Source organism: Vulpes vulpes, chromosome 12 (genome assembly GCF_048418805.1).
Source record: "Vulpes vulpes isolate BD-2025 chromosome 12, VulVul3, whole genome shotgun sequence".
In the NCBI taxonomy this organism is placed as follows: domain Eukaryota; kingdom Metazoa; phylum Chordata; class Mammalia; order Carnivora; family Canidae; genus Vulpes; species Vulpes vulpes.
The window spans coordinates 76,496,801-76,568,672 of NC_132791.1; the positions used below are offsets into that span (position 1 = coordinate 76,496,801).

General features: G+C 43.2%; 1 protein-coding gene, 6 non-coding genes and 1 pseudogene across 7 annotated transcripts; 5 read left to right on the top strand and 3 right to left on the bottom strand.

Moving 5' to 3' along the window:
* Positions 1-17,156: 17,156 nt before the first annotated feature.
* LOC140594840 (putative vomeronasal receptor-like protein 4) lies at positions 17,157-28,111 on the bottom strand. Its single transcript, XM_072731929.1, is given in 3 exon segments — positions 17,157-17,545; positions 17,548-18,055; positions 27,836-28,111. Coding segments are annotated over 3 exon segments (1,173 nt in total).
* A 149-nt stretch (positions 28,112-28,260) lies between these two features.
* TRNAS-GCU (transfer RNA serine (anticodon GCU)) lies at positions 28,261-28,342 on the top strand. The gene has a single exon. It is a non-coding gene; the product is annotated as a tRNA-Ser (tRNA).
* Positions 28,343-41,667: 13,325 nt separating this feature from the next.
* Positions 41,668-41,761, bottom strand: TRNAI-UAU (transfer RNA isoleucine (anticodon UAU)). Its single transcript has 2 exons — positions 41,724-41,761; positions 41,668-41,703 (listed from the first exon to the last, which is right to left on the bottom strand). It is a non-coding gene; the product is annotated as a tRNA-Ile (tRNA).
* A 7,540-nt stretch (positions 41,762-49,301) lies between these two features.
* Positions 49,302-49,374, top strand: TRNAR-ACG (transfer RNA arginine (anticodon ACG)). The gene has a single exon. It is a non-coding gene; the product is annotated as a tRNA-Arg (tRNA).
* A 1,120-nt stretch (positions 49,375-50,494) lies between these two features.
* LOC112910359 (proteasome subunit alpha type-6 pseudogene) lies at positions 50,495-51,123 on the top strand (annotated as a pseudogene).
* Positions 51,124-56,774: 5,651 nt separating this feature from the next.
* TRNAA-AGC (transfer RNA alanine (anticodon AGC)) lies at positions 56,775-56,847 on the top strand. Its single transcript has one exon. It is a non-coding gene; the product is annotated as a tRNA-Ala (tRNA).
* A 5,993-nt stretch (positions 56,848-62,840) lies between these two features.
* Positions 62,841-62,913, top strand: TRNAV-AAC (transfer RNA valine (anticodon AAC)). Its single transcript has one exon. It is a non-coding gene; the product is annotated as a tRNA-Val (tRNA).
* Positions 62,914-67,316: 4,403 nt separating this feature from the next.
* TRNAI-AAU (transfer RNA isoleucine (anticodon AAU)) lies at positions 67,317-67,390 on the bottom strand. Its single transcript has one exon. It is a non-coding gene; the product is annotated as a tRNA-Ile (tRNA).
* Positions 67,391-71,872: the final 4,482 nt, after the last annotated feature.

Genomic DNA, 71,872 nt, shown 5'->3' on the forward strand with positions numbered 1-71,872 from the left:
TCTGATTTGATCATCTCACACTTTACTTCTATTTGTCTCGTCTAGTTCTTTCAAAGATCACTAACAGAACAGCAGGGGCTGTTCCCCCCTGGCCTGATGCCGACATGGACTCCTCAGAACCAGAACAGTGCACTGAGTTTCCAAAAGTGACTGATAAAGGTGAAAGGGAACAGTGGAAAAATTCAAGCCTCCCGAATGCACATCTGGAGGAGTATCTTTAGGATTTAAATATTTTGCAATATGGGATGCCTGGGTGGCTCAGCAATTGGGTGTCTGCTTTTGGCTCAGGACATGATCTATCCCATAATGGGCTCCCCATGGGGAACCTGCTTCTCCCTCTGTCTAGGTCTCTACCTCTCTCTCTGTGTGTCTCTCATGAATAAATAAATAAAATCTTTAAAAAATAAATAAATACTTTGCATTAATGAATTAAGTATTCCCATTAACGAGGCTGGTGTCACAAAACTGTGTCCTTTCTCTTAATTACAAATCCCAGCCTCTTTATTCACACTGATTTCAGCTGTTTGAAGTTTCGTGTGCATTTTGCTCTCTGTCACAGTTTCACCTTCATTGTCCCGGGATAGCAAGGAATCAAGGGACAGGGCCAGTGTGTCCCTTAGTGAACCAGTGCTTGGTTTACTAAAGCAGTCAGGTATGCAGAACTCATCGTGCATGTTTCAAGGAAAACAGTAGTTTGTCTGGAAACAAACAAGAGTTCGGTGTTATTTTGCAACCTCCAGAGCTTCCTGGGTGTAATCTGAAACTGGCCCCTCTGAGGAGAGCAGGGAGAGACTGAATAAAGAGACAGAGGCAGCCCTCTCCAGGTTGGTAGATGGTAATTTTAATTAGCAATATAATTTACATATTAGGCTTGTCTTTGGTGGCCCAAGACAAATAGATTCCTGTACCTGCCTGCCAAATCTTAGAGGTTTATATAAAGGTCCTAACTGGGTTCAGTCCCATATAACGTCTAGATGGTGTCAACACCATCTCACTATCTCAAGGTTGTGTCCTTGGGGCAGCTTCTGGAAACAGGGGAGGTTAACAGCCATATCCCAAAGACAGGGGAGAGAGGGAGGACCTCTTGTTGCCAGGGTCCTGCTCACAAGTCAGCCAGTGACCACCTCCTCTCAATCACCTGCCCGACATTTGAGAAGAATCCATCTAATTAGAGACATAAAGGTTCGCCCTTGATCTCGTCAGATTCAAGGTCTAGAGTTCTAATTAGTAAATCATGGAATGGTCTTTATTCATTTCTGTAAAATTAGTAAGTGATTCCAGGGCACTGGGCAGTGAACCATGTGTTCTGGTATATTCCTCTTGTTATCCTTTATAAAGGTCATGAGGTCGCTATTCCCATCCCCACTCTTCAAATTTCTGAGATCTAGTGTTTTTACTGGCAGCTTGGCTATGTTGTACCACTCAGGTCTTTGTAACAGCCTGTTACAAGTTATAATGCACTGAGGAAAAAGTAACATTAAAAAGAAGGCAGAATTTTGTTATTTTGACAAAAACACATTTACATGATCCATAGCGTCTTCCATCAGCAGCAATAGTCTTCAGGCATTTAAACACTCAGAAAGAATTTCCACGGCCTAGGTATTTGATGCCTTATTTTCACGGAGGTAAACCATACATAAAGAAACCCACATATACCTGACACATACAGCTCAGGGAATCTCTGCAAACTATACATATAAAATCACGCTCCTGATGAAGGACTGAAACATTACCTGTGGTAAGCCAAGAGTATCTCCCATTTCTCCATCCTACTTACCGCGCCAGAGTACTGACTGTCCTGACTGAACAGCACAGATTAGCTTCTCCATCCACTGCCTAATCACTCTTGCTCTTCGTCTCTTCCAGCCAACCTCCCATCTAACTTCTTTCAGTGGGAAAATATACAAGCAGCACTGCTTTCAGATCTCTCATTCTTCCAACACTGCCACCAAAATACATTTTGAGAGTTAGATGACTAGATTTGAAAACAACTAGAGAAAGGGGTACTATCATAAGGGATATAGGCAAAATTCTATGATGACCCCCAAGATTCCGTCTTCTCCGGTGTGTAGACCTGTATAATCTTCCCTCCTTGAATATGAGGAGGACCTCTGAATATGGTGGAATTGCACTACAATGGGGAAGGAAAAATCCTTCCTCTACCTTTCAAGTTCTTCCAGCTGCTTTAAGAGTTAAATTGATGTGAGACAGATGAGTAAGAGGAAAAAACAACAACAACAGCAACAACCAAAGTTTTTTAAAAAATTTATTTAAATTCAATTTGCCAACATAAAGTATAACACCCAGTGCTCATCTCATCATGTGCCCTCCAAAGTTTATTATACGTGCCTGGAGGACCAAATCAAGAACTAAAGAAATGACCAAGGCAGGCAGTTTTTATACTTTTTAGATGAAGAAACAATAACTTTTTGAGGAATTGACAAAATAAAGAAAACAGATGTTAGGGAGCTTTACTTAAAGGAATTCTATGTGGAATTTGGATTGAGATTAGTAAAAACATAACAGGGTTGTTTATATAGCCTTCTCGCTCTTAAATTTTCCATCTCTTGTGATAAGAATTTCCTTTTACTTCTTAGTAGAGGGTATCTTTCATATGATTCATTCCTTGCTTTCAGGGAGACAGTAGAGGGTCTGTGGTCCGTGCACTAGCTGTTCCCCTAATAGCTTCAATTCAAAATAATCAGCATGTGACTGTGGTACATTTTGGGACAACCTGCCCTTGGCCCCTACACTGCCCTGATTAGATTACATTATATAACAAAGTAGAGGGGATTTTTCAGATATAATTAAGGTTCCTAATCAATGGGCCTTGAGTTATTAATAAAAAAGAGAAAGATTAGGTCTTACAGATACTGCTGCCTCGGAGCCACCTGTGTGGCCCAGCCATGGTCAACCCCACTGTGTTCTTCAACATTACCCTGGCCAGAAAGCCCTTGGGCCAAGTATCCTTCAAGCTGTTTGCAGACAAAATTCCAAAGACAGCAGAGAACTTTTGCACTCTGAGCACTGGGGAGAAAGGATTTGGTTATAAAGATTCCTGCTTTCAAAGGATTATTTTGCCACAGTGGTGACTTCATACACCATAATGGCACTGGCAGCAACTCCATCTGTGGGGAGAAGTTTAATGATGAGAATTTCATCCGGAAACCTATGGTCCTGGCATCTCATCCATCAGAGATGCTGGACCCAACATGAAAGGTTGCCAGTTTTTCATCTGCATTGTCAAGACTGAATGTGATGGCAAGTGTGTGGTTTTTGGCAAAGTGAGAGAGGGAAGGAACATTGTGAAAGCCGTGGAACACTTTGGGTCCAGGAATAGCAAGACCAACAAGAAGATCACTGTTGCTGACTGTGGACAAACCTAATAAATTTGACTTGTGTTTTATCTTAACCACCAGACTATTCCTTCTGTACTCAAGAGAGCACCCCTTCATCTCCATCTGCTTGAAATATACTATAACCATTGCACTCTCATTGCAGTTTTATGGGCTCCGTATTTTCCTTTCCCCTCCAAGTCTAGCTGGGTTGCATGCAGAGTTAGGTTTATGATTATGAAATAAAACCTAAACAATAACAGTGACAAAGAGGGTGACAGATAATCCTGGATGCGTCTGATGTAATCAAATGAGCACTTTGGACAAGGGACATATTCAGAGTAAGTGGGGCTCTCCTGCTGACTTTGGAGAAAATAAACAGCTATGATGTGAATGGCTTATGAAGAAGGTCCTGTGGCAGAGGTGTCCTCTAGGAACCTGGGGTCTGGGTTCCAAAACAACAAGGCTGAGGTTTGCCAACAATCAAGTGGGCGAGGAAGAGCCTCAGATGAAATTGCAGCCTTAGCTGATGTTGTGAATTTAGTCTACTGAGACATGCAGCAGAAAATACAGTTAAGCCGCATTCCCGACCCATTGAAACTATGAGATAATAAATTTGTTATCTTAAGTCATTAAATGTGTGGTAGTTTCTTATGTAGCAATAGAACACTAATATACCAGACTACGTGGATGTGGTATTTTCTTGACTGAAAGTTATTCAAGTAGATATTTTTTTCCCTTTAGGAGAAAGAATCATCATTATGCACTGTGATGCTCTTAATATCTCCAGTATCAACAAAAAGTGGTGAAATGAAGAGTGGTTTATTATGGTGGTTCAATCAGTTTAACCAGTTGTCAAATATTAGTTTTTAAGTGTCGTGGACACTTAAATGTTTGTTCTTGGCAATCTGACCAAAGTGGCCCATAGCTCTCAATTAAAAATTTCTATCACTTGGTTAAGCATACAACTCTTGATCTCACCTCAGGTCTTGGTCTCAGGTTGTGAGTTCAAGCCCTGGGTTGGGCATTATGCTGGGAATGGAGGAGGAGGAGGAGGTGGAGGAGGAGGAGGAGGAGGAGGAGGAGGAGGAGGAGGGGGAGGAGGGGGAGGAGGGGAGGGGGAAGAAGAAGGAAGAGAGGAAGGGGAAGGTGAAAGAGGAGGAGGGGAAAGAGGGAGAGGAGGGGGAGGAGGAAAGAATTTCTTACTTTCTAAAATCCTTCTTGCAATTTCACATCCAGTGCTACTTTCCTCTCTTCTCTTCATGCAGGTATATTACTTGCATTTCCTTACAGTTGATACAATGAGCATTATGGGCAAGAATCATTTTCCCCACTTACTTGCTACACCTTGTTTCATAATTTGACATTCATTTATTTACACATTTGTTTAATAATTAGGAAATTTAGTTGCTTAAGAAAATAAGGTGGGATAAAAGTAAGTAAAGAAGATCCCAGTAAGATCTTACCTGTGTCCTTTTCAAATATCTAAGAGTCTCATTAGTTATCACTGGAAAACAAGGTTTTCTTTTTTTTTTCATTTATTATCTCAGGAAAGCCGGACATTTAGAACTTTTCACATCTGAAGTTTACCCATTTCTATGCTGTCATTAACCATGCCATTATCACCCCCTATTCTTGACAATTCGTTAACTACATTTATAAGCCTTCATTAAACTTAGTATGACATGTTACTATTAGGTGCAAACATGAAGGGCAGCCTTTCCATTAGGGACTGATGCTATAGATGATCTAAGTAAGGAGATATTGACTATGGCACTTTGAAACCTGTTTGAAGAGATGAAAATCCTGGAATAGATTTTAGACCAAGACAGGTTTTAGAGCAAAGTCACATGTATTTCAGAAAATACTTCATCTGTATTTCAGAAGCTGTCCCAGGATATTTTGTGGTCCAAGCAAGAGATGTGTATATGGAAATGGATCTTAATGCTGTAGGATCAAGCGAAAAAGAGTGTAAGGAGAGATAAGGCCAGATGTATTGTGATGGACCCACTCAGCTGAGATTATGAATTCAATTTCTCCGTTAAGTACAGGAATGGCTCAAACAGTTTCAGAGGTTGGATGACCCAAACATGGGTTCCTACACTACATTTAGTTCCTATACTAAATGAGGTTGAAATGTCAAGAAATCCTCAGTATCCTATAGAGGCAGTTATGAAAGCTTGGAGATTGTGGGAATTCTAAAGTATTTACTATGTAGGATCTGCCCATGCCAACCAGAAGTATTCTACAACACAAGCCTTTCACTATAGCTTTGACAAATAAATTCATGAGTATAGCCCAGCATCCTAACACAGCTTTGTTGGAGTTCTTGCCTACAAATAAAAAATTGCATCAGGAGTTACTACTGTTGAACTGGAAGGCCTCAGTACAGTGGGAATAACTTGAATGACAGGTGCCAAGTGATGACACTTAATCACCAACTAAGCGGGGCATGATTGCCTTAATGAACATTTATCAAACAGTCTGACTCACAGAGATCTTCAGCATCGGCTAGTTGGTTATGGTTTTGTTTAACTGCTGTATATAAGAATCTACTGGGATTCCTGGGTGGCGCAGTGGTTTGGCGCTTGCCTTTGGCCCAGGGCGCGATCCTGGAGACCCGGGATCGAATCCCACATCAGGCTCCCGGTGCATGGAGCCTGCTTCTCCCTCTGCCTATGTCTCTGCCTCTCTCTCTCTCTCTCTCTCTCTCTGTGACTATCATAAATAAATAAAAATTAAAAAAAAAAGAATCTACTAAAGTCTCACTTGGTCTGGAAAAGGAGAAACATTCCAGGCCGTGTGAATATACACCCGACTTGAATCACTCAAGCGCCATGGATAATTGTGGATCCTTAAACATCCCCAGACATGACCTGGTTCTGTGGCCCAGAGAACCTTGAATGATGGGAAAGATAGATCCCCATGGAGAAACTCTACTACATTGCCAAGAACATAACAGTGATAATCTTCCCGCAGCCATCCCCGGAGGGACCCGCAGTCACTTATTATGGAGACTGTGTAGTGGACAAAGGGACATAATCAGTCTTCTCAGAGACTCACGGTCATTGGCTCTGAGCTGACAATAATTCCTGGAGACCCAAAGTCGCACTATGCATCACCAGGCAGACTAGGAACTTATTAGGCTAAGTTAGATGATCAATAAAGTTTTATCTCAGGTCCATGGTTTCTTCCAAGAAATCCACTATCATTTAAGAATTGTAGATAACTTGTTTAACTCTGGCTGCTTTTAAGATATTTTGCTTTCATTTTTACAAACTTGATTATAACTGGTCTGGATATAAACATTTTTGAGTCTATGCTGCTTAGAATTCTCTGAGCTTTTGAAGCTACTAGTTTGAATTTCACCAAATCTGAGACATTTCCAGTTATCATTACTTCAAAACTTCTGTAAGATTTCACAGGCAAAATTGATACAGAGTTCACCTTCCTACTCTATTTTACTCATAACAAAACTATAAATGAGAGGCAAGAGGTAGTTGGTGGGGGTTACCAGCCATGTCAGGGTGTTCTAAAATTCAATATTCTCAGTTTCTCCTTCCTCCCTCCCTCCCGCTCTCCTATATGGGTAACAATTTAGTCATGTGTTTCTCATTTTAAGTTACTTTCTGCTTAAGATTCTAGATTCAATTTAAATTTCTCAACTCCATTCTAACTTTTCCGAGGGAAGCACAGAAGAACACTTACGTTGAGAATCCAAATTCCAGGCTCTCTGTAATCACTAGTTTTGTGTGTCAACTTAACTGATCTAAGGGATGCCCACATAGCTGGAAAAACTGAATTTGTCTCTGAGGGTGTTTCTGGAAGAGAATAGCCTTTGCTCAATAGACTGAGTAGGGATGCCCTGTCACCAATCTGCTAGGGGCGCTCCTGGAACAAAAAGGCAAAGGAAGGCTGAATTCCTTCTCTCTTCTTGAGCTGGCAAGTGAATCCGCTCCAGCTCTCCATCCTGGCAGCTCCTGGTTCTCAGGCCCTCAGACTTGGGTACGTAAACAAGGAACCCCTCGGTTGTCAGGCCTTTGGACTCCTACCGGACACTACCACTGGCTTTCCTGGTTCTCTAGCTTGCAGACAGCAGACTGTGGGACTTCCCTGCCTCCAGAATGGAGTGAGCTAAGTCCAATCATTTCTCTCTCTCTCTCTCCAGAGAGACAGATACAGATACATAGATATAGATATTTCCTGTTGATTCTCTTTCTCTGGAGGATCCTGACTAACACACTATCCTAACCATTTTTGTTACCAACCACACATCTCCGTATCTATCTGGATACTTTCTATTTTAATGCTCATTAAGTCTCTTCTTTATAATTAATTTTAAAATGCTATTCTTAACTTCATTTCCAAGCTCTTACATCCTTTCCTTTTGGGTCCATTACCCATGACCAGTTCAGGGAGTGCTTATTTTGTCTTGTTCTCCATGATAGAAAAAGATGTCATAGGGAAGTTACAAAACTAAGATAAATAGCATAATCTTGGCCTTCCAACACCCACAGTTATATAAAGGAGTTAAGCTCCTAAACATATTACAATATAGCATAATAACACAGATCAGTTATTTAAAACTGTGTTGACATGATCCAACAAAACCAAAGGGAAGTTTAGTAGGGAAGTAAGAGACTTCCTAGTTGTAGCAAGAACCGTGTATCTACTCCCTTATCTATTTGGGGGCTTCATACCTGTCACCTCCCAGGTGATACTCAAGCACCCTGGCCTGTCTGCAGCAAGAATCCTGAGAGGTCGATAAAGCCACAAGCCCTTACCCCTGATGTGTTCTCTTAGTAATTTTTAATCCTCTACTGAGCCCCCTCGTGCCTCTTGGCTCTGAGTTCTCCTTGCCTGTGCTGTATTCTGAATTGAGCTCAGTGTCTCCTTGTGTAAAATCCCAGGGCAGGGTTTCCCTGTACCATCCACAGTGGTCCTGAATAAAGTCTGCCTCACCACCTTGAACAAGCATCAGTGAATATTTTCTTCTCTAACATTAGCTACAGGTATACTGGGAACTTGCTAAAAATACTTAAGGAACACTTCAGAAGAATCTCTTTGAGTTAAGTACTGGTTTCAATCCCCAATTTTGAATGAGGACATACAGGCACAGACAGATTGCCTGAGGTGCCAATGAGACATCTAAAGGCAAAAGGAAAAAACAATTATCTTCCCTGGTGCAAAAGACATACTTTCCACCCTCCCTTTCCTTAGAGTGTTTTCTATAAAAAGTACAACAACAAAATAACTTGTAAATTTTTCCTTGGCCCCTTTGAGATACGTGTAAGTTTTTTTAAAAACCTAAATAAAGCTCTTGCCAGTTGTCACCTTTTGCAACATCACCCTGAAAAGAGTGCTCTTTTCTCCCAGTTTCTATGGGAGATTAAAAGCCCAACTCCAGGAGGACCTGATTCCAAAAGGCAAAACTCTATTCTGTCATGAAGATGAAGAAATTTATCTTTTAAATACAACCAATTCATTTACACAGTGACCCCCAGATCAGATGAATTTTGGTGGTTCTATGTGTGACAAATACATAGTACTGTGAAGACTTCTTATTGAGGGCAAACTATCATTTATCATGAGAACATGTATGTAATGGATTCCATCTGCTTGGCTGTATAAAAAATGAGCTTTTTTTCTGTTCTTGCAATCTCTTTAGTGGATTGGCTGTGATGCTCATCACATTATGGTTTAATGCCTTTTCAATAATAAAATTGTTTTCCTTCTCTTTTGCTTTTATAGAGAGTCTTATGGCTTGGCAGGACATTTTGTTTCTAATTATCATTTTCCAACACACATAGAGGAGGAACACTTGAATCAAGGATTGAACCCAGAGAATCTGACACAATCTCACTGCCAACCATCACTCCCTTCCCATTCGACATATGTCCTTCTGGTCATTATCTCTTTCAGTGTGTTCTTCCTCAGCACCACTGCCAAGTCCCCTAGCCTCTGCCCACATCTTTCCCTCTGCATCTAGATGTAGAGGCATTTCTACCATTAGTGGCAGCTCTGGAGTTTCATGTGGATTCCACTGATTCCCACGGTAGGGAAAGGGAAATATTTCCTTCAACCCTTCAAATTCTTCCAGATGGTTTATGAATTAAATCGACAGGAGACAGATTAACGGGAGAAGAAAATGAATGTTTTATTATATGTGCCCTGAGGTGTAATAATGAAACTGAGACCCAAAGAAATGACCAAGACAGGTGGTTTCTATACTTTTGAGACAATGAGACAATAAATCTGCAAGGATTTGACATTACAAAGAAAACTTAACTTTGGGATCTTCAATTAATAAGGAATTCTAAACAATTTAGGCTTGGGTAGTAATGAATAGAGAGTGATAAGGGGTGTTTATATAACTTCTTATCTCAAAATTTCCTATTTCTGGTGGATATGGATGTGTCTTTACCTCCTGGTACAGCGAGGATGCCTTTCTGGCAGATTTATTTCCTGCTTTCAGGGGAATGGAGAAAGGTCTGAGTGTCCTGGTTACACAAGCTGTCTCTTAAGTAACTTTTATTTAAAACAATCAGTATACCAAAATTGCATACCTTGGGGCAACCTGTCCTTGGCCCTCACGCTGACTAAGTCACAAGTGATGGTAGACAGTTAATGAGTTACTGGGCTTCTATTGCTATCCTTTCTCTTATGTAAAATGACAATGAAAAGACCTACCTCAGAGAGTATTTGTGGGCTTCCAGGAGAGGTTCTAGAAAGACAGTCAAGAAATATTGCCTATGTATGTTCTCTGTGAATAAAAGAAAAATCTTTCCCAGTCTTAAGGAAATAACAGGACAGAGTGGCTTATACCAATGGACCACATGTGCATTTCTTGGCATGGAGCTGTGTGACTCAGAATCTCTAGCTCATTCCTAGGGCAGGTCTGGGTCAACACGACCTGGATGGCATACCTGATAAAAGCATGAAAGCTTTGTACTTCTCTGACATTCACCAGTTCTACAAGTAATTAACAAGTCCAATGTCTCCAAGGAATACCTCCTTTTCTTTTATTGCTCTTTGTAATGTTAAGACAAAATACTGTTTAAAAACAGGCATTTGCTAACAAACTCTGTTAAGCTTTGTTTAAAAGTGAAAATGAGTTCCTTCTCTGCTTCCGCCTTGTCCCCTGCTCTGTGTACACAGTCTGACTCCTATAATGCCAGGGATAGCTTTAGGTCAGCACAGAACTCAGAGTTGTATTCTCTGTCTACAGGTTTATCTATGATACATCCTGATTAGGCATCACTGGTTGGTGATGTATAAACCTTGTCTTTATTCTTCTTATCATCTTTCCCTTGACTGGCACAAATTATTTCTATCCAGGTCCAGTGCTCTCTCTCTCTCTCTCTCTCTCAAATAAATAAGTCAAAATTGATTGATTAATTAATTAATTAAGAAAGAAAGAAAGAAGGGAAGAAAGAAAGAAACTAAGCACTTGGAGCCACAACTCTAGCCAGCCAGCAAAAGTCAGCAAGCATACATGGTCTGCACTGGAGTCACCATACACAAGACCCCTGCTTCAACTTTAGGAGAAGTAGCCATTTCACCTAATTCATAGAATCTAATACTGAAAGTCAAGCAAAATAGGGAGACACAGGAATGTGCTCCAACAGAAAGAAAAATGAGAGAAGTAACAACCCATACCACAGAAATGAAAAAGATTATAAGAGAATACTGTAATGAGTAAGGACATTGAATATGGTACATCTGTACTCATTTCTTTACTTGGAATAGATGTATTCTGATTTTCTATCTCTCCCAGGTTCAGGTTTGGAATATTGGGTGTTTTCAGGAGTTTATCCGTTTCTTCTAGGTTGTCGGGTTTGTTGGTGTATAATTTTTCATTTGCAACTATGTGAATGGATCTAGAGGTTATTATGCTAAGTGAAATAGTTTACCAAGAAATACAAATGTTATATGATTTCATTTATAGATAGGATCTTTAAAAATGAATAAAGAAGAAACTGGTGGTAGCTAGAGGGGAGGGGTAGGGGTTGGGCAAAATGGGAGAAGTGGGAGGGAGATACAGGCCTCCAGTTATGGAGCAAGTCAGCGGAATAAAGAGCAGAGCATAAAGAATACAGTGAGTGATATTGCAATAACCATTGCATATGGACATATGGCAGCTACATTAGGTGCACATAGCATAATGCTATGTTCGACTTGTCAAATCACTCAAGTGTACACCTGAAACTAATGTAACATTTGTGCCAACCATACTAAAAGAGAAAAAGAAAAAGAAAGGAAAGAAAGAAAGAAAGAAAGAAAGAAAGAAAGAAAGAAAAGAAAAGAAAAGAAAACCAACCCAAAGAAAAAAAAAGTAACCATTGCAAGATCATGACCATGGAACTGAAGGATGCTTCTCCACTCCCAGCTCCTCACTCTTTGGGAAAATACACTATCCCTTCAGGGAGTGACATTTCTCTTTCTTGTCAGCTCCCTGGTACACAAGCTATCTCTAATGAACTCCACCTGTTTTCTTTGTCTCGAGGTTAACGTTCATTTCTATGACATCGAGACTCAAGAACCTGGCCTTGGAGGCCCAGTAACAAGAGTACAAGACAAACAGTGAACTCCTCCCTCAACAAAAGTAAACCTAGTAATAGAAAACTTGAAGAGAAGATCTTCAGGTCCTAGGACTTGGTAAGGAGCTCTTAGACATGATACCAAAACCACTATCTATGAAAGAGGATTGATGAATTGAATTGACCATCAAAAAAATAAAGACTTTTGCTCTGTGAAAGAGTGCTGAGAAGATTAAAAGGCAAACCTTTGACTTGAGGAATCTTGACAAACATATTCAACAAAGGACCATTCTAGATATAGAAATAATATTCAAAACTCAAGAGTGGAAAGATGAATAATCCAACTAGAAAATGTGCGATAGATGTGAAATACTTCAGTGAAGAGGACATACAGACGGAAAGCTAACATGTGACAAGATGTGCAATATCACTAGTTTCCAGATACATACAAATTAAGATGAGGTATTACTGCATATCTATGAGAACAGCAAAAATGAAAAATAGTGACAATACAAATGTTGGCAAGGATGCTGACAACCTGGATATTTATCTATTGCTGGTGGGAAGATTATTTGATAGGAGAGAGAGAGAGAGAGAGAGAGAGAGCACGAGTGGGGGGAGGGCAGAGGGGGGGGGCAAAGCAGGCTTCCCACTAAGCAGAGAGCCTGATGCAGGGACTTGAAGATCTAGGATCATGACCTGAGCCCAAAGCAGATGCTCAACAGACTGAGTCACCCCTAATGAACTAACTATTGATGTATGCAACAGTTTAGTTAGATCTCAAGGGCATTATGCTGACGGAAAAAAATCTCTGAGGTCATATAGTGTATGGCACTCTCTATATATGTATATTTACACACATACATTCATATGTAATATTGTTTTGTAGTCTTGAATAGGCATGGCATTGCTAGGGTTAAATAACTGCATCTATAAAGAAATGAATCCTATTCTCACCCCAGTCCCAAGCTGCCCCAGTCCCCCATCACCATCAAGATTTCACTTTTATCCCGTGTACCCACCTGGAATTTCTTTATACAAACACAAATAAACACATACAAATATAGAACTCAAATGGTCAGTGATCATACCTTCCATGGAATGTTTGTCACCATGGTGGCGCCCTTCCCATTGGTAAGTCCCTGGCAGGTGGTTGGCTCACTGCTGGTCTGAGAAATCCCAGGCCATATGTACTCCTGTACCAGGAGCCCCTCAGACTGTATCTTCCCAAAGGTGAAGGTGTTTTGTTATCTAGTGTGCTCACGTGGCCTCCTTTCTCAATACTCCATCTTTTCCAGGGCAGTGACCACAACGCCAACACTTGGCCTGCAGACACCTACAGTATTTGTTGAATTGAGCTTGATGGAGTGAGAACAGCTGAGTTAACTTGAATATCAGAGCTTAGAACAGCTTTTTTATAGCCATGGAGATTAGAAAGACTAGGGGAAAGACACAAAAAAAGATGAATTAGAAGGGGGACACTTTGTCCCCTTTGCTGGCAATTTCCACAAAGGGTGGTCTCCTCTGCCTAGGCCTTGTATCAAGCGGTTCTCCCTGGTTTGGGCCGGTAAGAGATGCTTCCTTTCTCAAGGCCATGTAATTTCTCACAAAAATGTATATAGTTAGTGCTAGTCAATGTTTTCTATACTACATATTTCAAATAATATTAAAGGCAGTGTAGTTTTGTTGTTCAGCTTGTTTATCTGTTAAGTGAGAGGTTTTGGTTCAAGACCTTATGAGATTCTAAAAAAAAAAAAAAAAAAGACCTTGTGAGATTCTAGTTCTACTTCTTAATGGAATTTCCTTCCATCTCTCATTCCCCCCACTGTGTCTTCAGGTCCCCCTTGCTTGCTTGCTTGCTTTCCTTTTTTCTTGTCAAGTCTTCATTGCCTTCATCAGGTAGTTCCAGAACTGACTTACCAGCATTCAGATAATCAGCAGTAACAGTAGTGTCTCTAGGGGTCTTTTATAAGATGAATAAGAAGAGTGATAGGTTCCTGGCCAGTGGTTTTCAAATTCTGTTTAAGTTTCCACTATTGGATTCAATGTTATGAAATGTTTTAAAAATTAACAAATCTAATGAACAAAATACATATGCCAACACTTTGTCTTGTTGATGTATTAGTTTTATGCCCCCTGCTGTATGGGTAGTGAGAATTATTTACCATCTTGATTTATTGTTCCTTGATGACTAATGATGCTGTGCACCTTTTCCTACGCTTACTGGACACTATCATTTCATGGAAGTGGCTTCAAGTCTTTGCCCATTTTTACTGGGTTGTTAATTTCCTTTATTTATGTGTAATAAGAGTCTGCATGTATTTTAGATTTGAGTCTTTTGTCAGTTATGTGTATTTTGCACATCTTCTCCCAATCCGTGGTTTCTCGACTCAGTTTCTTAGTATGACTGTTGATGAACAGAAATTCTTAATTTTAATATTTTCCAAATTATAATTTTTTATGGTTAGCTGGTTTGACATCCTGAATTGTTAAAAAAAATCTTTGTCTACTATGTAGTCATAAAGACATTCTCTTATGTTTTCTTTTAAGAGCTTTATTGCTTTCTTTCTTAAACTCTCCAATCCCTCTCTAACTGATTGTATTTTGTAGGTTAGGAGGTCAGGTACATTTCTCCAGGTGGCTATTTTACAGACCCAACCCAATTCATTTATTTTTTTTTAATTTTTATTTATTTATGATAGTCACAGAGAGAGAGAGAGAGGCAGAGACACAGGCAGAGGGAGAAGCAGGCTTCATGCACTGGGAGCCCGACGTGGGACTCGATCCCGGGTCTCCAGGATCACGCCCTGGGCCAAAGGCAGGCGCCAAACCGCGGCACCACCCAGGGATCCCTAATTCATTTAAAGACCATTTTTTACCCACTGTAGTGAGGCTGCCCTTGTTATGAATCAGATTATTACAAATATGTAGCCTGAATTCAATATCTTGTTCCATTGATCAGTTTACCTACTCTTGGAACAAAAGTACACTGCTTTATTACTATAGATTTATAATCGGGATTGATATCTGGTAGTGCATCTGTTATCTGCCTAGAGTAGGTCCTTTATATTTTCACATAAACTTAGCATAAGCTTACTAGTTTATACACACACACAAACACACACACACACACTTTGGGATATTAATCCAAATTGCACTGCAACTTAAGAATGATTTGGGGGGGAAAAAAGAATGATTTGGGGAAGCTATGTGCACCCCTATTTTTATTACAGCAATATTTACAATAGCCAAGGTATGGGGGCTACCTAAGTGTCCATCCATAGATGAATGGATAAAGAAGACATGATATATCTATCTATATATATATACACAATGGAATATTACTTAGCCACTAAAAAATAATGAAATCTTGACATTTGTGACAACATAGATGGTCCTCTTGAGGATATTATGCTAGGTGAATTATATCAGATAAAGAAAGACAAATAGCATATGATTTCCTTTAGAAGTGGAACCTAAAAGACAAAACAAATGAATAAACAAACAAACAAAAGACAGAAACAGATCCAGAAACACAGAGAACAAACTGATGGTTGCCAGAGAAGAGCGGGATGGGAGGTTGGGCAAAATGAGTGAAGGAGAGTGGGAGATACACGCTTCCAGTTAAGAAATGAATGAGTCCCAGGAATAAAAGCTACAACATAGGAAATATAGTCAATGGTATTGTAATAGTGTTGTATGGTGACAGATGGCAGCTCCATTCGTGGTGAGTGCAGCATATCATATGCAGTTGTCCAATCACTGTGTTGTACACCTGAAACTAATGTAATAGTGTGTGTCAGTTATATTTCCATTTTTTCATTCAATTTTATTTTATATACATTCAATTAAATTACATCTAGCATATTATTAATTTCAGAGGTAGAGTTCAGTGATTCATAAGTTGAAATATATTTCAATTTCAAAAAAGAGTACTTTGGAGACAATGGACACCTTAAACATAGTGAGTTTTTCTTTCCCTGAACATGGGATTCTTATACATTTATTTAGCTTTAATGTATAACCCAATGTTTTCTAGTTTTCACTGGAGAAAGTGTAAGCGTTTTGTTTTTTCTTATATATTTGATTTTTATATTTTAAGCAAATTATTCAATTATTTATTGTTAATATGTAGTAGGCCATTGTTTTTATATTGACCTTCCATCTGTGGGATTTGCTAATTTTATTTCTTTTTTACTCTTTCAAGTTTTCTACACACATAATTTTATTAATGGTGGGTGACTAAGGACTATTTCACTTATTTCAATCCATTTTCCTTCTTTTTTTCTTTTTTTACCCTCCCATAATATCTAGAATCTTCAGAAAAATGCTGAGTAGAAATGATGATGATTAACATTTGTCTCATTTCTAACCTCAGAATTAAACATTTAAAATTTCTGCATTGGATATGATGTTAACTGTGGTTTTCTTGTAGTTAATCTCTATCAAATGAAGATATAATTTTCTCTAATATAATTTTCTTGAGAAGTTTTATTTATATTTTTAAAGACTGGGTGTCGATTTTTACCAAGTGTATTCAGGACTCTATTAAAATGAATGTACGCATTTTTTCCCTTTGTGGTCTTTATGAGACTCATGATATTCCCTTATTTATTGAATATTAAGCCCTTCTGGCATTTCTGGAATAAATATTATCCTTTTTATATAGTGTTTGGTTCCATCTGCTAATATTTTGTTTCTAATTTTGCATCTACATTCATGAGCAATATTAGCCTGTGAGTTATTTTATCTTGCAACGTCCTCATTCAGATTTTGGTATCGAAGTTATGCTAGTCTCTTAAATGAGTTTGGAGATGTTCCAAGAGTTCTACTCATGGCCAATTTTACTCTAGAATTCCCTTGCACAACTCTATTTAGGCTGGAAGTTGGCCTAGGATGCTTCCACCCAACCTTCTATTGACAAATTATTCAATTATTTATTGTTAATATGTAGTAGGCCATTGTTTTTATATTGACCTTCCATCATCCCTTTCCTCAGCATTACACTTACATCTCCATCAGCTGGCTCTTCAGCCTTCCTGGCTCCCTCCTCATTTTCTTTCAGGCATATGCCCTGACAGCTTCTCTGAATATTTAACCTTGTCCTGGTGTTTGCTTCTCAGAAGACCCAGACTAGTGGACTCTTTTTATAATATACTTCTAATTTATGCTGGATGGAATTTTTGCTGGGCCCAAATCAACACTGAATGATGTACCTTTAGCTACTAATGGAATCACTAGGGAAAGCAGTTTTCCCAATTTCTCAGTGAGCACCCCAGCATTATGCCAGTTGGGCATCCCTGCTGATCAGCACATAGGGGCTGACACTGGCATAATCAAATGTTATAAGTGTTTTAATATTTAATATTGTGTAATTATTTGTCAGGAAGGAGACTGTGGTGAAGGAGACAATGAAATCTGCCCAATAAAAGAGAAGAAAACAGGTCATGAGAATGAGAGCACTATGAGTAACTCTGATCTCTGGGCTGGATTTTCTCTGAAGCCTGGAACTCTGGAGAGAGAGTACACTCTGGTGAGGCCTATAAAGATGGAGAGCCATGTACCCACTGCTCCAGCCCATAAGACTCTGAAAGACAACATCCTGCAGAGCCATGAGAGTAGGGAAAAGCCACCTAATAAGTTGTCCAGGTGGTAGCATATAACTGTAGTCCCAAACGCTGTAATCCCAGATCTGTTCATGCTGTTGACTGCTGTAATGCAGTAGAGCAAGTTGGAGGTTATCAGGAAATTGAGGATCCAGAAGAGGAGGAGATATGGAAGAACTTTCCATGTAGTCTGTGGTTTCAGCTTCCTCCATGAGGTGGTCCTGGGACTGATGCTGATGGCCTGGACCACGCTGAGGTGGCAGGTGGTGCAGATTGAAAGACCACCGGCCACTCTCCCCAGGTAAAGCACAGTCTTACAACCAGCATTGCCTAGGAAATTTCTGAGATGAAAAAATATGGTTATATCTTTGCTCTCATTAGTACAAATAATTGTATTTGCAAAAGCCAAATGGATGAGGATAAGGCCTATGGGGTTTGTTTGTTTGTTTTTTTTTTCAGGCCCCATGAGCAAAGTATATACATGTCTCACAAATATGAAGAAGTTCCCCACAATTTCAAGTCCAATAACAGAAAGCAAGATTATTCCTTGGATGAGCTTACTCCAAATTATCTTCTGACATCATGCACAAAAGGAGGAAAAACTTTGGACAGACACAAATAAGTAAAGATGACATATTTTAGGTCCATGTCTGTTCCAGTGAAAAGAACTGGTGGAGACAGAGAAAGAGGCAGAGACACAGGCAGAGGGAGAAGCAGGCTCCACGCAGTAAGCTTGATGTGGGACTCGATCCCGGGACTCCAGGGTCACACCCTGGGCCAAAGGCAGGCACCAAACTGCTGAGCCACCCAGGAACCGGCTACAGTCAACTTCTAAGCTCTACTGCTGAACATCATTGTTGACACCTCCTCCTTCACTGCTTATACCCAGTACATGATCTCACTGTAGAGAACTGTGCTAGGCTCTTCCTGGTCCACTTTAGCAGCCTAGACTTACCTAACCCTCAGATACTGTGAATACTGGGCTAACACAGTTGTAGTTGCCCCAGAGAACTGTATTTGGCTCAATGAGAGTGGTTTCTCAGGGCAGACTATTTGGCTTACTTGTCTCTCTCCAAGTGCAGAAGGAGAGTCCCAGCCCCCTTGCCTTAAGGGGGACTAACTCTGGTCACATGTGTGTTCCTAATTTTCCACCTGAGTGTTGTCAGACTGGAGCAGATTTTTTTTTCTCTTGTCTGTGCTCTCTGCATGCTCCACCTCTCCTGAGGATGTTCCCCCAGCAGCGGAAGAGCTCTGGCTCCATAGAGATCTCATGGAAAAGCAATCAAAGACACACATCTTACTGACACACTCTCTTCCCCTTTTCAAATTTAGTGACACTCTTACAGTCAGAAATGTCTCACCCTGAAGGCCAAGTGTCCTCAGTATCCCATGTTGTGATTTATATAACCACCTTATAAATGGCATCCCTCTTTCTTTTTATTCTCTTTCTATATTATGTCAGACTAAAAAGAGCTTTTGAAACATGAATCTGTTCCTTTTGCTTCACTGGCCTACAAACCATAGATGGCTTCACATGTCAACCTTATGCCTAAACAAGTTTGTCCTTCACAATTGGGCCTCCTCTCCTTCTTGCCAGATTTATTTCTGAATTACTGTCAGCTCCCCTGCCAACAAATGTACATGAACTCCAGATGCTGAGATGCTCCTGCCCTCAGCTGCCCCTTCACGCAGCTAACTGCTGCTCATCTATCACACATCAGCTTAGGATTTTATTGTCTGGTGTCTTTCCCTGGATTCTCTGGGCTCTGCTGCCCTGGTTTGTTTACATGTCTCCTTCCTTCATTCAGTCGTGGAGCACCTGAGAGGTGTTCTCTGTCCATCCTGTACCTACATTTCACGGTACAGCGCTTGCTATTAACTGCTCAGGAAGTTGTTTATGAAAATGTTATTAAATGAGACATATGGTTATGGTTGTAAAACTGCCTGTTAATCAGAGATAAGTCTGTGAGCTAGTTTGGAGAGAGATTTGAGTTGATTTGTGTTTCTTTACAAATGTCACAACTGAATGAGTTGGAGAAGACAATTCACAGTGAATGTCGCATTCACAAGGGACTTGAGTGTTTCCTCAGATGTGTAAAAGCTACACATGTCTATATGATCTGGAGGATGTTGGAAAGAGAGTTTATATAGATTTTAAGAAGCTTTCAACGCTTCTTACTTCCATAATTTAAGGATGAACAAATGCAGTCTGTGTGAATCAATGCATTCCAGATGCTTCTGCAGTATCATTAGATCTGAGAAGTATAACAATGTTCACAAGCACATTCTAGAGTTTAAATACTGCCTTCCCAATTTCTGTCTTGGTGACTCTGGGTGTATTATTTGGCCTCTCCCAGGCCCAGTGTTCTCATCTGTAAAATAGGAGTGACAGCTTTGCACTCTGGAGGTCTGTCTTGAGGATTAAATGAACTGATGTATGTAGTGCTATGTCAGTGCCTGGAAAGCACTAAAGAATAATTTTCTAAAAATAACTATTCATGTTACTGTGTGTCCCCACACCTTAAAAAAATTCTCTATAATAGTGTACTGTGTCATTTTGGGTAGCTAGAGAAGGAAAACATGAGAATAAATAAAATCTTAGTAAAACAGGCAAGCATGCCCCATACTGAAGAGACAGAAGGACACCAAAGATAACATACAAGCTTAAGTACAAAGCCCCAAGGCTGGGAGTTAAGAGGCCCAGGCACTGAGGAGACCACAGAGGATGTGCACTCCCATAGACCTGGGGGAGATGTCCTGGCATGTGATGTCTCGTACACCTCCCTCCCTGCTACACAGGGGCATCCTCAGGCACAGCACATCAAGCCTGCTGCTGCACAACAGCCTCCTCACAGACCAGAAAGGAACAGATGTCTTTGCAGGACCTGGGAAGTGATCAGCTGTCTTCTCACAGCTTTGGGTCCTGGCACTCCCTCCTGCACAAGGCACAGGGGAGCTCCGACTGCTGTCTTCCGCCTGCCCCTCCCCATTCTGCCCCAGAGAGCCTCCTTGCAGAGCCAAAGGCAGCCCCTATCCATGGCTGTCAGGTGTACTCACCTTGGCAGCTCTGTTCAGCTCTGCTCTGGGACGGGAGAGGTGCTGTGGCAAAGCAGCACCAGCCAGGCCCTGTTTATACTTTTCTGAGCCCTTGTGGTCATGGCTAACTTACTGATGTAACCATATCAATGTCACAAGTTCTGGCTCTCAGCTAGGGGTATAGGGCAACTTCTGCACCATATAGATCCCTGGGGCACACGTCTCCCCTGACGCTCTGTCTTTGCTGAGCCCAGAAACACTCTGATCCCAATTATAGTAAATGTGCAATAATGAATAGGAAGCACTGCAAGGATGAGCCCTCAGCACAGCACATGTCCCAGAGAAGCTCTGGTCTCCTTGATTGTATTAGGACCTCCTGCCATCTCCCACACACCCACAGCCACCACCAAAGCTCAAGAAGAAACACTTGAGAATCACAAGTGGTCACTTCCTGAATATTTTTAAACTATACACTGATAATAAAAGATCATTGAGCAGTAGAGTTAGAATACTGACTCCCCATGAGAGACAGAGTCTAGAAAAGTACGAAAGGGGGACTTCTGGGTGCTGGCTATATGCATATGAACCAGTTCACACAACTCACTTAGGTGGTCACTTATGATTTCTACTGTTCTTAGTAGTTCACTTCTTTCATAAGTGTACTGCCAAACAGTGTCAGTGGCCCTGGAAACTCATGTCCTGCATTGTAGCCCAAACCCAGCTTTGATTGTAAATGCTTACTATTTTCTCTTTTCATTTTTTCCCTAATAATAGACATCCTACTGAGTGTGAGATGATATGTTATGGTGGTTTTGATTTATTCTTCCCTGATGATGAGTGATGTTGAGTATCTTTTCATGTGCTTATTGGCCTTTCCTGTTTCTTCTCTAGAGAAATGTCCATTCAACTCCTTTGCCCATTGGTAACTGAGTTGTCTTTTGTTCTTGTACATTCTATATGTATCACTTACCAGAAACATAATTTACTAATAATTTCTCCCATTTTAACGACTGCCCTTTCACTGTGTTGATAGTATCCTTTGATGCACCAAAGTTTTACATTTGATTGAAATCCATCTTTTCTACTTATGTTTTGAGGCATTTCCAATAAGTCAATGCAAAGTCTAATGTCATTAATATTTTTGTCTCATTTTTTTGGTAAGAGTTTTATAGTTAAAACTATAAAGTCAGGTCTCGGTCCACTTTGAGTTAATTTTTGTTTATAGTGTGAGATAAGAGTCTCACTTTATTCTTTTGCACATCCAGTGTTCCCAACGTTACTTGCTAAAAAAAAAAAAAAATGCCTTTTCCCATTGAATGATGTTGGTACTCCAATTGAAAATCATTTGACTAAAGATGTGAAAGTGCATTTCTGGGATCCCTATTCTATTCCATTGGTCTATATGTCTGTCTTTGTGCCAGTACCATATTGTTTGATCACCATAGCTTTGTAGTGGGTTTTGAAATCAGGAAGTGTGGGATCTCTAACTCTGTTCTTCTCTTTTTTTTCAAAGTGGTTTTTGACCAATTGGAGTCCTTTGTATTCCATATGAAATTTAGATCATACTTTTCTGTTTTTGTGAAAAATATCATTGAAGTTTTGATACAGTTTGCATTAAATCTGTAGATGGTTTGGGGTAGTATTGACCTCTTAACAATATTAAGGCTTCCAATCCATACACATGGGATCTCTTTCCATTTATTTATGTCTTCTTTAATTTCTTTCAGCATTATTTGCAGTGTTCAGTGTATGAGCTTTTTGTCTCTTGGGCTAAGGTTATTTTTTAAGTATTTTTATCTTTTTGATGCTGTTTTAAGTGCAATTATTTTTAAATTCCTTTTTTTGTATTGTTTATTGTAAGTATATAGAAACATCTGATTTTTGTGTGTTGATTTTGTATCCTTGCTGTACTAATTGAGAATTAAAATGAGCTTAATATGTCTTTCACAGCTAAACTCTCTTAGAATTTCAAGATCCTCACTAGTCAAAACAAATACCATATATTTATGATGAAAAGGAGAGGTAACTAAAAACAACTACATATGCTTGACATTCAATATTATGGAGCTGTCCTACTTGCAGGCACACCTTGTTTTTTGAGTTTCACTTTGTTGCACTACACAGATACAGCATTTCTTACAAATTGCAGACTTGTGGCCATCCTTTTTTTATTTCTTTTTCTTAAGATTTTATTTATTTATGAGAGACACAGGCAGAGGGAGAAGCAGGCTCCATGCCTGGAAGGAAGAAGCAGGTTCCATGCAAGGAGCCCAATGTGGGACTCTATCCTGGGTCTCCAGGATCACGCCATAGGCTGAAGGCAGCGCTAAACTGCTGAGCCACCAGGGCTGCCCATGTGGCAGTCCTTTGTATATCAAGTCTGTTGGTGCCACTTTTCTAACATTTGTTCATTTGTATCTCTGTGTCACATATTGGTAATTCCCACAATAATTTAAACTTTTTCATTATTCAATCTGTTACTGTGATTTGTGATCAGTGATGTTACCTCTGTAATTGTTTTGGGGTACCAGGAACTGCACCCATATAAAATGGTGAACTTAATAAATGTTGTGTGTGTGCTGATTGCTCCAATGACTGGCCTTTCCCCCATGTTTTTTCTTCTCTGTCTAGCCTTCCTATTCCCTGAGACACAACAATATTGAAATTAGGCCAGTTAATAACCCTACACTGGCCTCAAAGTTTTCAAGTGTTCTGAGAATTACACATCCTTCATTTTTTTAAAAAAGATTTATTTATTTATTTATTTATGATAGACATAGAGAGAGAGGAAGAGACACAGGCAGAGGAAGAAGCAGGCTCCATGCCGGGAGCCTGATGCAGGACTCGATCCCAGGACTCCAGGATTCCACCCTGGGCCAAAGGCAAGCGCTAAACCGCTGAGCCGCTGAGCCACCCAGGGATCCCCTAACATCCTTCATTTTAAATCAAAAGCTAGAAATGGTGTAACATAATGAGGAAGGCATGTCTACAGCCAAAATAAGCCAAAAGATTGGCCTCCTGTGCCAAACAGTTGGCTAAGTTGTGAATGAGAAGGAAAATTTCTTGAAGAAAATGAAAAGTGCTACTCCAGCAAACACATGGATGATAAGGAAGTGAAACAGTCCCATTGCTGATACGGAGAAAGTTTGAGTGGTCTGGATAGAAGATCAATATTCCCTTAAGTTAAAGCCTCAGCTAGAGCAAGATGTCAAGTGTCTTCTATTCTGTGAAGACTGAGAAAGGTGAGGAAGCTGTGGGAGAAAAGGTTGAAACTAGCAGCAGTTGGTTTATTAGGTCAAGGAAAGAAGCCATTTCCATAACATAAAGTGCAAGGTGAAGCAGCAGGTGTTGATGTCAAGTCATCAGGAGGATCTAGCTGAAGGTGGCTACACTAAACAACAGATTTTCAATGTAGACCAAACAGCCTTCTTTTGGAAGAAGAGGCCATTTAGGATTTTCACACCCAGACAGTAGAAGTCAATGCATTAGACTTAAAGCTTCAAAACATAGGCTGACTCTCTTGTTGGGGGCTAATGCAGCCAGTTACTTTAAGTTGAAGCCAATGCTCATTTACAATACTGAGAATTCTAGGGCCCTTAAAAACTATGCTAAATCTACTCTGTCTATGCTTTATAAGAAGAACAAAGCCTGCATGGCAGCACATCTTTTTACAAAATGGTTTACTGACTATTTTAAGCCCCCTGTTGACACCTACTGCTCAGAAAAACAAATCCTTTCAAAATATTACTGTTCAGGGGATCCCTGGATGGCTCAGCAGTTTGGCGCCTGTCTTTGGCCCAGGGCGTGATCCTGGAGTCCCAGGATCAAGTCTCGTGTCGGGCTCCCGACATGGAGCCTGCTTCTCCCTCCTCCTGTGTCTCTGCCTCTCTCTGTGTCTCTCATGAAAGAATAAATAAAATATTTAAAAAAAAGAGTTTAAAAAATATTACTGTTCATTGACAATGTACCTGGTCACCCAAGAGTGCTGATGAAGATGTATGAGATTAAGGTTGTTTTCATGCCTGCTGATACAACATCCATTCTGCAACCCATAGATCAAGAAATAAGTTTGACTTTCAAATCTTATTATTTTAGAACTACATTTTGAAAGGCTATAGCTGCCTTAGATAGTGATTCCTCTGATGGCCTGGGCAAAGTAAATTGAAAACTTTCTGGAAAAGATTCACCATTCTAGAAGCCATTCAAGACATTTGAGTTTCATGGGAAGAGGTCAAAATACTGACATCCATAGACGTTTAGAAGAACTTAATTCCACCTAATGGATGATTTTGAGTGGTTCAAGACTTCAGTGGTGGTGGAAATGGTGAGGAAACTAGAATGAGAAGTGAGACCTGAATATGTGGCTGCATGGCTGCAATCTCATGATAAAACTTTATCAGATGAGGAGTTGCTTCTTATGGATGAGTAAAAGAAAGTAAGATGGAACCTACTCCTAGAGAAGTGCTGTGAAGATTGTCGAGATGACAACAAGGGATTCAGAATAACTTAGCTGGTAAAGCAGTGGCAGGGTTTACAAGATTGACTCCAATTCTGCAAGAAGTTTACTGTGAGTAAAATGTGATCAAACAGTATCACATGCTACAGAGAAATCATTTGTGAAAGGAGGATGTGGCAAACTTTATTGTGGTCTTATTTTAAGAAATTGCCACAGCCACCCTAACCTTGAGCAATCACCACCAGCCATCAACATCAAAGCAAGACTCTCCACCAGCAAAGATATTATGACACAATTGTGGTCAGCAAGGAGTAATGCATAGAATTGTTGAATCAATGTGTTGTACACCTGAAACGAAGGCCTCAAGAGGTCGCATCACACAAGAAGTGCTTGACCAACTTGCAGTTGCTGAGGGTCAAACACCTTTATCTCTGGGCTTGCCAGTATCTGGAAGGGGATTAGGAGCTCATCATGCAGGATGATGGGTGATATATTACACAGCTGGGGTCTGTGGTGTAGGGAGGGTGCCCAGCAGGACAGCTGACCGAATTCCAGAGCTAATGCACCTGCTCGATGAACTCCTCAGACACAGTGCTGGAGAAATCGTGTGTGTTTATAAATGACAGTTCTTCTCCCCATCTCAGTGTAGAGGCTGCATTGCCCCACTGGCCTCAAGATTAGGGCATGCTAGCTGGGAAGGGTGGTGACCCTAAGGAAGGTGGACAGCCACCTGGAGGTGCAAGGCTTGGCAGCAATTCAGGAGGAAATCTCATGAAACAGCCTTCACTGAGAATAAAATCTGCTGTAACTGGTAGGTACGCAAGTGAATAAGAAAAATAACCTTGTTTGTCTAGAAAAGAAGATAGATTTCAAGTGTTTATTTATTGCTGATTGCCAAGTGCCTTGGAGACTACAAATAGTTTGGCTTGGATATCTATATAACGTGGAGGTCAAATTGTAAACTCTAGATAATCAGTTGAATACATTTTACTTTATTTTTAAAAAGATTTTGTTTATTCATGAGAGTCCGTTTTCTCCACAAAAGCCAGACTCTGTCCTATGGCCAACCTACTAATGGGCAAGCAACAAAGGACAAAAGACAGTCAAAATTTCAACCTAAATATTCTAGTTTCAGATTAGAGAGCATAAGGAGGAGGCAGAGAGGGGCAATATGATCAACCAGATATGCTGGGGGTGCCTCTCCCTGCAAAACAAATAGTTTCTGATAAACATAGTTCCTTCCAAACACTGTTTGACATACAGGAAGTTTGAGAAATTTTCAAAAACATGTCTTTTGAAGAAAACAATCCCAAACTTCCATAGAAGAGAAAGAGTAATCAAGAAAATACCATAGGAACAAAATGAAATAAAACAAAACAAAAAAAACCCAAATGGTTTCACTAGAGCCTTCCACAAAACCGTTAGAGTACAAACAGCCCCAATATTATGTAATTGTTTCAGTTGATAGGAAACAAAAGAAAACTTCCAAGTTCTTTTAATGAATAGGTATAATAATACCCAAACCTGATAAAGTTAGCACATGCACAAAAAGATAATTTCAGACCAACATGTTCTGAAAACCAATGCAAAATCTTAAACAAAATGTTAGCCAATATTAACCTACCATGAACAAACAGGGTATATACTAGAAATGGAATAATGATTGAGTATTAGGATTGAGTATTAGGAGTATTAGGAGTATTAGGAGTATTAATGTCACATCAAATTAATAGTTTTAAGGAGGAAAAAAGCCCCACATAATTACATGATTACCTTTGCTCAGGCCCTTTTCTCAGTCTGGGACACACTTTCTCTCTCAGCCATCTCTAGAAAACTTGCTCAGACTAACCTTCATAGGGCAGTTCTGTTTTCTGAAGGTTACTCTTGAGCAATCCAGTAATTGCACTACTAGGTATCTACCCAAATGATACAAAAATATTGATCTGAAGGGATACATGCACTCTGGTGTTTACGGGAGCATTATTTACAATAGCCAAATTATGGTAATAGCCCAAGTGTCCATCGACTGATGAATGGATTAAGACGATGTGGTATATATACACAAGGGAATATTACTCAGCCATGAAAAAGAATGAAATCCTGCCCATTTGCAACCATCTGGATAGAGCCAGAGAGTATAATGCTAAGCCAAAATAGGTCAGAGAAAGACAAATACCATATGATCTCACTAATGTCAAATTTAAAAACAAGACAAATTAACAAAGGAAGGAAAAAGAGAGGAATACCAAGAAACAGACTCGTAACTCTAGAGAACAAATTGATGGTCACCAGAGGGAAGGTGGGTGAGGGGATGGGTGACATAGGTGATGGTGATTTAGGAGGGCACTTGTGATGAGCACTGGGTGTTGTTTATAAACGCTGAATCATTACATTTTACATCTGAAACTATTATTACACCGTAGGTTAACCAACTGGAATTTAACTTAAAATTTGGGGGAAAACACCCTAATTTTCAGTATTATTTTCCTTTCCCATGCATTTACAATTCATTCTGATTAGTCAGAATTCATTCCTACTTATTTCGCTTATTCATCTGTGCTTTGCATTCATTCTTAGAAACTACGAAGAAGCTGAAACTCTCCCTCACCCCCATCCTTTCCCCGAATAATTTCCTCGCTAGGAGTGAGTCTTTTGACATCCCTAGCACCACATGCCTGGTAAAATCGGACAGAAGCTGAGAACCCGTCCCCTAGCAAATCACCCAGAGGCACGGATATTGGGGGGGGGGGGGTGCTGAGAACTCAGGGTTCCCCCGGGCGGATGCGCGGGAAAGGGGCCCCGCCCCACCCCGGTACAGGGTCACCTCTGCGACCCCAGCCCGCAGCGGGAGCACCGCCTCACTCGGACCCGTGCTTCAATCGCCCAGGCTGTCTCATCCGCCAGGAATTCGGGGTCCGGACTCGCCAGGGGCCCTGGGGTGGGCTCTGGCGGCCCGACTCTGGGAGCCCCTGCCCGCGGCGGGCTCAGAGGGCTTCCTCCCCGCGCAGGTGGGGACCGCCGCCAGGTTCGGGGCCGCCGGGGCCACGCCCACCGCCTGCGCGCACGCGGCCCTGCAGCCCCGACCCCGCGGGTGCCCCTGGCGCGACTCCGGGGAGAGCTGCCCCGCCCCTTCCCCATCGCGAGGTTCCCCCCCGCTCCCCTCTGTGCGGAGCCAGCCAGCCCCGCGTCTCCTGGACGTCTCCAAGCCGACTCCTGACTGTCCTTCCATCCAATGAGTTCCCAAGTGTAAATTCTGGAATCAAGTACCCCAAAAGGCATGGTATAGAGACGAAGTGGCCGAGTGGTTAAGGCGATGGACTGCTAATCCATTGTGCTCTGCACGCGTGGGTTCAAGTCCCACCTTCGTCGGTCGTGTACTTTTTGGTGTGAAAGCTGTAGGAATATTTTCAAAGGTCTCCTGGCATTTCCAGGTTGGGATAAGCTCCCTTCAAATATCTGTTCAGTTGGATGGCTGGCTTGGCTCAGTGGATGGAGCATGTGGCTCTTGATTTCGGAGTCATGGGTTCCAGACCCACTTTGGTGTAGAGATTACTTAAATAAATTAACCTTAAAAAAAGAAAATCAGTTTAGTGTCCTGAGTTTCACCTGAAGTTTAACTTCATCTTTACTGATTATACAACCTGTACCATTATGTCTTCCTTCCTTTGGGTAGTATTCCTGTGTTTGTGACATTAATTTCTTTATAGCAGATTTTGCAGATTATTCCTCAGTTTTACCCAATGTAATGTATTCCCTGGACATGTACCATACTCCTTGAAGGGCTTTTTTTTTTTAAACCAATTCATAATTTGGAGAATTAATTGGTCAAGGTCTGAATTCTATGAATCTTTTTAGCAATCGACCAATCTCTAAGTTGACTAGTTCCCAAATTTGTTGTTTCATTTTACAGTGTTGCCACAGATACTTGAATAAGCCAAATTCTCCAGTACAATGGAAATTTGGTTTCAAAATTATTTTACTATTTTATATTTATATAACAATGGAATACAGGTTTTAGATAGATAGATGTTTAGTTCTATCCACTTAGGAACATGACTGGAATTTCCCATCCTCAATGTTCAACTAGTTTTTACAATTACATTTCCTTCTGTTTAAAAACTATCATCTTTAGGAACACCTGGGTGGCTCAGTGGTTGAGAAACTGCCTATTCAAGGTGTCATCCAGGGTCCGGGGATCAAGTCCCACATGGGGATCCCTGCAGGGATCCTGCTTCTCCATCTGCCTATGTCTCTTGCCTCTCTCTCCATGTATCTGATGAAAAAACGAATAAAAATTTTAAAAACTATTATTTTTAAGATACTTTACTAAAAATATTTTTTTTCTGAAATCTTCTTTAAAAAAAAAGACATTTTAATATAACTTTAAAACACACTCATTGTAATTTGGAGGGACAGGGAAAGCTGTACTTCAGGGACTGAGATTCTGACCAGAGTGTTCTCCTCCCTGACAGGCTGACAACCTTGAAAAGCCCAGTCTTGGTTCCAGTTGAGGTTAGCCAAGAGCTCTTCAAATCCAGAAGGTACAAGTATGTCTCGGTGGAGGGTTCACCTGCCCGAAGGACCAACAAAGAGCACGGCTGCACAGCAGCTGCCAGGGGAGCACAGCTGACCAAGTCTTCTATTACTCCCTGTGCCACAGGAACCGTCCCTCAGATGCAGGGACCTTGCTCCTGTCTTTGACTAAGTGAGGCAGTTCCTGAGAGGGTCTGTGAGCCTGAGCACCTGGACTTCTGATCCTGCAAAGGTATGTTTCCCCAGGGCCAGAAAGATGACGGGGACCGGTTTCAGCAAATGTGCCTCCAGACATGTTTGAGCAGGTGTCCCTGGGTTCAGGATCGGTACCACGAGAGAGCTCTGGGGCGCGCTGTAGAGAAGGTACCGCTTTCTTTTCTCAGGAAATCCAGGAAGCATCAGAGTGCCTGCAGTCTCCAGGAGCAGCTGTGTTTCCCTCTGCCTCGCTGCCCCCTGCATCCTGCTCTGTCAGCAACACTAGCAGGGATGGAGTTTGTGGCTCTCACTGGGGGCATTCCTGGGTTTTGCATATGAGCCAGCTTGGTCTTTCCAGGTGTCTTGAAAATTCTCCAAGTGTTTGTGTGGAATTTGAAGGTCTTCTTCCCTCACCTGTCCTTAGCCTCCCCATCCTAACACTAATAATGGCACCGTATGTGTAAGTCAGCTTCAGCCACTACACGCCAGCTTGACGGAGGCACCTCTTAGCACCATTAGGATGAAAATGACAGGGGCTATTGGCCGAGTCTTACTTTTACAGCCAGGTTGTGAATAACCTGAGGCAGTCCACTTTACCTCTACTGTCGTCTCACATAGCAGAAAGCACTCCTCTCACTTTTTAGTTGAGAAAAGGAGCTGAGAGGGATGCACTTACTTGGCTAAGGCAGTGAGTGTTAGATCCAGAATGGGCTTGTGGGCTTGCCAGGACTACCTGAATGTAAAGCATGTCTCTTAAAATAGCTTACTTTAAAAGGGGCACCTGGATGGCTCAGTTGGCCAAGTGTCTGCCTTCGGCTCAGATCATGATCTCAGGGTCCTGGGATGCAGCCCCACATCTGCTTTCCTGCTCAGCGAGGAGCCTGCTTCTCCCTCTGGCCCTACTTCTCCCCCTGCTTGTTCTCTCTCTCTCTCTCTCTTTCTCTCAAGTAAATAAATAAAAAATTTAAAAAGATAGTTTATTTTAACATTTCCAAAAAAGTAATCTGGGACAGTCCCATCCCTCCCTCCTCTGACATTGTTCCCATATTTCAGTCACAAAGAAAGACGAGTGGTTTACCAGCTGACACAGAAAGCAGTCCCCATCCTGATTCAGAGCTTTGAGATTTGGGGAAGATAGAAAGAAGGCTGGAAAAATGGGAAAACATTTTGTATAGGAAAGTACTGAATATAGCTAATTAAATTTTGACAACTCTGGTAGGAGAATCTATGGAACCCCTGGGAGTTAAATCAAACATCTTGGTCTATTTTGTTTGGGAGGAATTGTCAGCAGTTTTATATCAATTTCTAGGTGAAAAATTAGATTGGAGAAGCTATTGATGAAAGAGTAAAGTTTTACCCAGGCCTGAAAGGTCGACAATTGGTTTGGACTGGTGACAATTCAGTTAGTTCTGTTGTTGCCCAGGTTGGGAAAACAGAAGTTGGTAAAAGCTAATTGCTAAACTACCTGGAAAGCTTGTTTATCCCAGGATTATTCAGAAACTGTGAAAGGCCATTACAAACCTTCGTTTGAGTGATTTCTCTTTTCTTACCAAACATACCCCACCCCACTTTGCTGCACTTTACCATTATTAGGGATCTCTAACTCATAAACCGCACTCTTCTCCTGACAACCCCCAATTCCTTGTTAACTGGCTTTCTTTTTTAACCGCCAGGATCCCCCACCCCAACTCCCACCCAGGGAAATAGTAACACATCCTGAACACATCCAGGCTTCCCTTAGGGTCTCCTCAGATTCCTCCATGGGACTCAGACCTCCTATAAAGACCCTTGCAGGGCAGCATTCCAAGGTTGCCCCAGACTCTTGCCCAGGCTGCATCAAGTCTGATCTGAGCTTGTGCAGCCCACAAACTGTTTCTAGAGGTCTTTGGCCGATGAGGCTTTAAGAGTTGGAGTCCTGTCTCAAAAGGTTATGCAGTTTGATTTGATGTTGACAATTAGGAAAACCCATTGAAATCTTATAAGCGATGAACTCACAAAATCATTTTGGGCATTAAAAGACAAGTCAGGAAATATTAAGTGTATGTGTCAGAGATATAAAGATCAGAATCTAAGAGACAAACCAGGAGATTGATATACTAATCAAAATGCTGTATGTGGGGGGCCCTGGGTGGCGCGGCGGTTTGGCGCCTGCCTTTGGCCCAGGGCCCGATCCTGGAGACCTGGGATTGAATCCCACGTCGGGCTCCCGGTGCATGGAGCCTGCTTCTCCCTCTGCCTGTGTCTCTGCCTCTCTCTCTCTCTGTGACTATCATAAATAAATAAAAATTTTAAAAAAAGAAATAATTTGGTTTCTACACTAATTTATTTATTTTTATTTATTTATTTATTCAGAGACACAGAGATTGAGAGAGAGGCAGAGATACAGGCGGAGGGAAAAGCAGCAAGCTCCACGCAGGGAGCCCGCTATAGGACTCCATCCTAGGTCTCCAGGATCAAGCCCTGGGCCGAAGGCGACGCTAAACCGCTGAGCCACCAGGGCTGCCTTCTACACTAATTTAAATAATAAATTTGGTTTATATTTTTCTTAAATTGGAACCCAAATAGGTATTTGAGTAGAAGTCATCATTCTGGCAATAAGATATGTCTTCAAGCTGTTTAGAAAATTACCTGATGCTGTTTTACTGATTTCACATATTTTATGATGCAAATCTTATAAATCATATGGGCATTTTCCATCCCATTTTTATGAATGCCTGTATCATACTTGTTTTGTCACCCTTGTATACATTTGAGTCTCTTACTTCCCTACTAAACTTCCCTTTGGTTTTGTTGGACCATGTCAACACAGTTTTAAATAACTGATCTGTGTTATTATGCTATATTGTAATATGTTTAGGAGCTTAACTCCTTTATATAACTGTGGGTGTTGGAAGGCCAAGATTATGCTATTTATCTTAGTTTTGACTTCCCTATGACATCTTTTTCTATCATGGAGAACAAGACAAAATAAGCACTCCCTGAACTGGTCATGGGTAATGGACCCAAAAGGAAAGGATGTAAGAGCTTGGAAATGAAGTTAAGAATAGCATTTTAAAATTAATTATAAAGAAGAGACTTAATGAGCATTAAAATAGAAAATATCCAGATAGATACGGAGATGTGTGGTTGGTAACAAAAATGGTTAGGATAGTGTGTTAGTCAGGGTCCTCCAGAGAAGGAGAATCAACAGGAAATATCTATATCTATGTATCTGTATCTGTCTCTCTGAAGAGAGAGAGAGAGAGAAATGATTGGACTTAGCTCACTCCATTCTGGAGGCAGGGAAGTCCCACAGTCTGCTGTCTGCAAGCTAGAGAACCAGGAAAGCCAGTGGTAGTGTCCGGTAGGAGTCCAAAGGCCTGACAACCGAGGGGTTCCTTGTTTACGTACCCAAGTCTGAGGGCCTGAGAACCAGGAGCTGCCAGGATGGAGAGCTGGAGCGGATTCACTTGCCAGCTCAAGAAGAGAGAAGGAATTCAGCCTTCCTTTGCCTTTTTGTTCCAGGAGCGCCCCTAGCAGATTGGTGACAGGGCATCCCTACTCAGTCTATTGAGCAAAGGCTATTCTCTTCCAGAAACACCCTCAGAGACAAATTCAGTTTTTCCAGCTATGTGGGCATCCCTTAGATCAGTTAAGTTGACACACAAAACTAGTGATTACAGAGAGCCTGGAATTTGGATTCTCAACGTAAGTGTTCTTCTGTGCTTCCCTCGGAAAAGTTAGAATGGAGTTGAGAAATTTAAATTGAATCTAGAATCTTAAGCAGAAAGTAACTTAAAATGAGAAACACATGACTAAATTGTTACCCATATAGGAGAGCGGGAGGGAGGGAGGAAGGAGAAACTGAGAATATTGAATTTTAGAACACCCTGACATGGCTGGTAACCCCCACCAACTACCTCTTGCCTCTCATTTATAGTTTTGTTATGAGTAAAATAGAGTAGGAAGGTGAACTCTGTATCAATTTTGCCTGTGAAATCTTACAGAAGTTTTGAAGTAATGATAACTGGAAATGTCTCAGATTTGGTGAAATTCAAACTAGTAGCTTCAAAAGCTCAGAGAATTCTAAGCAGCATAGACTCAAAAATGTTTATATCCAGACCAGTTATAATCAAGTTTGTAAAAATGAAAGCAAAATATCTTAAAAGCAGCCAGAGTTAAACAAGTTATCTACAATTCTTAAATGATAGTGGATTTCTTGGAAGAAACCATGGACCTGAGATAAAACTTTATTGATCATCTAACTTAGCCTAATAAGTTCCTAGTCTGCCTGGTGATGCATAGTGCGACTTTGGGTCTCCAGGAATTATTGTCAGCTCAGAGCCAATGACCGTGAGTCTCTGAGAAGACTGATTATGTCCCTTTGTCCACTACACAGTCTCCATAATAAGTGACTGCGGGTCCCTCCGGGGATGGCTGCGGGAAGATTATCACTGTTATGTTCTTGGCAATGTAGTAGAGTTTCTCCATGGGGATCTATCTTTCCCATCATTCAAGGTTCTCTGGGCCACAGAACCAGGTCATGTCTGGGGATGTTTAAGGATCCACAATTATCCATGGCGCTTGAGTGATTCAAGTCGGGTGTATATTCACACGGCCTGGAATGTTTCTCCTTTTCCAGACCAAGTGAGACTTTAGTAGATTCTTATATACAGCAGTTAAACAAAACCATAACCAACTAGCCGATGCTGAAGATCTCTGTGATCTGATTTTATGTCCTATGAACTTGGCTTGCCTTTCTGCTTGAGACATGCACGTTGTTGGTTTCTGTATTTGGCTGTCTTTGGGAGTGGCTCTGGATCTTGGTAAGGTAGTACCCTATCCTCCCTTTTGGGGATGACTCTTATACCCAAAGGGGGTTTTCAATACCATTAGAAATATGTACTATTTGTTCTAGCTGGAAAATGGTAAGACATTTAAAATAATTCTGTTTTAAGTAATTCTGTAATCAAAAGTTGGCCACATTGGAACCCGACATTGGGAGTCTGGTAGGAATTGTTCAAAGCCTTTCCCCCTGCCCCACATTAAAATTAGAACTTTGTACACATAATAAAAAAAAGGGGGGGGCAAATGGAGGATAATGAAGTCGGAGAGATGGATCTACCATGTCATTAAGTTACAACCCTATTCTCTGAGAAATTGAGAGCCCCTCTATCTTACAACTTGTAAAATGAGAAAACAAATGCAGCTCTAGAGGCAGGCCAAATTCTACCCATTCACTTCCACCAATCCCAAAACCTCCCCAATTTACCTTAAAAGGCTTGTAATCTCTTCAAGAACTCTTATCACCCTCAATTCCTAAGACTGAAGAAAAAGGGGTGAGACTGGAAGACTTTTTAAAAATACAAATGCCATCAGATAAAGGGTTAGTATTCAAAATCTTCAAAGGATTTATCGAACTCGACACCCAAAAAACAAATAATTCTATCAAGAAATGAGCTGAAGACATGAACAGACATTTCTCCAAAGATGACATACGGTTGGCCAATAAGCACATGAAGAAATGCTCAACAACACTCGGCATCAGGCAAATAGAAATCAAAACCACAATGAGATCCCACCTCACACCAGTGAGAATGGCTAAAATTAACAACCCAAGATACAACAGATGTTTGCGAGGATGCAGAGTTCCTCTTGCACTGTTGGTGGGAATGCAAGCTGGGGCAGTCACTCTGGAAAACAGTATGGAGGTTCTTCAAAATTTGAAAATAGAGCTACCCTACAGCCCAGCAATTGCACTACTGGGTATTTACCCCAAAGATACAAATGTAGTGATCCAAAGGGGCACCTGCACCCCAATGCTTATAGCAGCAATGTCCACAATAGCCAAACTGTGGAAAGCCCATATGTTCATCAACAGATGAACGGATAAAGAAGATGTGTGTGGAATAATGGAATATTACTCAATGGAATATTACTCAACCATCAAAAAAATGAAATCTTAGCATTTGCAATGACATGGGTGGAACTAGAGGGTATTATGCTAAGTGAAATAAGCCAATCAGAGAAAGATAAATATCATATAATCTCACTCATATGTGGAATTTAGGAAACAAAACATGGGATCATAGAGGAAGCAAAGAAAAAAAATAAGACAAGATGAAATCAGAGAGGGAGACAAACTGTAAGAGACTTAATCATAGGAAACAAACTGAGGGTTGCTGGAGGGGAGAGAAGTGGGGGATGGGGTAACTGGGTGATGGGCATGAAGGAGGGGACGTGATGTGATGAGCTCTAGGTGTTATATGCTACTAATAAATCACTGACCTCTATGTCTAAAACTCATAATACAGTATATGTTAATTGAATTTAAATTTAAAAATATTTTTAATAAAATAAAATATGTGGTTACATGAAAAACAGTAAGTTGCAAAACAGTGCATGCAGTACAACTCTATTTTATTTTTTTTATTTTTTGAAGATTTTATTTATTTATTAATGAGAGACCCAGAGAGAGAGAGAGGCAGAGACACAGGCACAGGGAGAAGCAGGCTCCATGCAAGGAGCCCGACGCGGGACTCGACCCCAGGACTCCAGGATCACGCCTCGAACCAAAGGCAGGTACTAAACCGCTGAGCCACCCAGGGATCCCCTACAACTCTATTTTAATGTATTTTATAGGTGTATAATTGTATCTGCGTACATTTTAAAAAAACTGGAATGATACACATTAAAATATATATCGTGCTTTAAAAAAAAAAAAAACAATGGTTATAAAAGAAATAAATAGGGCTATGGGAAACCCAGGATGGTTATGGCAGGAGAGTTTACTGTGGAGGCAGTGATAAAAGAGACCACAGACAGCACTGAAGAATGCCTTCTAAACCCTCTTCGGTTTCTCTGTGTTTTAGTTTGCTTAGCTTTCTTTACCTCTCCCCATGAATGAGACATAAACAAAAGTCATATTTCTCATCTGCTGTCCCTTCAACAATGAATGCACCTCATCTGTTGTTATAAACCATAGAGACCACACAGGCTCTGTGATCCCCACTTCATGAAGCCTTGAGACTTGCAAGCTACTTTCTCCCTTGAGTCCAGACTGTGGTGCTGAACTATTTAGCTGTAGATTTGGGGACTTATCCATTTTATACAGCGGGACACCCTGAGAATGCCATTCCTTTATTTAATCAAGCACTGATCATTGTAGAGGCCGCACTGAAGCATAGGGGCCAGGACTTGTACTCCTCCCAAGACTCTAAATTTCAGATCATTACAGTGGCTCCAGCTAAAGGACACTGAAGCCAAAAGGTCCTATGTCATTTGGGTCAACAGATAGGGAACCTGAGGAGTCACAGGAGTCAAATGATGTGTCCAAGGTTGGGCAGGCTAAAGAGGACCCGTGTCTGACATTTGTGATTACTGTTTGTCAGCACAGAATGAGCATAAATGCTCTTAACGTTAAAATATAAAAAAATATATAAAACAGCTCTGATACGGTGCTGAGTGCAAAGGTCAGAGAACCCAGGTGTTAGGTCAGGCTTTGCCTCTGGCTCAATGTGTGGCATGGGGAAAGGAAACTCTCACAAACCTCAGGTTTTTGGAGGCAGGCAGTGTAAGGCTCTCATGGGATGCCAGGAGGCCAGCAAGGAGGAGGCAGTGGCCAGTGGTGAGGAAGGTCCTGGCAGCACTCCACAAGGAGCAGGATCACACCACAGGGGCCCCAGATGGTGGAGCCACCACCGGAAATGGAAATCGCTGAGCAGGTTAGGAAGAAACAGTGGGAAACCCTGCTTCCAGGCCCAAGTAATAAACATTCTGCCCCCTAGTTAACAACTGTCAGTAATAGAGAGAAACCCAGCCCCAGGGCGTGCCACTCTCTCCCTCCTCAGCTCACCCCTCTCACATCCTGGGATGTTGGGAGCGCACTTTTGCTTTCAAATTTCCTACTTGTATGGCTCCTCCGACTTGTGCCTGCCCTTGGATTCTCTCCTGTGAGGAGACCAAGAGCCTGGGGGCCACCTCGGGTACCAGCAGGGTCAAGGACTCCTCAGTACATCCAGCGTCAGGGTTTTTCCTCATCTTCGCTCCAGGTCCTCCTGCAAAGCAAAGCCTGTGCTCAGGACACCTTAGGGAAGGCTGGGCTTTCCTCACAGGTGACTCGGCTGCAGGGAACCAGGAAGCAATCAGTGGAAGAGAAGCTGCGGGCGCTCAGAGGCCTAGCTCCCAGGCCGCCCATTCCTCCGCTGTTATGCCCCCAAAGTCTGCCGGTCAGGGAGCAGGCCCGCTTCCCGGGGCAGGAAGCTGGCGCCCCGGTGGGAACTTGCCCTTTGCTAACAGCGCCCTAAGAAAACGAACTTACAGATCTCGTTCAGAAAATGGCCTGCTGGTCCCCCCTGGGGTGGGCGTGGGGGGTGGCGTGGGGGGCGTCGCGGGCCTCCCCACCCTGCGCACCCTGCCGCGGTGGTTCTGCGTGCTCCCAGAGCGCATGTTCCGGCCGCCGCCCGAAAAGCACAGACCTCACCCGTTCTGGCTGCCTGGCCCCTTGGTCTGGCCAGCGCAGACGTTGAACAGAAGGGACCGAAGAGTATCGGGCTGGCCTGGCTCAGTTGTTCTTCCATCAGGGGAAAACCAGAGGCATCAAAAGGTTGCTCAGGAAGTAGGGTACCTCCTGGGCTCTCTGGGAGTCCTGGAGCGACAGTGGGAATTGCCACCCTTCGGAGCTCATAGTCTGCTTTCGTCCCCAAAGAATCTTGACATAAACGTTTTGAATCTGTTGCAAATTTAAACAACAAACAACAACAACAACAAAACAGCGATTTGAATCTGTGTAGGAAGATTAGATAAAATGCTTACCGTTCTGGCCTGAAACACTCTCATCCCAATTAATTTGAAGATGGGAGGAAATGAATGCCCTGGAAAATGTGCACTGAAAGGATATGTGCAGTTGGTAGCCAGTCCTCGCCAGACCCTCCCCTCCCCTCACCACCCGCAGCCCTTCCTGCTCCTGTCACGCCATTGCCAGGCTGGGACAAGTCTCTCCTGGTTGCCTCTCTGACCCCCAGGCCCATCTTGGGGCCCCATTTGCCCTTCACTGCACCTTGTGTCCTCAGAAGCCTGATATGGGCAGGACCACCAACTTTTGTGTCTGGCCCCTTAGCTCATCAGGCTCAGATTCTACCTAAGGCCCCACACAAGGTTGGAAGAGTTGATCTCCAAGCCCTCCGCCTGGCCCAGTGGCACCTCCTGTCTGACTAGAAGATCACTGATCTGCCTGAGCAGAGGGTGAGGTGTTGAACGTGAGGACAGCTCAAGGCAGAAATAAGTGTGCAGAGAAAAGCAGGCCCTGATAGGCCCCAGTCTCTGCCATGTGGAATCTCAGAAGGACCTGGAGGTGATGGCTGTATACATTTTCTCTCTTTTAAGTTTGTCTGCAGGATGGAAATGAGACAAATGAGTAAAAGGTGTTTGGAACTGAAGCAAACAGTCATTTCACAGCTGACAGCAGAAAGAACCCTGGGCATTTAGCAGAGGGAAAACTTGTACAACTTTTTGATCCCAGGTGCTTTCTGAGCAGCATCTGAGTAAATTATAATAGGTCACTGAGCATAAGAACAACCCAGTGATACTGACTTCCAGGCAGTGCTGAGTTGTGGTCACAGACAGTGTGTGTTTGAAGAGAGGCACCGCCATTAGGTTGGTGAACCCATTTTGAACCTCTCCGTCTTTCTTCAATTTTACTTTGGAATCAAAGATCCTGTGAAACATCTGTGTTCCTGGAGGCCTCTTTTGGAAACTGAATCTAATACTGAAACTTGGAATTATGGCCTTGATCCAATCAGAAAATTAAAAGAAAACCTTTCTTCTGCCTCTCATTCTCTCCAGGGGCTGCTCTCAGACCAGTGAAGTGAGTCTCCCTGGTGTGTTTTCTTCCATCTGCCTTCCCAGTTCTTTTTCCACCTCTGCTTAAATCTATGCCTACAGTTTCACCTAAGGACTGAGAAGGATCCAGCTGCCTTACAGAATGGCATTTTGGGAATGGACTAGAAAACCTGGAAAAATGAACAAAGATGATATGAGGAAGAAGCAGTCTATGGTAGCACGCAGAAAGGGCACAATGGACAAAATTTCAGGAGTTGGAAGACTAGCTGGCTCTCCTCAAAAAAAAAAAAAAAAAAGTTTGCTAAGGATTTTGGACATCTCTTTCTGGTAAAAGTTTGTAATCAACTGACAAATATCACATGACTGAATTTGCATTAGAGAAAGGCAGGAATGTCTTCATACAGGGTAAATTCTGAAGGTCAGGAACAGGGTTAGGACACCATCATAATGGTCCAGGCAGAGATTATGAGTATCTTCATTAGAGCAGTGGCAGAAATGTTATTAGATTCATTTATTCATTTAGTGCCTGCCCTCCGCCCAGGGTGTGGTCCTGGAGACCTGGGATTGAATCCCACATCGGACTCCCTGCATGGAGCCTGCTTCTCCCTCTGCCTGTGTCTCTGCCTCTCTCTCTTTCTTTCTCCCTCTCTCTGTGTCTCTCATGAATAAATAAATAAAATCCTTTAAAAAAAATAAAAAATAAAGGCAAATTGAAAGCTGACATATTTTCTTAATGCCTGAGTTCACAAGCCCCAGAATATTACTTTTACTGCATTCCATTGCTCCAAGGAGTTAGAAATCCAGTCCAACTTCACAGGGAAGAGAAAGAGTCCAATTATAGGTGAGGCAGTTCCAAGGTCACATTCAGAAAAGAATGAGAGCTATTTCACAAATATAGTCTACTATGGATGAAGACATACACTCTACCACAATCTTGGTATGGATACAGAGAGGGACCAATAAATTAATCAACTGTACAGCATAATATAAATATAATTAAAATGATTTTAAATGATTCTAAGGTCAGGACACTGTGCAGATATCACAATCTGGAGGATGGTCAGTTGGCATCATAGAAACCACAATGCAGAAGTGTTCACTAAAAAACTTCTGTTTATTTTTTATAAATGCCAGAGGCTCTGCCAATTAACATAATGAAATTGGTTTTCTTTAGTGAAATTTACCCTTGTTAATTAATTAGGATATTAACATGAAAGACAGTGCCTGAGGCCTTCAGTGGTCCTGTGTCCTGCTGCTGGTTTTCCTGACTCTGATAAAAGTTTGGCTGAATCCCGCCTCTGAAAAATTGTTGCATCTGCCTCAGGCTTCATGAAAAGTTGTTTTGTTTTGTTTTGTTTTTGGTGAGGGGGTAACCCAGCTCATAGATACAGTGAACAGGCGGGTGGTTGTCAGACGTAAGGGGGAGGGGCAGGTAAAATGGGTTAAGGGAGTCAAAAGTCAAAATCACTTCCTACTTCCTACCTACCTCAGGAACAACATTATGCTTATTCCTGTGATGTTGTTCTACAGATTTCTGGTCTCTAGGTCTCTTTATCACACATCTTTTTCCAGTCCTAGGCTGTTGGATTATCAGCAGATGCCAGGCTCTGTTTCTCAGGTGGCAAAAGCTGCTCTATGGTCTCTGATTGTTGGCTCATCAGGGTAGACTCAAGTGGGGGGAGGGGTAAATACTAGGGGTGACCTTCAGAAATCAGTATTTCATTGTTCCCTCAAGCTGGAACTTTAATAGGACTGGGAAGGCACACTATTTCTCATTTTTGAGTTCCCTCTACTGGAGTGCCGCACTTATCGCTTCAGGGAAGTTACTTAGCACTTTCTAAGTATGTGCCGGGGCTCCCTGAGTATCCATCACCAAACATTAGGGCAAAGTCGGAAGACGGGGTGTCAGGAGATGTTCATGGGAGAACGCTTGCAGAACACGGGGCGGATAAAGAGAAGTTAACTCACTGCAGCATCACGGATTCCGTCTGAAATGCTTGACGTTGTTCCATTGCAAAAGCGCCAAGGAGAAGGGTGAAGAGACCTGCTAGAGAACCCATCAAGCATATCAAAGGTGGTGCGACATGGTCCAGAGGACGTGGGAATACAAAGAGGAAAGGCTCTTGCACGCTCTGGCTGGAAAATGATGCTCCAGGTGAGGCTCGAACTCACAACCTCGGCATCACCCGCACACATACTGCTGTATAAGTACCGCGCGCTAACCGATTGCGCCACTGGAGCACCTGCTCCCCACTTCCGGTCACTAGCTACTCGGCCTACGGAGACCGGTCCTAGGTCTCGCTGGGGGCAAGGCCAGGTGCTCCCGCTCTCCTCCTGCCCCGGGTCTCCCCGAGCTCCCGGGGCCGCCTCTTGAGCACCGAGGCTGCCACCCACTCCGGGGCCCTGAGGGCGCGGGGGGTGGGGGGCGCTGTGCCGGCGGGAACGCGGCGGCCACTTCCCCGCCCCCGGGGGCGCGGGGGGGGAGGTGGGAGACAGGTGCAGGCGCTCGGGCGCCCCCGGAACACCCGGCCTCGCGGAGCCTCAGGGGGTGGGCGGCACACAGACACCGCCCCCGCCGCTCTCCTGGTCTCTCCCGACAAATAGGTTAGGAACCAAAGTGTGCTGGAGGCTGCTGGCTGCGAGGCCGTGGTCTGAGAAACAGCCCCTGAAACGGAGCCTGGAGCTCCTCGCCCGCGGGCATTCCTCTCCGCGGAGTGGAAACATGGAGGGGAAACGACTGAAACAGGCCCGAGATTGAGTCTCCGGAGTGCCGGCTGCCTCTAGGCTACGTTAAACTAGGGTTTGTTTGTTTTGTTTTGTTTTGTTTTGTTTTGTTTTGTTTTGTTTTGTTTTGTTTTGTTTTTTAAGACCCCATACTTAGGAGAGTTTTGAGATGGGAGGGTGGGAGAAGGAGCTATCCCCAGGCGCGTGCGCGTGTGTGCGTGTTTCCCCAGAGCGTTGGGGTCTTTGTTGTGGATGGCGAGGAGGAAGAGAGGTTATGTTGAATTAACTGGCATTAAGTACGTTGAATTAGCTGGCATTTCCATCCCAAGCCTTTTCTTGTTTTTCTTTTCCTTAAAAAAAAAAAAAAAAAAAAAAAAAAGTTACCATTTTTCACGTGCATATGATACATCAAAACAAAAGCTGTGAGGTAAGATAAAAAAAAATGTGGAGTCAAGTGAAAGATACTGTGTATATAAAGTTCAAAAGAGGAAAAAGAGCCCCTGAAGTCTTCTTGACGTTTATGTATAATATTTGTCCTTAAAGGTAGATTGTCTTGCAACTCAGATAAAAGATTACCACCGAAGATAAGAGCACTAAGCAATGTCCCACTGCCTTCAACACCGGGGATAAAGGAGATTTGGGCACCAGAGGAAAAGTGTACTGAATTTTTTATAGATACATAGACCCTGAGGAAATCCTAAGCTTTTCTCATGTGGAAAATGTGTAGGGGGCTCAGCATCTGTCCATCCTCAGACGTAGCCTAAGGTGTCCTAATGCCCTAAGGGGTATCCACCACAGGTAATGAATTAACCTCTCCGAGGCATCTAGAATGGAACTGGTCATGTACCACCCTTTGAGAAGATAGTGGCTTATGTGAGAATCTGTTTTTCTGTAGCTCAGCTGTAGATCCTCTATAGAGAAAGGTTTGGAATCTGTCTTGCAGAACCCATCCCACCAGTCCCAAACTATGCTCAAGAATCACACTCTCTGGAGCCATGGAGCTAAGAAAATATGATGCTCTTCTCAATGGGGCTTCCACCAACGTTGAAACTTAAAGATATTCCCTTGGAACATCTATTCTTCCTAAGTCTCAGGATTGGGTTTTCAGGTGCATGTGATTGTCAAAAGCAATCTTTTACCCTGTTGAATTACCTCTGATTTCCTGCCATGAATATCCCTTCTTTCCCCAGCCAATGGCATTATTAGGCTATCCTCTTTTAATAGTACAACTGATTGACACAAAAAGCTATATAGTTCCGAGCTAGAAATGTATTACTGTTGCACACTTTAACATCCTACTTAATTTGACAAATATTTTAGCATAGTGTATACCCAACAGAAATGGACAACCCTTCACCCTGAGGATGAGCCTTTTGTCCCTGTTCATTGATTCATTCCAAAAAGATTTATTTAGTACCTGCCTTGTGCCAGACAATGTTGGGAGCTCAGAACACAGAAGTGAATAGAATAGACAAAGATAATTCCAGCCTTCCTAGAATTTACATTTTTAAAACTTCTAAAGAAAGGTTCTTAGCAACCCTCTGCTTTGTCCTTTCATCATTTTTATTTATTCACTTACTCATTAATTTCTTCCACAGCAAACATGCAGGGTACCCACCACTGGCCAAGCGGTGTGCTAGACAATAAAGGTGGTGTCGGAGGCATTACATATCTTAACATCATTCTGATGAAGGGGGTGAAGGGTATGACCCATTGCACCCTTAACACAAAACTGTTTTCCACCTAATGTCTTCCCAGGTATTTTCCTGATTACCCTGTATTCTCTCTCAAGTGCCCTTCAGCCTTGTACAGGAATACAATACTCCTGCCTATTCAGTATTAGAAGTTAGAACTAAGGGCATAAGCCATAAAGACAGACATTGGTGGGTGGAAAAATATGGGAAGTGATAAGTTTTTTATTAATTTTTTAAAGATTTATTTGAGAAAAAAAGAGCATGAGCGAGAGGGTAGAGAGAGACACTCAAGTAGACTCTGTGCTAAGTGCAGAGCCCAACACGGGGCTCAACCTCACAACCCTGAGATTATGGCCTGAGCTGAAATCAAGAGTGATACACTTAATTAACTTGCCACCCAGTTGCCCCTCATTTTTTAAAGTAATCTCTACACTCAACATGAGGTTTGAACTCACAACCGTGAGATCAAGAGTCACAAACTCCACTGGCTCAGTCAGCCAGGCACCCCTGAGAAGTGTGGAAGTGTGGTGTGTGTGTGTGTGTGTGTGTGTGTGTGTGTGTGTGTGTGTGTATTTAAACAGGAGCATCAGGGTAGGATTTCACCTTTTTGTTGGAAGGCAAAGTTCACATCCTTATGATGTCACTGAATATTCCTACCAATGGGGACACAGGAAAGGACCACAAGGTTCTACTCTTGAAGAGAAGGTTAGGATGACCTCAATGTAAAAAGGTCCTCTGTAGAAAACAGTGTAATCAAAAGCTGAAAGCTGAAACAGAAAGATTAAAAGAATAAAAGGTAAACCAGGATCATTAGCCATAGGGGAAGGGAGGTAAGGGCTATGACTTCAGGGAATGTTGAGCATCAGAAAAAAAAAAAAAACCCACTTTACTTCTCTTGACATCACCAAGGAATGGATGTGGGTTCTGCCATTTTTTTTCTCTGTTCTGTTAACAATTATTGCTGAGATCCTCCCTCATGTAAAGCACAGGGCAAAGTGTGATACCAGGGAGGTTAAGTCAGGGCTACTGTCCTCCAAGGACTTCCAGGCCAGGTGGTGAGACAGGACAGCCAGACACCCCAGAAAAGCATAGTAACAAGGCTGAATTTATTGGAAAGATATAGGGGTAGTTCATAGACTCATAGACTCCAGACACCCCAGAAAAGCATAGTAACAAGGCTGAATTTATTGGAAAGATATAGGGGTAGTTCATAGACTCATAGACTCCAGACACCCCAGAAAAGCATAGTAACAAGGCTGAATTTATTGGAAAGATATAGGGGTAGTTCATAGACTCAAAGAAAGTTCTGGTATAATTAGGGCTACTAAAGAGAGTTTGGAAACTAAAATGTGGAACTCATTTCCTTCAGGATACTTTTTATTTTTAATATTCAATGAAGATCAATAGAATTTCCTGATCCATAAATATAAGCATTATACTAAGTTCTCCTTGCTTACCACTTTGGATGAATCACCAAAGCCTAGCCTTTCCACCACAACCAGATCTCTGTTCCCCTCTCTGAGCCCTCCTCACACTCAGCAGCCAGAGCAATCCTTGCCATCCCTGCTCAGACTATGGGGGTCTAGAAATCTGGCTCCTCCCCCATTGCAGTTGCCCTCTAGTAGAGCCTAATTCAATCTTCCTAAGATATAGAACTGAAAATGTTCTCTTTAAAAACGTATTTCACCAGGATCCCTGGATGGCGCAGCGGTTTGGTGCTTGCCTTTGGCCCAGGGTGTGATCCTAGAGACCGGGGATCAAGTCCCACATTGGGCTCTCGGTGCATGGAGCCTGCTTCTCCCCCTGCCTCTCTCTCTCTGTGTGTGACTATCACAAATGAATAAAACTTCAAAAAGAAAAAACCTATTTTACCTTCTTCCTGCCCTCAGGATAAATGCCTTATCTTGATAAAGTTATTTACAAGTTGGCACCAACCTATCATTCAAAATATTTTAATTTTTTTATTGTAGTGTATGTCATACATGCAAAAGAAGTTAAAATGTATAAGAAACGAACCTACAAAATCTAGAAAAAAATATTGTTAGTATATTTGAAGTCTAGTGTGTTCTGCAAGCTGCCTTTCCAGCCTCTTCTCCAGTTTCCTTTCTCCATGCCAATTCAAACCATAGTTCTACTACATGAAACCACTTTCCTCAACTATGCCAGGCACCTTCTGCAACTTTTAATCTTGCACATCCTGAGCCCTGTCGCCCTTTAGTTCCTTCTTCACAAGGTCAGATTTGCTTCTCCTTCAAGATTAAGCTTCACTTGGGGCACCTGGGTGACTCATTTGACTGTGTCTGCCTTTGACTCAGGTCCTGACCTCAGGGTCCTGATTTCAGGGTCCTGGGATCAAATCCTGAAGCAGGCTCTCCACTCAGGAATGTGCTCTTTCTCACTCATACTCTCTCTGTGTGTGCTTGCTCTTGCTCTCTCTCTCTCTCTCTCTCTCTCAAATAAATAAAATAAAAATTAAGCTTCACTGACATCTGGTCTGGGAGAGCCTTCCCTGGCTGCCCCTCCAGAGTTCATTGATTTACTTCCATGTTGCTAACACATTTTCTTCTTTATTTCTGGGGTAACACTTCTCCAGTTTTATTGTCATGACGAGTTTAAATTGGTCTCTCTGACTAGATGTTAGTTCCTTGAGAAAGGAGGATTAAGCTTTATCTGTAAATCCTTAGGGGTTCACATTTTGCTTGGCAAATGAATATGCAGTAAATGCCTTTTGACATATTGAGATTAAATTTTAGAAGACAGGACAGGAACTGGACATTGCTATCAATGATGACTGTATTTTATTGACAGTTGAAATACCTGCCAGGTCTTTACCTGTGTTATGTTATTTAATCTTACAACAAATCTGCAAAGTGACTATAGTCCTCTTATTTCATATAAAGTAATGCAGTGACTGAAAACTTACATTGTCCAAATTTCACATAGCTAATCAAAGGCAGAGTCAAGATTTTAATCTGGGTTTCTCTCTACACTTGCTTTCTTTCCACATCAAGTTTCTTCTAACGAATATTGAAAGAATAGGGAGTAAATTTAAGACAGAAAGTGTTAAACTACAGTAATGCTGGAGATGAGCAGACCATGATGATAAAACAAATTAAAAAATATCAACAGCTATACAGGCACTGCAAAAATAAGTGTGGGAACCACTGAGAGATATATATTTGTTATAGACAAATATAGATGGCATAAATTACTGATTCTGGAATTAATAATTTAAGACTCTTGCTCCATCCTGGAGAAGCAGATGGAGGCAACCATTTCAGGTTGAACTCCAGTGCTCTGCTCTGTGTTGTGCACATCAGCCTCTGATGCTTCAAATCTAGAAACTGTGGGATCGTTTAACTGGACAGTTACAAAGATCTGTGATGTATGGCATTACTAATAGCCACAATTATATAATTGCAATATCAGAATCAATATGTAATCATGTACAATTAATGTCATATGCAATTAATGTACTTGCACTGAACACAGTATTGAACACACACCATAGGTCAAAATCCTTCTTTGAGGCTCTGGAAGGACCTGGAAATCTGGCTATAGAACCAGTGAAGGTTAATGTAAGCTCTCAGCCCTCAAAAATGCTTTAAAAATACTTATTTCATTTTATTTCAAATATGGGGCTGGAGCCGAGTATAGCAGCTAATACTGCTTGGCTACACCACCACCAGTCCCCTGCACCACTGCCCTCAGTCCTCCTTTCCAACAGAAAAATATTTTTATTCACATAACTTTCTGTATTCCTTGGCTTTGGAGGAGATGGACCCCTTTCTCAGCTCCAAACAAAGATTGATGATTGATCTACTAAATGACAGTGGTCCTACTCTGGAAAATAATTGGGTTAGGTAAGAGTGTGTGATGCAAATCTGGCCAGTGTGGGAGAAGATCTACTAGGAGTGTATAGGAGAAGTTGTCCTCAACAAGAGATACCAGAAAGAGGCCTGTCTGCTTTTTGAGTTTGAGGAACTGCAGGGAAACCAGCTGGAGTATGAGAGCCACAAGTTGAAAAGGACAGTGTGCAAATTTTTTTTTTTTAAATCTGAGTCCTGATGACATCATGAAGCCACTGAATTAACCTGACATATAGCTTTCCTACCCTCTGGACTATGTGTGATAATAAATCACTTTGTTTAAGCCATCGAATGTTGTATTTTCAATTGTTCTGGATCTGTTGCTGAAAGTTTCCTGTTACTGAGGGGTGCTCTTTAGGGGTAGATATGTAAGTTTTGTAGTGAGTTTTTGCATAAGCATTATGTTCTAAATCCTGCTGATCACTGGCATTAGGAAAAACTCAAAACCAACTACCTAAATGATATGAAAAATGTCAATCTGGTGTGCATTTGGTTCACTAAGCTTTCTTTTAAAAATTTATTTATTTATTTATTCATGAAGAGAGACAGAGAGAGAAGCAGGCACCAAGCAGGGAGCCCGATGCCGGGACCCCAGGATCACACCCTGGGCTGAAGGCAGGCACTCAACTGCTGAGCCACCCAGGCATCCAAATCCTTTTCTTTCATATCATCAGAGTAGTTGTCTATTCACTTAGGAGGAGCCCTAATTCTCAGCCACTAGCTCCTGCCCAGCCCTACTGTCTGTCCCTAGCTTTAGACAATGGACCTGCCCAGCCCCAGCTCTGAAGCAAGCAAACCATTTGTGAGCCTCCAAGCTATGTTCAGGAAATGAGAACACCATAGCTGTACATGGCCCTTCCCTGTTCTTCCATTTAAATATCAGGGTTAGGAGAGCACGGAATATAGACACGGAATGCCTACCTAAATATACCACCAGCTATGCCTTTTTATGCTCTCAATTCTTCATCCATGCACACAGACTTTTAATGAAAAATTAGTTATTGTAGACACTATGGGAGCTGCCCTCAAAGAATATACAATTTGGTAAGAAAGATCGCTGAGCAAACAGCAGCTGACATCACAATGCCACAATTATATATGCTCTCTACCTGGGAATACAGGAAAGAACAAAACCCAAACTGGGTAAGAGTTCATCCCATTAGGTTTGTAAGAGTGTTTCTTCATTCTGTTCCTTCACGTTGGCCTTGGCCCCTGATTTCCAGTTTCCAACAGCTAAGCCTTAAACGCCATCATTGGGAGCTTGCAGGTCTGTCACCGTGAGGTCAACGTCCTGAGGTTGGCAGGATATTGAACTAACGAGTCTTCACAATAGACTGCAAAGCTTTACATTCTCTCAGCCAGGGAACTGAAGAGCAGAGAAAAGTGGAAGGGGGCCCAGTGCCCAAGAGCCACATATAGAGACTGGGTGGTATAAAAATCCAGGCACTTCATGAAGACTAATTAACAACGCTTTAAAAGATACTATTGTCAGCAGGGCCAGTGGCGCAATGGATAACGCGTCTGACTACGGATCAGAAGATTCCAGGTTCGACTCCTGGCTGGCTCAGCAGCTCCTTTCTTTTTGGTGGGGGAATGGGAGTGGTATGCTGTGTTATTTATAACCAACGTGCACTCAATAATCCTTCTGAAGCGGTCTTATTATAAAGAGGTCCTCATAAAAGTTGCATTATAACTCTTGTTCCATCACCACATCCTTGAGAAGGATTGAAGGAAGATGAGAGGAGTGGGAAAAGACATACAAAAGAGTAAGACAAGAATCTGGCATAAATCAACTCATAATATCTTCTATACCTGCCCATTTTGCATGAAAAAGTCTCCCCTTTGAGAACATTTGCCTCTTTGTTAATGCTCTCGAGAATTAACAGAATTCTCAGAGAATCCCGCTTAATTTCCTCCAGTGTTCAGCTGCTCAGGTCTATCTGGAAACAATCGACAGTGATTTTATAACCAACAGAAGAGAGAAGCTGCCGAAGGATGAGGGAAGGACACAGGGGAATCTCGGGTCAGGAGTAAGAACCTGCTGCAGTGAGAAGCAGCCCGAAGGTGGGGAGCCCTTCACACGGTGACAGGGAAGACCTGGAGTTTGTATCTACCAGGTGACCAGGGTGCGGAACTGGGCTCAGCTAGGACGGGGTGGCGGCATAAAATGCGATGGAGCTCACTGGCCGGTGCCTGCAGAACAGCCACCCCACCCACCTCCATGCTTGGCCGCCCCAAAGTGACAGGTCCCTGGGTCCTGCCAGCATTCATCTCCCCGGGGGGGGGGGGAGGGGGGTCACAGATGCACTGGAGGGCAGGCCAGCTGGCAGAAGAAGGACAGAGAACAGATCCTGGCCAGTAAAGGATGAATTTTTCTATCCTCCTTTAAGACCACGGCTGGGAGAGTGCGGGAGGAGGCCGAAAGAATTTGAGCGTCAGAAAAGAGAAAAGAAGGGTCTGGAGTCAGGGGCTCCTTCCATCCTGGCTGTGCTGTGGCCTGGTAGGATAATGTAGCCCAAACTTTTCCTTTTAAAGTTTGAAGACGGGGCTCAGAGACAGTGCTTGAAGTAGTGGGTTCACCGGGGGTTCCAGCGCTGGGTTTGACCGTCACATTAGCATTTTTTCACCTGAGGGCTGGCTCTATCAAGTAGAATATGCTTTTAAGGCTATTAACCAGGGTGGCCTTACATCAGTAGCTGTTAGAGGGAAAGACTGTGCAGTAATTGTCACACAGAAGAAAGTACCTGACAAATTACTGGATTCCAGCACAGTGACTCATTCATTCAAGATAACTGAAAACATTGGCTGTGTGATGACAGGAATGACAGCTGACGGCAGATCCCAGGTGCAGAGGTTACGCTATGAGGTAGCTAATTGTAAATACAAGTATGGCTATGAGACTCCTGTGGACATGCTGTGCAAAAGAATTGCTGATATTTCTCAGGTCTACACACAGAATGCTGAAATGAGGCCTCTCGGTTGTTGTATGATTTTAATTGGTATAGATGAAGAACAAGGCCCTCAGGTGTACAAGTGTGATCCTGCAGGTTACTACTGTGGGTTTAAAGCCACTGCAGCAGGAGTTAAACAAACGGAGTCAACCAGCTTCCTTGAAAAAAAAGTGAAGAAGAAATTTGATCGGACATTTGAACAAACAGTGGAAACTGCAATTACATGCCTATCAACTGTTCTATCAATTGATTTTAAACCTTCAGAAATAGAAGTTGGAGTAGTTACAGTTGAAAATCTTAAATTCAGGATTCTTTCAGAAGCAGAGATTGATGCTCACCTTGTTGCTCTATCAGAGAGAGACTAAACATTGTAGTTAGTTTGCCAAATCCATGACACCACTTGCCTGTGTTTGGTAACAACAGACCAACATCATGGAGGCCCCAGGATTGAAAAAGGAACCGCTCCCACTCCTCCTGCCACTGTGAAGTGGTTAGGACTCTGTATAAATAAAAACAGTTCTTTTGGGAAAAAAAATAAAAAATAAAGTTTGGAAGAGGAAATACATCCCTGGATTCAAAATTCAGATGCCACCACCACTGCTAGTGACAACCACTAGTAATAGCTCTGGTGTGTTCCCTGCAGTACAAAACTATGTTGGGATTTGCATTGGCAGCGCCTTCCTACTTACAGACTCATTGGTACCAGACCTCTGGGTGTACTTATGCTTGGTTCTGCTTTGGAAATTCCTAGCAAGGTAAAGGCTATCTAGATTACCCAGATCATTAGCAAGTGATGGACATTAGCAACGCGCTGTAACCAGTAGAACTTTAAGAAAACTAAAGCCTTAATCAGATATCTCAAGCATTTCCCTGAATGGTGAATAATACTGTTCTAGAGTGACTCAATCCCCCCCTTCAAATTCATTTAGAAACCTAAAAGACTTTATCACGTTTTTAAATTTTTAGCCTAAAACATCAGTCACCTTGAAACTCTGAAGTGGAGGGACACCTGACTAGCTCAGCAGTTGAGCAGCTGCCCTTGGCTCTAGGAGTGATGCTGGAGTTTTGAGATTGAGTTCCACACTGTCCAGGATAGAATTCCACAGCTGGCTCCCCACAGGGATGCTGCTTCTCCCTCTGCCTATGTCTCTGCCTCTCTCCGTATCATAAATAAATAAATAAATAAATAAATAAATAAATAAATAAATTCTTTAAAAAATAAAGAAAGAAAGAAGGTTCAAATGTCATCTGCCTAGTGTGATGACCCCAGTTACCAACCTACCCTGTTACCCCATAGCCTGACCTACTTCCTGCCTGATTTGTCTTCACAGCACCTGGATGACCCTTAAAGGCTGACTGAACACAAACTTTTCCTTCTTTCTCTCCCAGACTGTCAAGTTGACCAATGCAGACAAAAATGCACCTTCTGCCCCTTTGCTCCTAGATTCTTGCCCAGCTCCCACTCTGCACTCCACCTATTTTCCCAAAAGGGATGCATTTTTATTCTCCTGAAATTTGCATCAACTTCTGACTGCAGTCCCAAACCTGCTATTTGTAAAAGGAACTGTGGGAGTATATGTTTTCTTAATGTCTCTGTTGGTTGGATTCAGGATTCATTTTGTTCTTGACACAGATAAGTCGATTGATATTTTGTACACAGGAAAATAAACTCACTTTGAACTCCTGCACTGGGATCTTCAGACTCTGGAAGAGGAAAGTCCCACCAATCACCCTGCTGGTTAGGGTTGTTGCATCCAACTTCAAAATCAAGAACTGATTGCTCCTCTCATGCACCATGCTGCCTTAGGGAATGCCATTCCTCCACGTGCAGAGCAGTGATCCTCAGCACCTCCCCAGAAAATTCAATATGAGAGCAGACTTCAAAAGAGTTTCTCACCCAAGGGCCAGGGGTCACTACCACCTAGCAGCTATCCTTGAATCCTGGGAGGCACTGTGATTCCCGCCCCCTCCCCATACACACACACACACACACACACAAACACACACACACACACACACACACGCAGCCTAGGAACAGCAGTAGGCACTCAAATGATTTGTGGACTGAATGAAGGTGTCGTAACTCCACCAAAGTTACTGTATCAGTTTCTCTGCCTGGACCACTCTGATGATGCTCTGACCCTCCTCCTGGCCTTTGCACGTAGCTCTAAGTTCTGGCCTTTGTTAGAGCGGTGTTGAGGTGCAAATTCAGTTACAGTCCAGACTAAATTCATTCACCAGCAAACTTAGCTAGAGAGACTGTCCAAATACTTTACCTGGCATCCAGAGCCATTCATGAAGAGGGTCGGCCTGCCTAACAGCTTCACTCCTGAAGTTTTATCCCATGCGACTCTAGGAAAAAATAAGTCATTCTTATTTACCTTCAAAACCTGCTCTTTCAAAAAAAAACAAAAAAAAAAACAAAAAAAAAAACAAAAAAACAAAACAAAACAAAAAACCTGTTCTTTCATTTTTCTGAGACTTTGCAAATTCCCTTGGGTAAAGCAGCTGCATGGCCTCTCATCCTTAAAACATAATTTGAGGATGCCTGGGTGGTGCAGTGGGTTAACCATCTGACTTTTGGTTTCTGCTCAGGTTGTGATCTCATGGTCAAGATCTCAGAGTCATAATGTCATGGTCATGTGGTTGAGCCCTGGGCTCCATGGGGGCTCCTCACTCAATGAGCTCAGTGTGGAATCTGCTTGAGATGAGATTCTGTCTCCCTCTCCTTCTGTCCCCCCCCCCCCCACAACTGGTGCTCTCTCTCAAATAAATCTTTTTTTTTTTTTTTTTTTTTTAAAGTGAGCACTGGGGATCCCTGGGTGGCGCAGCGGTTTGGCGCCTGCCTTTGGCCCAGGGCGCGATCCTGGAGACCCGGGATCGAATCCCACATCAGGCTCCCGGTGCATGGAGCCTGCTTCTCCCTCCGCCTGTGTCTCTGCCTCTCTCTCTGTGACTATCATTAAAAAAAAAAAAAAGTGAGCACTGCCTTGAATGGAGGTGGAAAGAGAAAGAGAACAATAAATTGAGAAAACCCACTCTTTCTCCTCCTGATTTGACCAACAGTGCCCAAAAAGAAGCACAGAAGGTTTTCTTTATCTATTTCTTCTGAATGGAACAAAACTTAGCTTCCAATCAAAGCCTTAGGTTCAGTTTTGGAGTGGAAGGAATGAAAGCAGTAGATTCCAGACTGCCATACTCAGATCCCCACTACAGTCACAACCAGAGTACTAACCACTATATATGATCATGCAGGCCACTAAGAAAAGCAGATTACTTCTATTTTTTACAAATTAATCATGGCAATTGCCTTACCATGAAGTCAGTAAGAGCTCCAAGAGACGAACTATATGCTTGCAAAACAGAAATGCATATTCAAAAATGACAAGTGGAATAATCTTGTTTCCTTTCAGCTGTGCCCATTTATCTTGTCCATTGCAGAAAATCAAAGGGCCTCTCAGCTGGCATGTTGCCTCAGTTTAAGAAAGGTCTATTCTTGAATTTACCCTATGAAAGAACACAACACAGAGAAAAGCTCTTCCTCTCCAAATCACTAATGTCTGAATAGCCAATAGCTAAGAATAGCGTCATCCTAACTCTAGACCCTGAGAGGATCTAGACTGCCAAACTGTCAAGAAGCTTATTATACTCTAGAGGAAATATGGAAAATAAGACAATAATTTAGTATCCTTTTCAGGACGGAGTTTTATAAAGATGATGAAGAGAGGGACAGGTAGGGTACTGATTCAGCTAGAGAGGCCAGTAAAGGGTCCTCTAAGGCAGTGACATTGGAGTAATGGCCTCAGTGATGAAAGAGTCAACTGTATCGGGTCTGGAGCAAGAGTGGAAGAACTGAGAGGCTGACAGCTAGGGCAGGGGCCTCCCTGAATAGCAAGAAGACAGTTCCTCAGCACAGCCACATATGAGATTTGTCTTTTCCTCAGGTCTCCAGACTGCACCTCACAGTCCCAAAGCAGCCTTAGACCTCTTAAGATCCCAGCCACTCCATTCCCAGAACCTCATGTTGGACCCTTGGTGTCTGTAAGTGGGATGGATGCAAGGACTGTCCCACTGCTCAGCCCACTATGCGTCATGACCTCCCCGACCTCACACCCTTGCTCAGACTCTCACAGGATTCTGTCCACTGCTGGGAAAGGAATGACCTTATAGCATTTCCTGCTGGGCACGGACAGTATGTTGGGTCAATCTGCAGCTGACTGAGTCCCTAGAGAAAAATCTGTCTTGGGGCACAGGTATGGCCTTGGGAAAGGTCTTCGTTGGTTCTGTTTATAATTTCTTTGGTGATCCGGAGGAATTTGTTCTGGGTGTCATGAAACAATGGATGCACTACAGAAATGGTGAGGCCCAGGCAGCCAGGGATGACCACATCCTAGTGCCTGTTGCCCCACACCTTGTCCCTGATCTGCCTCAGAGCCTGGATCGTGTCAGTACCTTCTAGTCCCTCCCTCTCTGATTTTAGGTTATCTCTCAGTGCTGCCCTGAACACAGGCCTCAGATCCACACATCCTTACCTGCGTCTGACGTCTCCGGGGTCCGGCTATTCCCTTTCTCATTTCCCAGGCTAACCCTTCCTGTGAATCCTGTTAGATTCCTGTGAATCTCAATCTCAAAGAGCTGAGAGCCCTTCCTGCCCCACGGGAACGGCTTCTCTCGGGGGAGAACAGGGAATGGGCGTCCGCGCTGCCCCCCCTGGAACTCGCGGCGCTCAGGGACTCCCCCAATACCCCCTCCGACAAAAATGCCCCTCCTGGCCAGGCTGGGGCCCCCTTCTTTCTCCCCGGGGATTCCTGTTCGGTCCGGGCTTCGTCCCCCGGCTCTGCGCCGCCTTCCTCCACCTTGCACAGCTCATCCCATGTGGTGGAAGCGAAGTCCTGGCCCCCGCCCCGGTGCTGTGTGCGCCCTTACAAGAAAAAAAAAAAAGATACAAGGTCAGTTACTGTCCAGGCGTGTGATCGGGTGGGAGGCCCGGCGGCGGCCGTCGGTGGTGGGGATCGCGCCGCCAGGCGGGTCCAGGATTCGGCGGAAGGACGCGGGGCGGGGGGACACCGGGCACCAGCCCGGGGAGTGTGGGCACCGAGCGGGAGCGCGGGCCGGGTGGGCACCCGGCGGGTGGCGCGCAGCCGCTCGCACCAGCCGCTCCGGGTGGAGGGCGTGCGCTCTGCCGTCGGCTCCCGCGGCCCCGCCCTCCGCCGAGCCCTAAGCTCTTAATTCAAATAATGTAACGGGCGTCGCCTCCCCTCCGCCTTTCCCCTGATCCCCGCAATTCCCACGACCGCGCCTGCTCGCTTCCCCTTGTGCTCCCCCTTCCTCTGTACCCGGCAAGGTTCCGCTGCGGGTTCCTCCGCTCGGATGCGGCGGTGCTTCTGGGTGCCTCCCGAGAGACCCCTTCGTGGGTCGCGTTGTGCTCGCGCGCTGGTCGCTGGTGGCCGCCGCTTGGAGCGCTGCACCTGCAGTCAACGCGATCTCAGAAATTAAGATAAAGCCCCCCGGGGCAAGCGGTTTCCGTAGTCTAGTGGTCATCGCGCTCGCCTAATACGCTAGAGGCTTGAGGTTCGAAGCTGGGCGGGAGCAACCGTTTCCTTTTGCCTCCACCTCCCAGGACGGTCCCCACCGCCCGTTTCCTGAGGCTGCAGCGGCGCCGAGCGCGTGGTCCCCATCCCGGGGGAGCCGAGCAACCCGACCCTCGCTCCCCGGAATCCTACCGTGCTGGAAACGGCGCGCCCCTCTCCCGGGAATGTGCATCCGGAGATCTGGGCGACACCGGATTTTTCTCTTAACGACTTTCTCCCCCTCCTTTCCGCGCAGAGGAACCGGTGCCCTCCCCGCGCCCTAGCGGGGGGCAGTCTGCAGAAGAGGCGCTCCTCGCTGAATTCCAGTTCTGCATTAATGGCCTTAACTGCCCCTTGCTCTTGGCCATCAGAAACAGCGAATAATAAGCAGAAACCGGCGCTTCTATTCCTGAAAGAAAAATTGGAAGGATCTCTAAGACGTGCTTGGGGAATTAGCTCAAGCGGTAGAGCGCTCGCTTAGCATGCGAGAGGTAGTGGGATCGATGCCCACATTCTCCAAATTTTGTCCGACGTTGGCTTTCCAGGGGGGTGATTTCAAGCCTCAAGAAAATGAGAAAGTGGTGGGTATTTGGGGGTATTTCTTTGAATTTTGACGTATGGGAATGGACAAGACAGGGCTGGTGAGGGCTCTCCAAGACATAGGTATGTAGACTGCCAGTTTATAATAAGTCTCGTTTCTTCGGAGGAGGTGTGATCCCCGAAGGATGAGGCATACACATTTTCTGTATTTCTCCATGTGTCCCCTACAGCTTGGCCCGACATTCAGCACAGTCCGGGAAAGTGCAAAACACATAAGCCAGATTCAAGAAGTTCAGGAAAGCTCACGAAGAATGAACTCAAAGAAAATCAGGTCCAGACACGTCACAATGAAATTAAAGAAAAGAAATTGAAAGCTGCCAGAGGACAAGGAAAAGGTGTTGCATGTGTGAAGGCTTCTTATCAGAACCGTAGGAGCTAGAGAGAAAAGAAGGAATATTTTTTAAACGGTGAAAGAAAATAATTGTCCATCTGAAATTTTATCTAAGCAAAAATATCCTTCAGACATAAAGGCGAAATAAATACATTCTCTCTTGAAAGCACACTGAGAAAATTCACTGGTAACAGAATGGCTTTAAAAAAAAGATTTAAGACTGAAGAGAATTGGTAGGAAATTTGGAACATCAGAAACAAAGGAACAAGAGAAGAATAGGAAATATCTGGGTAGAGACAATAGAGCGTTATTCTCTGGAGTTCTTTAAAGTTCTCTCTCTCTCTCTCTCTCTCTCTCTCTCTCTCTCTTTCTCGCTATTTTTTAAAGTAAGCTTTTGATGCCTGAAAGCAAAAATTATAACACATCATCTGAATATACTATATACACACCACAAAGGTGTTAGAATAAAGGGACCTACATGATGATAAGGTTTCTATATATGACTTGAATGGTCTAACACTGATTTTATAATAGACTGTAAAATATCAGGTATGTATATGGTAATGCATGTACCAATTACTATTAGCAACCTAGATTAATTGCTAAATAACTATAAGAAGGGATATTGTAAAAAGAAAAAATCACCACAAAGATAAATTAATATAGAGTGATGTTATTAAACTTGATATTTTAGAATGAGTTATTTATCTGTAAATGCCAGAGAGACAAAGCAGTGAAACTAGAAATGGATCATTTCTTGTCCATATTTATCCTCCCATCTCTTGAGGTCTGCAGTCATCAGATTTCCTTCTGAATACCTGAGCACAGTACAGTGCCTGGCAAAGGACAGCTGTCCAGTGAACATGTACTAAATGAATGGAAGAGAAGTGATGGATTCAAAAGAATTGCACAACAACAGTGCTCAGTAATTTTCAAGTCACTGGATGTGGGATTTGAAGGAGGACAATGAATCAATATTGATGTGGGGGGTCTAAGCCCAAAAGGCCAACATAAAGGAGGCTGAGAGTGAGATATTTGTGTATGAATGAATGAGCTACTGTGGAGAACAGAGACTTCTTGAGTTGGAGCAGAGAAAGAGCGTACAGTATAGAATCTAGAAGTATGCTTCTTGACTCATGCTTTGCCACTTAGAAGCTCCAGGATGGTAGGAGCAATACTTAACTTACTTGCACTTCCATTGTATCTTGAAAGTGTAGATTTTGATAAGTAGTTTTGTTGCCAAAATCCAATTGGACCATATGAGATAATCTCCATAGATCTCTCAGTATAATTAATGGTACATGACAAAACAAAACAAAGCGAACAGCAAGATTTCTATTAAGTTGTTGTTTTGTTGCTGTTTGGTAGGGAGAATGTCTCCAGTCATGTAGATGTAAGTGAAGATAAAACAGACCAAGACAGAGAAGTTTGAACTGTAGACAAATATGAGGATTATTTATTCACCCACTCATTCATTCTTTTAGTCGGCCATCAGTGAACCAATAATAAATAAACACCTCCTATGTTTATTTTCAACAAAGGAGACCAGGAAGGTGTAAGATCGCCTTACACCTTCCTGAGGTGTAAAAGAGCTCTGAGGGAAGGACAAACCACATCATTAGAACAGCAGAGCAGCAAAGACAGGCATCACTGCCCCCAGTCTTACAGCCCAAATGGACCTATCCTTGGGTGAATACTGGAAAGGCTTGGACTTCACTCATCTTGGGTGTGAAATCCTTTGGGTCCAGCACTGGCTTACATGGAGTGATTTTCAAGTCACATTGGTAGCATTTCTTAAATGCTGGAAACCAAAAAAAAACAAAAAACAAAAAACAAAAAACCAGCGGTGCTTGGAAAATAATATTTGTTATTTTATTTTAAATGTGAAAGATCATGGGCAGTTGCCTTCTTGGCACAGTAGGCAGAGCGTCAATTTCATAATCTGAAGGTCCTCAGTTTGAGTCTCAGAGAGGGCAAGACTAGGTTTTTCTCCAGGTCAGTTACTTTGATTAAAAAACAGGAACAGAAGGAAAAATTCTCAGATATTTCCTACAAGGATTTTTGAGCACTGATGGAGAATTTGCTGAGGAAGGTTACATCAGTTTTATAGTTTGTTGAGCTTCACGGTAGTTTCAGGAAATGAAAGGTGAAGAAATTTAGATTGCACCAGAAACTACAAGCTATCCTATATTTTTGGTCTTCCTTCTGTCTTATGGAAGAAACAGGAAAAATTTCTCTTCCCACTTCCTGCTCTGAACTGGCCCCACCACAGTTAGGAGGTGAAAGAAGTGTCAAATCATTTATTCTGTAACTCAAAAAGTATCGCTTGAGCACATATTAATGGATGGTCCTGGATGCAGTATTAAAGGGTGAAAACATGGCAAAAATTCCCTCCCTCCTGGAGCTACAGCTCATTTGGAGTGTAAGGGAAACAAACAAGAAGCAAATATGAAAAATGCAAATCAACTAGTGATAATGTTTACTGGGGGGGGGGGGGGGGGTAATCATTAGCTAATCAAAGGAGTCAAGAGTGTGGAGGTGGCTCCTTTAGCTTTCCAGAAAAGAGTGATGAGAGTTGTCACCATGAAGAAACTTTTCAGTCTCTCCATCCTGCTTGCTGAGATCCTTGTGACCAAAGTTTTTCTAACACTGTCACTAGAGTCATCTTTACCTACCAAGAAAACTGGGGGATATGAGAGCTATTTACACATAAGAGGGGCTTAGTTGGATAAATAGTGGTACCTGATAGATCCTTAACATGTTTCTTCATATGGAGAATGAGAAGCGAGGGATTCTTGGAGCAGAGTCAGGAATTGATCAGTAGACAATTTACTACTTTGGTTGCCTTCTCCCTGTGGAATAGATGCTCACCAGAGATGCTTGAGGAATGGATTTGCAGATTAAGATTAGAATTCACCAGGGTTCTCTTCTTGGACAGAACAGGCTTCCCTTCTAAATTTTCCCATAGTTCCTGGATAAGGAATGCGCTCCAAATGGGCTTCGATTGTTCTCTGGGAAAAGTGGCAAGCCCAGCTGTGGGAGGATGTAATCTGAGCCCATAGTAGGGTCTCAGTACACAGATGAGGGCTCAAGAGGTCAGGCTGGTAAGCAGCAACTCTGACCAGAAAGTCCACGGTGTAGAGAAGCAATTTTGATTTCATTTCACAATTTGAAAGACATATGCACCAGAGTTCTTATCTCTTGAGCTCAGGCAAAAAAAGGAAGACAACAAATGTGTAAGGTTTTCTTTCATAATGGAGAAAAGCCTTTTCCCATTATTTCTGGCTCAAAATCTCAAAATTTCTGACAGATAATTAGAACAAAAAGAGATTCTGACTCCTGGAGCATTAGTGTTTTTATTGTTGATCTTTCCTGACCATTTTTAAATTTCTTTAAGTTTCTTTAGAGTTAAATGCTTAGTAAAGCCAGTTTCAGTGTTCACTTAAAAACTTTTCCTCCTCCTCTTCCCCCTGTCTTATCTTTGTCCCAGGATCCTAGGATAGGAAGACCCCTATGACAGTCTTATCTTTCTCTGGAAGTTAGGGAAAAGGATCAGGCCCCACCCAGTGACCTGGGACACAATGGGAGGAGATAATGGTGCAGATGTGAGGACCAGAGAGGCAGCCCCAAATTCTCCTCCTAGATGTCATATTTCTAACCAGGTAACAATCACAACCCTATTTTTATAGTAAGATACACAACCTCTGGAAAGCCCTGTTATCCCTACCCATTTGGGACCTTTCATTGGCCCTCTGTCATTCAAGATCATGTGAAATTGTTTCAGAGATAGATCATTCTTGTGGTGACATATGGTAGGATTCTCCTTCCACCAACACTCTCTAACAGAATTCATTGTTTTTCATTCTGCTGTTGCTGAAATCATGTTTGAGATGACCTGCCCTTAGGTCCTCTTGGATGGCAGGGAAGCAACCCTTTGGTACCAGTTTAGACCCATAAAATTAGTTAGGGCACATGCTTAGAATGACCATTAGTCAAAAAGAGAGTTAGTGTGGGAATCAGGTCAAATGTTAGAATGCACTCAAAGCTAGAGGAGAGGGCACCTGTTTTCTCGTTAATGACTCTTCATTCCTTCTTAATAGGCACCTGTGATCCCTAGAGCTTCTCTCCTGAACTCAACTCCAGGAAATATTGAATCTTTTTAAGATTTATCTTATCTTTATCAATTTATCTTATCTGATTCTTATCTTATTTCACCCACAAGGCATCTCAGGCTTAATCTTTGACAATACTCTATCATTGGGCTATAGACAAAGAAAGAAAACCTGAAAAAAGCTGTGGAGAGAGCTCTGTGGAGATCATCATCTGCACTAGGCTGTGCTGGGCATTTCCAACTCAAGATTCACAATTTTTTGGCTAGTAGGAAGGTGGACCTCCTACTCCTGTTTTCTAGACAGAGAGATCCTGGTGAGAAAAAAACCTCTCCGTGACTTTGTAATTGAGATTTGTGGGGGTTACTTAGCCTTGGGATGCAAAGAAGGCTGGTGAGGGTCACCTAGAGAGACAGGATGTAATAAAGAATCTGTGAGTCTGAGGTCTCTGAGTAGCACGGGTCTGAAGGGATCATACAGACCCAGACTGTCAGAAAAAAAAAAAAAAAAAAAAAGATTGTGAAGCCAGGGAAATTTTTAGAGAAAAGGCATGAAAGAATAATAGAAATAAGTAAGATCTTCAGGTAGTTCTTCTTTAAGGAGATCCTATACCCATCTGGCAGGACCATTCATTCTTTCATTCATATAAAAGGTGCTTGTAAATGAATGGATTTATTCTTCCATTCATCAGACATTAATCAAAATCTCTTCTGTATTGGCCACCCTGTTTCAAGACTTCTAAGTGCCTTTGACTCCTTCCTCTCCCTCAGATCTCTATACCCAGTGTCTTGACGAATACTGTAAATCCTTCCTACACAACCTTGCCAGAATCCTTCTTTCTTCTCCCTTCATCCATCTTCTGATGTTTATGAAGGAAGTATTCTATGCCAGGCAGTGTACCAGGCACTGATGACCCAGAAAGACTCCTGCTACTGATAATCTCAAGAATTAACAGGATAAACCCCAACCCTTTCCTAGCTCTATAACTTCTTTCCTTTTTCTTCCCTTCTAATTGCCCCATTTCCAACCTCTTTGTCATTCCAAATAAAAAAACCTTTTCCAAAATGTTACTTTGATTGTGTAAACCACCTTCCCGGGATTTTTCAAAGGTTCTTAAGCCTGGACAACCCCTTCTCCTCAATATATCTCTCTATGTCCAGGCTTTTCAATCACATTTCCCTCTGTGTCTATTTCACACACACACCTCCAATTGAACAGGTATATCTCTTAACACAAGAAATCCTGCCTACATGCTGTTCCTTCCACCCTGTGTGCTCTCCTCATCTGTATCCCTCCATGTCCATTTTTTATTTCTTCGCTCTGACGCGATTTGTCCTCCTATTTCCTATAGCTCTCCTGTCTGGGTTTTTGGGTTTATTTTCTGCTCTCTCACCTGGGGTAGATATGGAACGGCTCCACGGCCTGACTTAGCAAGAATTGAACACTGATCTCGGAGAAGTGGGCGAGCGTGGGTTTCCGTAGTGTAGTGGTCATCACGCTCGCCTAACACGCGAGAGGTCCCCGGTTCAAAACCGGGCGGAAACAGCACTTGTCTTTTGACCCTCTCCCGGGAGAAGGGAGGAAAGGAAATCACCGCCTCTTTCTATTCCAGCTGAAAGAACAGTGATAATCCCCCTTTGTTGCTGTGTTTTTGGTTTTTGTCTTTAAGAAACAACCATCCAGAGACAGCTGTGCCACCTTTGCGGGCGCGTGCTGGATGAGTCCTCCCCCTGCTCTCCGGGGACGTCCCCCCATCCCGTCCCATCCCGTCCCACTTCCGGAAAGTCTGAACTGCGCAATGGGTTCAGACGCCAGAGTTCTCCCACAGCTGCTCTCTTCCTTTCTCTGGCGGAGGAATAGGTGCCCATCCCTCTCTGGCCCTGCGTCATCTGAGAAGACACCCTTTAGGTGATTCCTGGTTTCATATGAAAGGCTTTGACATTTCCCCGTCTTTTGGGGGCCTCTCAGCATAGTGGACAATGACGTGGAGACCAGAACAAAGACTGGAGAGAAGAACACATAGGGTAGGGGAATTAGCTCAGGAGGTAGAGCCCTTGCTTAGCATGTGAGAGGTAGTGGAATCGATGCCCACGTTCTCCAGATTTTACTGTTTCCACCCAAATCTCCAGCTCCCAACCCCACATCTTTCAGCCTATTGCACTGAGAAAATATTAGACACTTTGAACGCAGTAATTTGGATGTTTCTATCATGTATGACCTCTGGGCAAGTTCAAGGCTGGCTTTCCCGAGTCCACCTACCCCTGGGTAAGCAGATCTACCATCAATTTACAATTTGTGTTCAGAGAAGCTGTGATCCCAAGAGACTTGCCCAGTTGCTCTTTTTCTCCATTTCTCCTGCAGTTTGGCCTTAAATGTAGCACAATCCTGGAAGTGCAGGGCAGAGCCAGGGAAATAAGAGCCCAACTCTTTTGTCAGTGGACTGAGACAGTGAACCCCAGGGAACCAAAAAATATTGTGGAAGACACATGGAAAGCAAACACATAAAGTTATTTATGAACTCTTGAACGCACTTTCCAGCTGTGAATAAGTGGCTCTGACCCTAAAGAACACAGCACAGACTTTGAGAACTGCAGTAAGTGGTAGCCCACTGCCCAAGTCCACACTGGTCATGGGGCTGCACACACTCCAGAGACCTCCAAATAGTATGGTAAAGGCTTTGAAAAAAGAATGGACCTTGAAACCACAACACTTACTTAGAAGTCTGGTTAGTACTTGGTACAAGGCAAAGCACCCAGGAAAACAAAACTGGTGCTATTCTCCCTGAGATCTAAGTAAGATACAACATCTTATAATATATAAATGGTTATAATCCAAAACTATATGGATTATATGAAGAACCAAGAAGTCTTAAATCACTTGGAGGAGAGAATTGACAGATACCAATTCTGGGATGGCACAGGTGTTGGAATCATCTGGCAAACACTTTAAACCTGTGATGATTACATGCTTCGAGAATCAGGGGCAAGAATTCTTTGAAATGAATGGAATGTTAGAAAATCTTAGCAAATCATCTGAAGATGTAAATCCAGGTATAAACTTCAGAACTGAAAAGTGCATTTACCAAAATTATGAAAGCACTGAGTTGTCTCTGTATCAGGAGATTACTGAGAGAAGTTCAGTGAATATGAAGATAGAACAATAGTAGCAACCCAATCTAAATGACAGAGAGAAAAGTGGGTTTTAAAAGATGGACAGAGCCTCAGGGACAAACAGGAAAATAACAAAGAAATTCTATTCACAATATTGGAGACCCAGAAGAAGAGGAGAAAGAAGTCCCAGAAAAAAAGAAAAATAATTGAATTGTTAATAGTTGAAAAATTTCCAAACTTGGCAATAGACATAAATCAGATGCAAGAAGTTCAGCAAACCCCAAGCAGGATAAAGCTGAATAAATCCACACTCAGACATCTCACAATTAAACTGCTGGAAACAATAGAAAAAAATTTTTTTGAACATGTCAAGATAAAAACAAAAGGGAAACTACAATCTGAATGATTATGTATTTCTCATCAGAGACCACAAGGGCCATAAAGAAATGACACACCATTTATTAAATGTTGAAAGAAAAGACCCATTAACCCCAGAAGGCTAAGTAGAGCAAAACTATCCTTTGGACATAAAGGTGAAAGAAATACATCCTCATTCAAAGGTAAAACAGAGAATCCATTATTAGTGGAAGTGCTAGAAAAGAGTTAGACAGATTGTGAGACAAGAAAAATGATACCAAAAAAAAAAAGAAAGAAAGAAAGAAAAATGATACCAGAAGGGATCTTAGATACTAAGAATGAATGAAGAAGAGCAGAGAGGGATCCCTGGGTGGCACAGTGGTTTAGCGCCTGCCTTTGGCCCAGGGCACGATCCTGGAGACCCGAGATTGAATCCCATGTCGGGCTCCCAGTGCATGGAGCCTGCTTATGTCTCTGCCTCTCTCTCTCTCTGTGTGACTATCATAAATAAATAAAAATTAAAAAAAAAAAAAAAAAGAGCAGAGACAGGAAACATCTGGGTTGATATGATACACTGTTGTTCTCTTTTGAGTTCTTTAAAGCCTGGTTGATGATAGAAAGTGAAAATCACAAAATTGATGTATCTTCATGTACTACACACATGTTAAAGACTTTAGGGTGGAAGATTAAAGGCTGGTGAGGGAAGCCTGGCTGGCTCAGTCGCTAAGCACCTGACTTGCTCGTGGCTCAGGCCATGGTCTCAAGGCCCTGGGATTGAGTGCCACCTCAGGCTCTGGGAAGCAAAGTGGGCTAAAGTGTCTTTTTGCCCCTTCCTGCCCCTGCTCTCTCTTTAAAATAAGTAAGTCTTAAAAAGAGAGAGACAGCTGTGCATCCTAGAGATTGGATTTCTATCTTTTATTGATGGTTGTTAATAGGGGCAGGCTATTTATAACTTGAGGTTAGAGGCAAGTTTCTCAGTGTTTCTTCCTAACTTGCTCAGGGGTTTCCTGTGGTGGCATTGCCATCTGGGGCCCATCTGGTGTGATTCAGCTTCTTGTGAGGGCTGCCAGGACAGGCCTGGACCTTCCCTGTGGCTGGCCATGGCCTCCTCCTTGCTGGCCTCCAGCCATCCCATGAAAGTCTCAGTAACTACCTGCTCTGACAGATACAAAGGCCAGAGTTGAGAGGAAACCAAGATCATATCAAAATGAGGAAATCAAGAGTGGTCAGAGTGCAGAAGAGTGATAGTAATGAAGCTGATGTTTTAGAGTTGTCGGTAGATGTCAGTGAGACTACAAGTGGTGAAACCAAAAGGGATCATTTCTTGTCTATATTTATCCTTCCATCTTTTAGGGTCTGAGGTGGTCAGATTCCTCTCTCCCATCTCCCAGCCTCAGCCTAGTTCAACCTTCTAGACTTTCCCTGACTTTGGATCTATTGGACATGCTCTGTCCTGATCCTGGTACCACCACCTTGATCCTGGGGACACAGACATTCTGAATGAGCCTTGGGGATACATTCAGAGAAATGGGTCCAACCACCATGTACTGTAGTCTACCCCTCAATGGACCTCAGTGCACTGTGTTCAGACAGCATGATGTCACAGACCTGTAAGGTCCATGTGAAGCACCTGTCACACTCTTTCCTTCAGGCCTGCACATATTTCTTTCATTCTTTTATCATTAATGCAGATTTTTAAAAGCACTCAGCACTAGGCAATAAGCATCCTGCCCACAAGGCTCTTACGATCTCATAGAGAAGATGGCTGAGTAACAGACATTCATAACTTGGTAAATGCCACAAAATAGATGTTTTCCTGGATCTCCAGGAGTTTTGGAAGGAACACAATCCAACCTCAGAAAACTGGGAGAGACATCAGAGACAAGACGCCTCCCGGAAGATGGTTTCAGGTCTAGCAAGTACCTTGACAAGCAAAGAGCAATGAAAGTTTGAGCATTCTGTATGAAACATCTTAGGTCCAGCACCCCTGGAGTCAAGTCCTGGAAAAAAGAGGAAATAGGAGTGAAGATTGGAGCAGAGGCCAGGGCTCTGCTCTGACTTGCTCTGAAAGGCTTTACTCACCCTGCTCAGGCCAAGGACAGCCCCCTGCTAGTAAGCAGAATCGAAACTAGAAAAATTCACCTGAGGAGCTAGTAATGGTTGAGGAATCTTTGAACATCTTGGGAAATGTAAAAAGATGGGAAAGCCCAGCGTTTCTGGTTTTCACATAGCTACCGATTTCACTTCCTTTCTGGAGGCTCACATCTTTTTCGTTCTGTTCTCAGTTCCTTTCTCATGGGATCCTCCCAGAACAGGAAATCCCACACAGAAAACCACAGTTGACCACTCTCCACCCTGTTGAGATTAAGGAGCTGTTAATCTGTTCTTTTATTAATCTCTTAGAGTTTCTTTCTTTTTTTTTTTTTTTTTTTTTTTTTAGAGCACAGCAGTTTTTAATGGAAATGGGAACAAAAGATACGCTGGCCCGTGCGGGGATCGAACCCACGACCTTGGCGTTATTAGCACCACGCTCTAACCAACTGAGCTAACCGGCCGAATGCTGCTGGACCCTTTCTAACCTTAGACACATAATGAAGAACAATATTATTCCCATCACTCTGAAAGAAAGTTTTTTCTTCAAATTCACCTTGGAGTTCGGGAGAAGTCACGATCTTCGGTTCGTTGTAAGCCCGACATTTCAGTTAAAATACAGCACTACGCATGGAGAGTTCAAATGTCACCTGCTCAGGTGTTACAGGACCTTGAGTTTTCGCGACAATCATCTGAAAGACAATCTCACCACCCTCTATCCCTCCTCTGGCCAGGCTCCTTCCATCCCTTCTACTTTTCTTCCCGAACTCACTCCCACGGAGTAACTGGCGGGAGTCGAATTTGGAGACCCTGGCTCTCCACCTGCTCCTCTACACGCGGCTTCTAGCACCATCCCCACTGGGTTCTTCGCCCATTTTCCCTTAAAGGCAGAATTTTACCCCTATTCCCTATTTTTACCCAATTCGGGAAAGCACTCCCATAGTTTCTATTTGCAAAAGTCACTTGAGACAAACATGTTCCATTGCATTCTTCGTGTCTGCATTGTTTCTCGAAACAGGTTCAGGCCGTGGGTGCAAACAGCCGCCCACCTTCAAGTTGGGGCTCCCGGTCCTTAGACCAAGAGGCGGACCTCAGGGAGCTCCGCAGGTCTCGCCCTGGGACGGCGGTGACCGCTCCGCTTGGGATAGGAGCCCTGACGTCCCCTCCGCCCGCGCGCGGGTTTCCGCCCGGCTAGCCATTTCTCCCCCAAACGAATCTGGTGCGATTCGTTTTTGGAAACGTCTGGGATCTTAGGTAAAGTGGGGTGGGCGGCCCGCAGCGTCGCAGAGCCACGGGGAGGGGGCAGGCACCCCCGCAGCAGCCAGGACCTCGCGGCACCCTAAGCCCGCACCGGGCGTCTGAACCAGTGAGGGGGTCTCCGCCCACCGCCCGCTTCTCAAGCAGGTGCGCGGCCTCTCACCGTTTGCTCTAGTGCCGTTTCTGCTCGTGACTTTTGGACTTGACGCTTACGTCTCTCCAGCTCACTTTTTTCGGGCTGGCGGGTCTTCCCGGGTCGGCTCCCTGAGGCCCAGGCACCGCCGCAGAGTGCAAACCCGGGGCCCAGCCTCCTGCACCTGCTGCAAGCGCTCCGGGCTGGCGGGTGGAGGCCCCGCGTCTTCCTCGACTCCCTCCTCCTCCTTCCTACCTCCTCCTCCTCCTCCTCCTCCTCCTCCTCCTCCACTCCGGAGACCGCCTGGGCGCCCAGCCTGGGGGAGAGGCTGCGGACAGGAAACTGGATAAAAAGCTCCTAGAAAAGGAGTTGAGGAAACACACACTCTTTGTGCCTTTTGTCTGGCGGGAAAGCAGACGCCCAAGAAGGGGAAGGAAAAGACAGAAAAGATAAGCACTCGGGGAATGGGCTAGGTCGTGGCGCCCTGGGGCGGAGCACTCCCGCGCCTTGGAGCCTGACGAGCTACAGTTCCCCGTAGTACTCGGTCTCTGTGAGGGCTTGGTGAACTCAGCCTGAGCTCGCCATGTTTTCCCGTGTGACACGGCCCCACGACTGTCCCACGATCTGCAGAGAACCCAGCCTTGTGATGCCTTTCCTTGTCATCATTTCCCTGCGAATTTCACGCAGGAGAGAACAGGACACACAAAGAAGCTTTTCCTCTCCTTGCCTCCAAATTTTGAACTTGATGACCAACCTCAGCGATCATCCCACCCCAATCCACCCCCCACAGGTCAAACCCCTGGGAACCTGAAAAAAAAAATTGAAACATATCTTTAAGTTGTCAGAAAAACAAAAACAAACCTGAGGCACCTGGACCAGGATGTGGAGGAAAGGAGCCCTCCTGCAAACTATGTGGCCACCATGACAGACAGTACGAGGGTCCCCCCAAAAAATTAAAAATAGAAATACCGTATGATCCAGTAATTCCATTACCCAAAGAAATGAAAACATTAATTGAAAAGACACATGCACCTCTGTTTATTGCAGCATTATTGACAATAGCCAAGATATGGAAGCAACCTAAGTGTCTATCAACAGATGAATGGATAGAAGTGTCTATCGACAGGTGTGTACATATATGCAATGTAATATTAGCCATAAAAAAAGAATAAGACTTTACCATCTGTATCAATATGTGTGAGCCCAGAGGGGATTATGTTAATTGAAATAAGTCAGACAGAGAAAGACAAATACCATATAATTTCACTTCCATGTGGAATCTAAAAGAAAAAAAAAGAAATAAAGAAGAACAAATGACAACAAAAAAAAAATAAAACAAAATAAACAGACTCATAAATACAGAGAATAAACTAGTGGTTGACAGAGGGATGAGAGTACGAAATAAAGGGATTAAGAGGTACAAACTTCTGGTTATAAAATAAATAAGTCACAGAGATAAAAAGCACAACATTGGGAATATAATAAATAATTTTGTAATAACTTGCTATGGTGACTACAGTTATCATGATGAGCACTGACCAGTGTATAGAATTGTCAAATCACTATGTTGTACACTGGTAGCTAAATTAGCACTGTGCCAACTGTACTTCAATAATAATAGCAATAATATTCCTGAAGAAGAAGGAAGGGGAATGAAGGGAGGGAGAGAGAGAGAGAGGAAGAAAGAAAGAAAAGAAAGAAAGAAAGAAAGAAAGATGAGGAAGGAAGGGGAAGAGGAAAGGAGAGGAGAGGAGAGGAGAGGAGAGGAGAGGAGAGGAGAGGAGAGGAGAGGAGAGGAGAGGAGAGGAGAGGAGAGGAGAGGAGAAATCTCCAGCCTGGGAGGGTGGGAGAGAAAGCAAGCAAGCAAGCACGCTCCAGCCTGGGGTGCCTAAGGAATTCCTAGACAATCACGGGACACCCCACTCTCTCAGATCGGTAGGGGGGCCTTGAGGGAGAGAGAAAGAAGCTGTCAGGGACCCGAGCCCTTTGCCCGCTGGAGAGAGACGGGAGAGTGCCCGGAGTTGGCAACACGGTCGGTGGGAAGCGACCAGTGCTGTCCCAGCGCGCTCTGAGCAGGCCTGGAAAGCCGATGCGCAGCGGGACAGAGGCCTCTCCGCGCCTCAGCTCCCCTTCTCCGGCCTGGACTCCGTTCTTCCCACCCACACAGCCCACCCCTCAGCTCCCGGGCTGGGTCCCAGGGGTGCAGGCGGCCGGCAATCGCTACCGCCCCCGGACCCTGCTGGCGCCCGAGACCAGGCACAGACCCCCGGGGGACGCAGCACCAGGTCCGCGGAGCCCCGCGCCCCTCCCCCCACCCCATCCCCTCCCCTGTCTAGAAGGTCGCGTCCGTCGGGATAGGGCCACAGACCAAGCGAGCTCGGTATGGGATCCTCTCCCTCTTTAGCTTATGTGTCCTTAGAGAAGTCCTTTAACTTCTCGGCTTTCATATTTCTAGAAGGAGACCGTTCTCCGGATTCGCTGAGGATTTTCGCAGCTAAGGCCTCCCCGACTGGGCTGTAACTGGGTCTTCGTGGCCCTAGTGGGAGGAAAGAGGACAAAGTGAGAAATTAACAAATTGAGAATTTGCAAAAGCCCTATGACTCACAACACGGAACAAGTTTACAAGTTATGCTGAATGACACAAACGAAGCTCCAATTGTCCTAACACTGGCTGGTTCAGACCCTCTGTTTCAAGATTAAGACCAAAGGCAAGCTGATGTGACTATGGAAAAACAGCCAGCAGTAACAAGAATGTACAACTGATGCACACAACAAAGTTGTGCGAAATCTCCAAAACATGTTGAGTGAAAAACCATCCAAAATTCAAGAACACAATTCAAGGAAGGATTCTGCTCAGGAGCCATGGCCTAACAGAAACCTTGACTTCAGACATCTAGCCTCTACAACTAAGACCATCAATGTTTGTTTTAAGCCTTCCAGCCTTGGGTATTTTGTTACGGCAGCCCTAGGAAACTCCTAGGGTGAAAGTGTCCTATATCTTCTTTGTGGTGATGGTTTCATGTGTGGGTACATTTGTCAAAATTCATTGAAATGTGTGCATTTTGTTGTATTGTTGTGCCCAAGATTGCAAATCCGAGAAAACCACCAAGGAACCGACACTGATGCAAGTACATGAGGGTTTATTAACAAACTCGAGCTTGGGTCCAAGTATACCCAACACAGCGGAGCAGGGACTTGGACCCCGAGGTGGGTTACAGCTGGTTTTTTATGGGCTGGTCTAGGGGTAAGGTGGGGTTTTTCAGTAAGGGTAGAGGTGTGAGAATCTCCAGTAAAGAGGTCTCACAAGCTCTTGCTTCCTTATTCCAATAAGGGCGTGCTTTGTGATTTTGTCTGTAGCCAGGGTAAGGTAGAGTTCAGTTCCTGGTCACAGTGGCCTGGTCATAGTGGGCTGAGATGGCTGCCAAAGCTACAATGGCTGTACTCATGCCAATGTTAAACTTGAATGGCCCTAATTCTCTCGACCTCCACAGTATATACATTATGCTTCAATCATGTTGATATTTTTAAAATAGGCATCACAATATGGACCACTGTA